At 36.3% G+C, this 72089-nt stretch overlaps 1 protein-coding gene across 3 annotated transcripts; it reads left to right on the top strand.

Moving 5' to 3' along the window:
* The first annotated feature begins 38049 nt into the window (after positions 1-38049).
* On the top strand, positions 38050-67327 carry PEX1 (peroxisome 1). Of its 3 annotated transcripts, none has more exons than XR_016531351.1 (17): positions 38050-38614; positions 39563-39736; positions 40563-40662; positions 41589-42032; positions 42752-43492; positions 44049-44140; positions 54771-54844; positions 56483-56705; positions 59228-59321; positions 59426-59580; positions 61485-61715; positions 62147-62347; positions 63041-63166; positions 63241-63302; positions 65374-65491; positions 66180-66481; positions 67100-67327. XR_016531351.1 is itself a non-coding variant. In XM_039038144.2 (17 exons), the coding sequence occupies exons 1-17, from the start codon at positions 38402-38404 to the stop codon at positions 67136-67138; spliced, it is 3372 nt and encodes a 1123-aa protein (XP_038894072.1). In that variant the 5' UTR covers positions 38050-38401; the 3' UTR covers positions 67139-67327. The 3 variants fall into 3 exon arrangements, 2 of the variants coding, with proteins under 2 accessions (XP_038894072.1, XP_038894073.1); XM_039038144.2 differs by having other exon boundaries at positions 66197-66481; XM_039038145.2 differs by lacking the exons at positions 38050-38614; positions 39563-39736 and having other exon boundaries at positions 40563-40658; positions 66197-66481.
* The last annotated feature ends 4762 nt before the right edge of the window (positions 67328-72089 follow it).

The following is a 72089-nucleotide window of genomic DNA, read 5'->3' as shown; positions in this document are numbered from 1 at the left end:
ATATTTTAGTAACTTCATTTTTATGATGAACTAGTATGATGATTTGAGCACTAAGCCTTAGTTTTCAGTTAAATGCTTATAACTAGTTATATGACGGATATTGAAGGACAATGAGAAGGTATTCTAAGGATACTAAAGGACAATGAGAAAGTATCCTAGATAAGTACCTAAGGTATGACGGTACTCAGTTATGAGCATGTGCACATAAATAATACGACATCGAGGGATTGAGCAAGGTTATTCTCACGCTAAATTTTATATGATTCCAAGCAACTTATTTCTACTATTGAAATCATGATCAACACATGATGTTACTAATGTATGAGTTTTCCAAGTATGTTTTCCATGTCTAATGCATGCTACTGGTTTTTACAAGCTAGTTCAACATGATTTAAGCCAACTTATTTTACAAAGTATGAAGCATGCGTTAGGATTAAAACTAAGGTTGAGTGAAGCTTGATGTACTATGTCTAAATACCTAAGATTGCCAAAGAACATGCATTGGTATTCCTAAACATAATGAAAATGAATACTGAAGGTAAGAAAGGTATCTGAATAAATGTACCTAAGGTGTTGACGATACATAGAAACCTCCACGTGCACGTAGGTAGTTCTGAAGGAGAGGTCGAAGTATGGGTCTTCTAGGCCATAAACCAGCAAAGAGAGGCTGAAGCATGGGTCTCGTGGCCGATAGCAGACGTTCGGAGCTAGAGCGATGTATGCTCATTCTCAACTAAGGAATAATGATGTTTAATGGTGTTTAAGAGTAGTTATCAATGTTAATGTTTAGAGGAAGTTGCTTGAGATGCCCATCGGTATATTTAAAAAAAATTGACGTGGGATCTCTCCTAGCCATAATTCAGTATGAAGAGATCGAAGTAGAGGTCTCATTTGGCCATGGCTTGGCACTGGGAATTAGAACGAGGAATGTTCATTCTCACATAAGATTCATGTTGTAGATTCAATGGTTTTAAAGGTTTTATGTACATGTTTGCTTGGTATCTTTTAGTTCCAATATTATATTTTCGAGCTTTCAGTTTAAGCATGAGATTTATGTTTAATTAAGTCACTCACTGGGCTTCTAGCACATATTTTCAAATGTTTTTCTTTCAAGTAACGGTCAGTTCTCAAAATACTTTTCTGCTACTACTCTGCCACTCAAAGGTACAGATTGAAGGAAGCGTATTTGAAGACCTGTATTAGTTAGTACATATGTGTCTGTCTAGTGACTAATATTCTTGATGGGGCTCACTAAGTTGTAATATCCATGTATAAACAATGCTGCGAAACCCTGTAATATAAATGTGTTAAGTTCTGAGTTAATATGTATGTAGTCAGGGTTTGAGCAAAATTTAACAGGTAAGATAGGCAGTAAGTGCAAACAAAAGGGTTGATAATTGCTGCAGTCACCATTCCATCCAGGTTAGGAGGGTAATCTGGTATGGGGTGTGACATCGACCTTAATTCTAAGTGGGTTATAAACTCCTATTTATGAGGGTGATCCTTTGATCTGTATGAGTGAGAATGACTAGAATTGTCGATTCAATAAGCCTACCATTTTGAGAATTTGTCCGAGTAGAGAGTTGGGAACATAGCTACACAAGATGAAATTCACTCATTCCCGTCTTTAGGGTAAGTAGATTAATTACTCCCTCAATGACTAATTTCGAGTCTTGAACATTGGGGCTTCACCCTCTCACTAGCTCGAGAGGGATTAGTTTATAATTGGACCATAAACTGTTTGATCACTAAAGGGATCAGTGGTACTTAAGGAGTTAGAAGTAACTACAAGGGTAAAATGGTAATTTGACACAGCTATAGTTACAAACAATTTGTGAAGGATCGCCTTACAAAAATATATCTACAATGCGAAAAATGCAGTTGTAGGTCCTTAGTGGAGTGACTTATAGATAATGAATGTTGATTGATTTAATTAAAGAGTTTAATTAATTAATTTTGTATTATTTAAGCTTCTAATCTGTAGGTCCATAAGGTTCCTTTATTAGCTCATTAAAGATAACATAAGAATTAATTAATTTTGGATTAATTTTAATTGTTCAAATTAAATAAGGGAACTAATGGTATAAGATACAATTAGTATAATGTATATAGATACAATAAATCGTAAAGTTAATTTTGAATAAGATTCAAAATTATACTTTATAATATGTGAGAGATAAATCTTTCAATAAGATTCAAATATTAAATATATGAATAAGATTTATATAATAGTATAGGTCAAAATTAGTATGAATGAGATTTATATTAAAACTATAGGTTATAATTAATATGACTGAGATTCATATTAAAACTATAGTTTATGCGAAAGATTGTTATCTAAAATGATTCAAATTTAATTAAATATATGATACTTGATTTATAATTAACTAATTGTTAATTATTAATGTTTATTTAATTATATATTAAATTTGATTTAATATATAATATATTTAAATTCAAAATAATAACTCCCACTAGGAGTTATTTTGAGTTAGTGGATGGGAGTTTTAACTCCTTCTCCAACCAATTTACTCTCACGTAAAATGGGAGGGAGGAGATTCAGTTTGTAAACATTCAATCCAACGCATAGATCACTTAGATGAGAAAAAAGTTTTCTCTGCATTCTTCATCTTCTTCCTCAAGAAACCCCCTCACATAAAATCACTTCTCCTTACTAAATTAAGGAGCCCACAAATCTTTGATTCTTTGTCTGGAGAATAGCGAGAAAACCAAGTGGTGGTGTCCCTTGTTCGTGACTTGTTTGTTTGTGAAAGGCGTTTTCCAGTTCGAGGGAGATTTGCGTACGTGTTGTTTAGTTTCGAGGAGAGGGATTATGAGAAGAAAAGTCTTCAAGGGTTAGTTCTTCTCACCATTTTCTCCCTAGAAGCATGTTGTAATTTACAAAGGTTCACCCTCTTCTTTTATAATTTCTTTGTTTTTTTCGAGGTTTTCAAATTGAATTACATTGGCATGTGCATTCACACGCTTCCACTATAGAATTCTATTTCTTTAACGTGAAAGTCAGGTGTGTTCACCCCTATCCAAAATTTGGCATCAACAATTGGCATCGTCTGTGGGGAAGAAAATGTTCTACACACAATCTGCATACCTTACAAAGCATAAGTAAGAGGGATGAAAACAAAACTCTGAGACGAAGGTCGAGGTGCCCAAGGTCGAGGTCAAGGAGACCAAGTAAATGTGAAGAGCAAAGACCAAGGCTATACCGAGGTTGAGGCTGAGGAGACCAAGTGAAAGCGAAGAGCCAAGGCCTAATGACCAATGCCAAGGCTGAGGAGACCAAGTAGATGTGAGGAGCTAAAGGCGAGGTGAGCAATGCTGAGGCCAAGGAGAACAAGTTGAAGCGAAGAGCTGAGGTCGAGGCTACCAAGGTCGAGGCCAAGGAGACCAAGTTGAAGCAAAGAGCCAAGGTCAAGGCTTCGTCTCAAAATTGTTAATGGAACGCGAATTTGCAATCAAAATTTCATAGAGGCTAACTTAATAGGATCGAATCCCGCAGCGTAAGCATATGAACGTTTTTGTTTTTTGCAAGATGAAATTGCATAAAATTAAAAATTAAAACATAATGATTTAAGGTTAAGCTTACAATTGAGTTGAATAACATATTACCTTTGAAGAACCATTCTTCAATTTGCTCCAAAAAAAATCTTCTTCTTTCCCAACAAATAGATCTCACGAATAGTGAAGCTTCCATATGGTCTTCTCCGTTATGTCTCTGGCAAGGAGCCAGTTTGTGGCAACCCTTCTGAAAGAGAAGGGAATTTTTAGTTTTGGAGGACTTTTTCATAGAGAATACCTTCTCTTTGAAGATCTTGAGAGAGATATAAATTCAGAGTTGGGTGGAAGCATAAAAAGCACATCTCTACAATAACCAACTCTTAAAAATAAAACCTCCCACTTTTTTTGTCACACCCCGCCCCAGACCGCCCTCTTAGCCTAGGAAAGGGCATGACTGAAGCAGTTATCAACCCTTTGGCTGACACTTACTGCCTAAAAACTCTTGTGGAAATAACTCGGATACCATTGTACAAATTCAACAAACAACTGATTAAGTAGGCCCATTTTATTTTACAATAATGTAACGTTTATACAACTTCAAGACTTAATTATAAAGTTTACAACAACAATTGTAAAACCCTCCGGAAGTGTAACTGTGGCACGTGGCAGACCTTGACCTTAGTAGCACCCTGGAACTCCTCACCTTTCCGCTACTTGGGAAGAAAAAGAAAAACATTTTGAAAGCATGAGCTATAAAGCCCAATGAGTGACCAGAAAACTGATTTTTATCAAAAGAACTACCCCACACTTGGGTACATTTGCTCAGATACCTTCTCAACTGTGTCCTTCAGTATCGAGCTACTCAAATACCTTCTCAAATGTCCTTCGATATCGAGTTTCAAGTGAAACTAGTCATACAATGACTTTCTTTAATAAAACTTAGAAAACCTGTCTTTATCTTAAAGGTCTTTCTTTAGCACATGGTTTCTTAAAACATTGAAAACATTTTAGTCACCCACCTTGATCATTTAGGAACCTTTCTCTCTAGAAGTTCCTTTGTCACCTCAGGCTCCCTTTTGAACCCTAAAATCCAGATTCAAATTAAAGCTTAGATTACTTATAGTTATAAGCTTTATCTAAAGATACTTCCTTCTACAAATATGCTCTAAAATGTCTCAGAAATCTTATCCTAAAATCTTAACTTAGAACTTCTCGTGGTTTAGCCGAAATCATCAAAACATCAACATTGGCCTAGCTTACCCGACAGCCTGACCCTTCTGTATTTTTCCCAAATTCCAGCCGGATTCCTTGGAGCTTTTTCTCCGGCAGCCCCACCATGAAAACTAGACTCTTTTAGCTTTCAGATGGCTTTAGAATCACTCCAAATGCACGAGTATTCTGGGAGAACATCTTGTTCCAATTTGGTGCTACTTTTCAGGCTTCATTGTCCAATGTGTCCTCTTTGAAATTCTATGATCAAAACATGGATTTTGGCCTCAACATAAGATTTGCCCAACTCTCCTACTCTTTTTACTGTATTTTTGAATTGTGATCTGAAAATTGAAGTCTTTCGGCCCTATTTATAGGCGTCCAAACCTTCTCCAAAGTCGACACCACCTACTTGGTTGCATGTCTAAGTGCTTCCTCCTCACACCAACAACACAATTCTTTGATCAACGCAATCTAAGTGTCCTTCTCCTATGTAGCCAATGCATGAGCTTCCAATCTGATGCAACCACCTCAAATTCTTAAGGCTTAAGACTTTCTACCAAGAAGACACATGGTTTGATGACGTTTTCTAGGTGATCTCATCCTTTATATGCGTCCAACTCTTGGATGTTCAACGCATAGTCCATAATCAATGCATAGCCTATAATCAACGCATAGCAAGCCAGTTCACTACCATCGCAATCCAACTTAGCCATCGCAAGAGCTAGCCATCACCAACGCATTAGGGTGACCGCCTATCCTCGACGCATGGCTCACTAGGTAGCATCGCACGGCTTGCTTGTCATGGGCACATGGTGCTGGCCACCGACGCATGGGCGTGCTGCATAGGCTAGCCGCTCGACACATGGGCATGCGGCATAGGCTGGCCATCGCTCGCTTGCTTGGCTGCATGGGCGTGCTTGGTCACATGGCAGGGGTGTTCAATGCACGGCCACTCGGCAGGGCTCTTCGACGCATAGACATGGCCGCTCGGTCAGGGTGCTCGCTGCACAGGCATGGCCGCTCGACGCATGGCAGGGGCGTCTAGCCAAGGCTGCTCGATGCATTGGGCAGGGACAACTGGCTGAAGCTACTCGACGCATGGCTGGGCATTTGACGGCGCTTGGCCTGTTCGACGCATGGGCTGCCTTCCAACGCATCACCTCCATCTTTCTTCCTTCAGCCGCATGCCATCACCAACAACCCTTCCAACACATCAACACACCCTTCTAGCGCATTGGTCCCTTCCAACGCATCACTTCACTTCCTTCAGCCGCATGGATGCATGCCATCCTTCCAACGCATCCAACGCATCCATCATATAGATTTATACTTAGCCAATTTTCCAAGTTTTTCCCCAAAAGTCAAGCTTCCAAATTCATACTTTTTCTTCTCCCTTTGCCCAAGTAATCTCTCTAAGATCTTATGGCCAACACATGGCAATGCCTAGTCCAACACTTAGTCAATTTTTCGTCAATTTAGGCTTAACTCAAAACTACTCCAGGAAAATCTATTCAACACCTAAAAATTTTCTTCACTTTAACATAGGATTTAACTTTTACTTAGTTAATTTTCTGATTTGCTCCTCAACTTCCCATGTTGCTTCTTCTATAGTATGATTCTGCCATAGCACCTTTACTAATGGGATTGTCTTATTCCTCAAGACTTGTTCCTTTCTGTCTAGAATCTCCACTGGTTCTTCCTTATACGAAAAATTCTCTTTCAACTGTACTGGTTGCTCAGATAATATATGAGTAGGGTCTGGCACATACTTTCTAAGCATTGCCACATTAAACACATCATGAACACGAGATAATTCTGGAGGTAAATCCAATTGATATGCCATTGGACCAATCCTTTCTATTATCTCATAGGGTCCAATATCTCTCGGGCTTAACTTCCCTTTTCTACCGAACCTGAGTATTCCTTTCCACGGAGATAATTTCAGAAATACTTTATCACCCATTTCAAACTCCTATTCTCTTCTCTCCTTATTAGCATAACTTTTCTGCCTATCTCGAGCCGTCTTAAGATTATCTCTTATAATCTTAATGTTATCCGACGTCTGTTGTAAAAGTTCTGGACCTAGTAGTTTCCTTTCACCGACTTCATTCCAGCATATCGGAGTCCTACATGGTCTTCCGTATAGGGATTCATATGGTGCCATTCTGATACTCGAATGGTAGCTGTTATTATATGCAAATTCAATTAACGATAGATGTGTATCCCAACTGCCTTTGAATTGCAACACACATGCCCTCAGCATGTCTTCCAATGTCTGGATTGTCCGCTCAAACTGACCATCCGTCTGTGGATGAAAAGCGGTACTGAAATATAACTTGGTCCCCATAGCTTTCTGCAAACTAGGCCAAAACTTTGATGTAAATTTGGAGTCTCTATCTGATACAGTTGAAACTAGAGCTCTAAACTGACTTACGACTCGATCAACATATAGCTTAGCTAGTTGGTCCCAAGTATAAGTGGCTTTAATAGGTAAAACTTAGCAGTTTTTGTCAATCTATCCACAATTACCCATATACCATCATAGCTTGTTGGTGTCTTAGGTAATCCATACAAGAAATCCATCGTAATATGTTCCCACTTCCATTCTGGTACTGGGAGTGGATTAAGTAATCCTGCTGGTTTCTGTCTCTCTAGTTTAACTTGTTGACATATTAGACATTTGTCAACATATTCTGCTATTTCTTTTTTCATATCCGGCCACCAGTACGATTTCTTTAATGTTCTGTACATCTTCATACTGCCTGGGTGCATAACATATGTCGAACTATGCGCTTCTTCTAGGATAGCTTGTCTAAGAGCTAAGTCCTTAGGTACGCAAATCCTACCCTCCTTTAGTAGCACTTTGTCTGTTCTTAGTTGATAGTCCGTCCTCAATCCTTTATCCACTTCTTCAGCTAACTTCTTTATATCAGAATCCTTTAATTGCTCACGTAGAATATTTTCTACAAGAGTAGGACACACGTGAAATAAGGCTAGTAATCCTTAATCAATTCAAGCCATCTTCTCTGTCTTAAGTTTAGTTCCTTTTGATCAAAGATATTCTTTAGACTCTTATGGTCTGTAAATATATGACATCGCTCACCAAACAGGTAATGTCTTCACAATTTTAGAGCTAACACAACTTCTGCTAATTATAAGTCGTGTGTAGGGTAATTACATTCATGCTTCTTTAACTGTCGCAAAGCATAGGCTACTACTTTTCCCTCCTGCATCAGCACACATCCTAACCCTTGTCGGGTTGCATCACAATAAACTTTAAACCCCTTACCTGGTGTAGGTAGAGTTAATACTGGTGCTGATACTAACCTTTGTTTCAGAACTTGGAAACTATGCTCGCATTCTGGCGACCATTCAAACTTCACATCTTTTCTGGTCAGGTTTGTCGATGGAAGGGCTATCTTAGAGAAACCCTCCATGAATCTCCTATAATAACTTGCTAAACCCAGAAAACTGCGTACTTCGGTTACATTCAGGGGTCGTTCCCAATTAACTACTGCTTCTATCTTTTGGGAATCAACACTAACTCCGTCAGCTGAAACTATATGCCCAAGAAATATGACTTGATTTAACCAAAAATCACACTTACTAAATTTGGCATATAACTTCTTTTCTCTTAAAGTTTGTAATGCCATCCTTAGATGTTCTTTGTGTTTTTTCGCACTACTTGAATACATAGTATGTAATCTATGAATACTATCACAAACTGATCCAAATAAGAATGGAATATCCTATTCATCAAGTCCATAAATACCACCGGAGCATTTGTCAGTCCAAACGGCATTACTAGGAACACAAAATGTCCATATCTAGTTCTGAATGCAGTTTTAGGAACATCTGTGTCTTTCACCTTCAACTGGTGATAGCCTGACCTCAAATCTATCTTAGAGAACACCGTTGCTCCCTTTAACTGATCGAAGAGATCATCTATATGAGGCAATGGGTACTTATTCTTAATGGTCACTTTATTCAACTGTCTATAGTCTATGCATAATCTAAGAGTACCATCTTTCTTTCTAACAAACAAGACTGGCGCTCCCCAAGGTGATACACTGGGTCTAATGTACCCCTTATCCACAAGTTCCTGTAATTGAACTTTTAACTTTTTTAACTCCGTTAGGGCCATCCTATATGGTGTTTGGGATATAGGTGCAGTATCAGGAATTAACTCAATAGTAAATTCCACTTCCCTATCAGGTGGTAAGCCTAGTAATTCTTCAGGGAACACATCTAAGAATTCTTGTACTACAGGTACATCCTCAGGTTTAAGTTTTTTATCTTGGGAAACTACTACAGATGCTAAATAGGCTTCACATCCTTTACTCAACAGTTTTCTAGCTTTTACCGCTGATATTAAACTTTCTGGGAGTATTCTTTTACTTCCTACCAGAGTTATTTCTTTTTCACCGGGTTTCCTAAACACTATTTCTTTTCTAAAGCAATCCATAGTGGAATAGTGTTTACTTAGGAAATCCATACCTAAGATAACATCAAACTCCAGTAATTCTAATAGAATCAAGTCGACTCAAAAACTTTGGTCTCCAAGAATTACTTCACAATTCCTATAATACTCATGTACCACTAGAGTATCTCCTACAGGCGTAGAGATAAATAATTCCTCATCCATACGTTCAGGTATTTTATCTATATTTAATGAACACATACTAGATATGAATGAGTGTGTAGCACCAGGATCAAATAATGCATAAGCGGATTGATTACATAAAGTTATCGTACCAGTTACGAGATCTGGAGCCTCTTCCGCTTCCTGGTGTATCATAGCATATACTCTACCTTGTTGCTGCTGCTGTTGCTGTTGTGGTCAGTATCCTTTTCTGCTAAATCACATCGGATCCTTCTCCCCTAGTCCCGGCCGTTCTAGGTTGGTTCCCCGTCTGTGTTACTTGTCTTTGTTAATTTTGTGTTCCACGACTTAGCTGAGGACAATCTCTTCTGAAATGCCCAGCTTGTCTGCACTGGAAAATCACATTCCTATTACCGTAGCATACCCCTGTATGAGGTTTACCACAGTTTACATACAGCGGTTTCCTCCCCGTACTAGCCATCTACTCACTAGCACGATCTGATACTGATCTACCACTTTGTTTAGCTACAGGTCTGGACTTCTTTCGACTCAAACTTTGTTGGCTCATGCCTTCAAAACTCCTTATCCCCGACTGTCTAGAGAATGAGGATCTAATTTTTTTACTTCTTGTTTCTCAAGGCACTCTAAACTATCCTTCTCCTGGTTGAAGTTCATCCTCCTTCGCTACACTCCGCTCTACTTGAATAGTGGTCTCAACTAACTGAGTGAAATTCACCCAATTGGATGTAGAGGTAACGGGTGTACGTATTTTTCTTCTTAGGCCACTCTCAAATCTCCTACACCATTCCTTCTCTTCCGCGATGATCGAAAGGGCATACTGAGATAACTCAGTATATTTTTGTTCATACTCAGCAACCGTCATCACTCCTTCAGTTAGCCTAAGGAATTCCTCCCTCTTCACATCTCTAAAAGAACTAGGGTAGTATTTATCCTCAAATACTTGTCTAAACTCAAACCAAGTCATAGTTTCTAAACTACTCTTTCTAGCCTCTATCACTTTCCACCACTTCTCAGTCCCTTTTTGCAGTAAGCATGCTGCTAACTCGACCTTACGGTCCTAAGGGCATCTAATAACTTTAAAACACTTCTCAATCAAATCCAACCAGATTTCAGCATCTAATGGATCTGTGGTTCCATCGAACGTCATGGCTCTTAAAGCTTTCAGCCTCTCGATGCCGAACTTCTTTTCTGGATCGTTTTGAATCGATCCTACACTCGCCGCTAATTTTTGAGTGATTCTATCAAACACTCGATCCTCCATCTGAGGATCTACACCTACCTTTGGTGTACTAGACTCGTTTTCAAAAGTTGTCTCCTGTTCTACTGAGTTTCTAACTCTTTTCCCCTTCGGATCTAGGTCTGACGAGACCTCAGGACCTCCACTGGTAGGGTCAATATTCCTCTTCTCAGTTTGCTTGCTCGTTCTGCCTCTTTTCCTCAGCATCTTTACCTAGCTATTAGGTACACATGTTAGGGACTTATCTATGGGACTTTAATCTAATGCATGAACTCTCTCTTTCACCCAAAGTCTTATGTTTTAGTACTAAGCTAGCTTAAATCTTTCCTAAACTTACGTATAACCCATCCTTTAATACCAAGTTAGTAGGAAAAATTTCTCGATTGTCCCAAAAACTTATGCTCTGATACCAAACTGTCACACCCCGCCCCAGATCACCCTCTTAGCCTAGAGAAGGGCGTGACTGTAGCAGTTATCAACCCTTAGATTGACACTTACTACCTAAAAACTCTTGCGGAATAACTCTGATACCAAATACAAATTATATGCAACGGGTCGGCTGTAGGCCCACAATTTATTAACTTAGAAACATAATATGTTTAGAGTCATTACAACACTAGATTTACAAGTCCCAAAACCCACAAACCCTAGTCCTTATATGAACAATAGTAACATGTGTACAATATTAACTATAACCACCTAGCAAACGGTTACAAGTCTTTTCATCCTTTAATGGCGGAGCAGATACTGAGCTATCTTCAGAGGATTTGACAGCTACCTGTGGGGAGGGGAGGGGGGGACAAAACATTTGAAAATGGGGTGAGCTTACGCCCAGTGAGTGACCGAGAAAACATAGTAAATTCTCATGCATAATTTCAGAAAATAGTTTTATCTGAAATATAAACTTTTGCAGCATAAATATTTTCCAAGCGTAAATTACATAAAGTTGTTTTAAACATAAAACAGTAAAATCATTTCTCAAATCAAAGTACTATATAACTGGTAAAATAATCCCAACACCAACTACTAGTCCAGAGAGAACCCTTTTGCTCAATCTCTGACTTTATTCACCTATGGCCACATTAGGTACTACTGCTCAGATACCTTCTCCTTGTACTTCAGTATCGAGCTACTAGGATACCTTCTCCAACGTACTTTAGTATCCCGTTGGCTTGGTACCTTCTCAAACATCCTTCAGTACCAATAGATACCTTCTCCTTGTACTTCAGTGTCTAGTTGGGTGGATGCCTTCTCCTTGTACTTCGGCATCGCATTTTACCAAAACTATTTATAAACAACTATTCTCTTTAAAGCATGTACATTATAACACATATACAACATGGCTTTAAAGATGATAACGCATGCTAGATAAAATCAACATATGTAAATAGTTTTTCAACAATATGCATACGTTCAAATCACAATTCAAACTTGCTTGGAAACCACTTTATAAAACTAGTAGGCATGAGAATTATTTTCGTAAATATGCTTTCTGTAGCTCCTCAGGTCCCTTTTTCACCCCTAGAATCCAGATTCAAATTACAACTTAGATTACTCATAGTTTCGAACCTTATTTGGAAATACTTCCTTCTACAAACCTATGCTAAAATGTCTTAGGAATCTTACCCTAAACGTTCAGCTAATAATTTCTTGTGGTTTGGCTGGAATCTCAAAATCTTCAAGACTGACTCAGACTAATTCGACAGTCTGACCCTCTTGCATTCTTCTCAACTTCCAGCCCAGTTCCTTTGAGCCTTTTCCTCCGGAAGCCCTAATCTGAAAACTAGACTTTCAGAGCTTTCAAATGGCTTTGAAATCACTCCAAACGCATGAGTAGATTGGAAGATCTCCTCGTCCAAAGTTGACACATTCCTCTGAACCCCCACTGCCCTCTACTTTCTCTACGAAATTTATGATTTTTGTGTGATTTGAAAATGAAATCCCAACTCCCTATTTATAGGCATTCAAATTGCTCGTGGGATTGACAGCACCTTCTTGGCTACATGGCCAAATGTTTAATCCTCCCTTTATCAACTTAAGCTAACTTCACCTTGGTTCAATGTGTTTTTCCCAAACGCATCCAACACAATTTCTTAGTATTTAAGAATTTTTCTTAATCGGACACCTAGATTTTAATTGACGTTTGCCCTTACATCTTCAAGCTTTGTTTATATTCAAATGAGGGTTTTTAAATGCATAATCCACCCCAACGCATCCAAATACATCGCTTAGAAGCTTGCTCGGCCGTTCAATGCATAGGCGAGGCAAGGGCGTGACGTTCGAATGCAGCACCAGACCAGGCAGGGCTGATGTACAGGTTGCTCTCACTCTCTCCCACTTTCTCGTTGGTCTCGCTCTCTCCACTCTCGCTCTCTCCCATTTTCTCACTCAAAATCTCGCTCTCTCCATTCTCGCTCTCTCTAACTTTCTAGCTCAAGCTCTCTCTACTCTTGCTCTCTCTCTCTTTCTCGCTGGTCTTGCTCTCTCCAATCTCGCTCTCTTCCACTTTCTCGCTCTCTCCAATATTTCTTGCTCAAAATCTTGCTCTCAATGATCTCGCTGGTCTCGATCTCAATGATCTCACTCTCAACGATCTCGCTTATCTCACTCTCAATGATCTCGCTCTTAGCTACTGCGAACATTGTTTGTCTCCGTGCAATTTCTACACGATTGTGCCACTAGTCACTTGCCTTCCAGTGCTTTGTGCACAACATGCATTTCGCATAAATTTTTCATACTTAGCCAAATTTTCCCAAATTTCCCAAACTCAATGTCCATATTTTTCTTTTCAAATCCCCATTCCTTCTTCACCATTTCACACTAACTTTCTCATCAATCTACTCAACTTATTTATACAAATTTAAATAGGAACACACAATTAAGTGGAAAATGAAGACAATTTAAATAAGAAAACACACTTAAGTGTAAAATTGGGATTCGGGGTTCACAAAAACACGGCTAATTATTTTTACTAAGTGACTATTTAGGTTTTCCCAAAAGTAACGCTTACTTTGGAACGTTAAACTACTTTTGATCAATATTCATTAAATGCTTTAACGAACATATAAACAATTGTTGCATGCTTGTAACAAATGTATTTAATTCACCTTTCCAAGTAGGTTCCCAAGTAAGGGTGTTCTGTTTCTGTCGGCTTAAATATCTCAGCCTAGCTAGAACCCGCCTTAGATAAAAGATCCCTTATAGATAGATTTCTTACAAATTTAATATTTTATTCAAATCAATTTAATCCTATTAAACCGATTTAAAAGATTAAACTTAGGTTTCTAATCTCATTAGAACCATGAACTTAGGTCTATCTCAATCAAATTTTAAAACTCTTTTAAAACATGATTTTACTTAAGTTTGCATGCAACTCTTGGTTATTAATTAATTCTAATTTCATTAATTATAACTCTTATAAAAAAATGAAACAATTAAAAACATCATCCATGCGAAGTAACACCCACAAGGCATTTATAACTCTGATAAACAAACCTAAGTGTCATGCTTCATGTAATGTTCATTCATTACTACTTTATATAACACTGATATAACAAAGTAATGAACTAAGTATACATGTTCTCATACACCCTTATACTATAACACTTATAATATAAAGATGATGCATGAATATGCTTAATATATACATAAATATAACTCTTATATTATATGATGCTTAAGCATGCTTTAAGGTAATTTAATCATGTAATCTATTATATTATAGAAATTATAATATAAAGATGATACATGGATAAATGCATAACCTAAGGTGGGTTTTAAAATCTATATGTCATACATTATGGCATATAAACAAACATACATCTCATGTATATTAAAATAATGATGGACCGGGATAATATGCCTCAAAATCTGAAATAAAACTAACTATTACATAAAACCATCAAGTCGACCGGTTCAAACAAGTGAACTGGGTCTTGAACCGCCTGGGTGAATCCTCGTTCCACTGGTCGTGTAGCTTTTCCTTGTGATCATCTAGTAACGTTGGTCGAGTAACCACGATCGTGTAGCAACAATCGAGTACCTTTGACTATGCGATGAAGCATGAAGGCTACTCGATCGTGCAGCGCACCGAGTTTAAATGCATGCCTAAACGATCGAATAGACGACAACTATGCGATGAAGCATGATCATCAAAATGATCGAGGAGCAAGTGACGGGTATCACATACGGAGTCATCGAGTAGCTAGTGACTATGTGATGAAGCATGCTGGCATACACGATCGTTTAGTGCGCGCGCCTACCATGCAACGAGTATCACATACTCAGCGATCGTTTACCTCCATCGTTTACATGATCGAGTAGCCAACGCAGACTGATCAAGTAAACTCTTTACTCATTCAGCTAACATCAGCAATCGTTTAGTAAATGCTACACGATCGAGTTAGAACTTTTCTACTTAATTGTTTAGCCAAATCTAAACGATCGTTTAGCCTGGACTACACGATATGACCAACGCTTGGTCTTCTTCTTCCTTGAACTGAACTGCATCCCCATGCTTTGAAACTTCATCACGAACAACTCAAAACTCTTCAAACACTTTGAATACAAACTCGATAGCAAGTTAATTATTCCTAAAAACACATAAGCCCTTACAAATTAACTTTGAAATGTAAATAAATCTTTAAAACAGAGGCTATTATCTTGAAACATCCATCAAACCATCCACAAAACATACTTAACACTTAAATGCATTGTAAAACACAATTAAAACCCACCAAAATTGTATAATAAAGTTCAATTGGAATATCAGAACAACTTGGCTCTGATACCAAGTGAAGGAAATCTAAACATAGAGACCCAGTGAGTGGAAGCGGATCGTTCCAAAATTCATTGTTAAAGAACTCAAACAATTATAGTCTAAATGGAAACGATTATGCATATACTATAAATTACAACATGCTTCTTATAAATGAACAAATAAGGGATAGAGTATGCAAACCTTTGAAGAACCTTTCTTCAAGTATCCCTCGATCGTTCAGAAATTGGTTCAACAACACGAACTCGAACGCAACGATCAGCACACGATCTCAACGAACGATTGGATGAACCTCGATCACAATCAAGTTCAACGAGGTAGAACACCACCATAAGAGTTATCTTGGTATTCTCGATGTGAGAATCCAGGAGTTGTGGGCTCTGTGTGACTTTGGATAGAGGAATGAAGGAGGTAGACGATCGAGTAAGTGGGAGATGTATGAAGTCTATCATATATACTAGATACTCGATCATTTAGTAAGAAGAAGTCTATCATATAGACTTACTACTCGATCGTGTAATACCGAGTAACTATCGTATAGTAGACTTGATACTTGATCGTTTAGGCTGTGAGACACTATCGTTTAGTAAACTGCTTTTACTCAATAGTTATTTCTTTTGTCAAACGACATAAATCATCCTCTGATTTTGGAAAACCATTTTTCTTTTACCTCACAGTTACCATAAAACTTCCAATTACCTTTCACTCAAGTTGATTATTAGAGAAAAAGATTAATTTAATTATCATATAATTAATATATTATAAATAAATATGATAACCAACTTATCATATTATATTTATAACCTATAGTTTTAATATTTCATCATATGAAACATATAAACCATAGTTCTTTTTATATTTTATGATATTTAATATAAATCATATTTATATTAACTCCCCCAATTAATATATCTAATACATCATATCAATTATATCACATATAATTGAATTAATTTAATTATATCACATATAATTAAATTTCCTCTTGTTAATTTGAATACTTCAAACTAACCCAAAATCTGATACTCAACTTGAACCCATTGAGCTACAAGGGGACCTTATGGACCTGTAGCTTGAAGCTCTAATGGTACGTGAATAACTGACGATACTCTTTAATCATGAGATCCACCATCCATTAACTTTTGGTTCTTCCACTAAAGACTGACAGTTACACTCTATGTACTACAGATATATTTCTGTGTTCATTGGATATAACCAATCAACAGTGTGATGACCCTTCATAAATTGCTCATAAGTACAGCTAAGCGAATTTATCGTTTTGCCCCTGTAGTTACATCTAACTCCTTAAGTAACATTCATTCCTCTACTGAACAATAAGTCATAGTCTTACTATGACTAAGTCCTCTCTTCCCAAGAGAGGGTGTGGCCACTATGTTGGAATCAACCTTTAAATGAGCAATTTATCTACTTACCCCTACTTCGAGGAAGGAGTGAATTCTATCTTGTGTAGTTGAGTTTCCAGCTCCCCAATCAGACGAATCCCCAAAATGGTAGGTTTGTTGAGTTGACAATCTGGCCACTCTCACCCATACAAATCAAAGGACCGCTCTCATGAGCAGGAGTTCCCAACTCACTCAGGATTAAGGTCATGTCACCTATGGTCATCCTAGTGAAATGTAAGTCTCAATTATCAACGACGTTATATAAAGAGACTAATCATCTCGTGGTCCATTCTTATACAAACTATTTGTATAGGATATCCCCGCTCGCATGTTTCCACATGAATGGTCAGGATCAGACCATTTGTAGCACTTTACAACACTTGTAATATCTACAAAGTGGGTCGTCCGTAATGTCACGAGGATAAGGCATCCCTCTTTTATTCTTATATTACAGACCATTTAGGTTATTACTTAAGGCATGATCCACTTATATGTCTCCACATACATGCTTAAGTTATATACAATAACCTTGGATCTTAGTTTATTGGATTGAGTAAATGCTTATAAAATAACACTTATTTTATTAATGACAATATGTTCACAAAGTGTTTACAAACTACGAGACTACCAAGAGAATTAAGACATCAATCCCAACAAAGCCAACTGCTAAAGAATAGAAGGATGCGTTGAAAGTAGCTGCCCAACCAAGGACCAAATGGTCCATATCTGCTAAGGAAGTGAACACTCTATCGCCATACAGCCTGACGCTTGAGGCAAATGTGTGGCTCTACTTCATAAAGAGGAAGTTGCTTCCTATGATGCATGACCACTCGATTTCAAGGGATCCATGATCACAATCTACTACATAATGCAACTGATTCCAATCAACATCGATCGTATTATCACAGAGCAGATATAGACTTTGTTCTCGAAGCCAAAGGTCCTGCTATTCTTCCCATCGCTGATTACAAGGTTGTGAGTAGCGCAAGGTTGTTTGGAAGAAGAAGAGGATGTGGAAGTGAAAGGAACTCTCATGAATTAGTCTCTCTATCGCCTCATAAGATTACCAGCGCAGCAAGCCGAGAACCAGCCAACGAAGCGACGACCCCAACAGGCCCAATCTTCTCTAGAGCCTACTCAACACAAAAAGCAAAAAGTGATCATTTCACCAAGCGTTGATGAAAGAGTGATCACATCACCTCAAGTTAAGAAGCATTTTCCACACTGAAGCCAAGTCTCCTCGCTTAAGCCTAAGGCAGACTCTTCCCCACATCCAGATGAACTTGATGAACCTTTTTCATCATATAGAAAGTTCTCAAGATTAGGTGTTGACCTAAATAAACGCTCTCCATCGCTTGAAAGAAAACCTCCATAGCAAACAAACACCTCCACCCTTTAAGAGCTCCCTCTCCCCATTTTTCCCATCGCAACACAATTACCAACATCTCCACCCTCTCCCAAATCTAAACAAAGCCTACCAAGTGTCTAGCCAATCATTAGCATGTTGGATTCAGAAAGCAAACAATGGAAGTAAAACGGGATCATTAAGCATTCTAATTCATTAATTATGGCTTTCAATTAAGCATGCTCATAAGATTAAAAGAGGGTTTCGTTACATACCTTTGAAGAACACCTTGAATATGATTCTCAGCTACAATCTCCTTAAATTCAGCTTATGAACTACCATAAGGTCTTCCCTATTATCCTCTAGGTGCCTTAGATTGAGTTGTGAGATTCAAAATAATCTTGAATTAAAGGGAATTTGGAGGAAATGCTACTAGTTTTCAGCAGCTTAAAAAACTCTTCTTCAACACACAGAATTTAAGAGTTCTAACAACAATTGCATGAAGAATTCCACTCAAAATCTTCACTATTTATTGCATGATCATCATGCAAGAAGGAATGTTGCATGAATTCCAGCACATGCTTGGAATTCTGACTGAGAAAAGAAGTGTATTATAAGTGAACAAGTTGGGCTTTTAGTGGAAAAAACCAAACTTTTGGATTTTTCCCATTTTCATCATATTTTAAAAAATGGAACTAATTTCAAAGATAAAAAATCAATTTTCAGTTTTTATTTTATAATTAAAACTAAAATTATATTAATTTTACAAAAATTAATTTTCTAATAAAATTAATAATAATTAATTAATTAAATAATTTAATTAATTCTAATTAATATAATATCAAATATTAAATTAATTAATCATCAACTTCACTACCATGAATCTCTATTCCCGATTTTAATATTTACATCATTTTAAAATATAATCAATTACCAATTCCCTTTAATTCTAATTAACGTTTCAAATCAACTTATCACGCTTTTCTAAGACTAATCCATTTGTGAGCTAGTAGGGGGACATGGTGAACCTATAGATCATGAGCTCCAACGATCCGAGATTAATTGGCTAAACTCTTTACACCAAATTAACCTCTATTCGTTAACTACTACGTCACTCCACTAAAGTCCATAGTTGCACTCCCCTCATTGTAGATATATTGTGTCTACTCGATATAACCATGATTAGTAAGTTAACCCTTCAAAGGTTGTTCGTAATAATGGTTGGGTCAAAAAATTGTTTTACCCCCGAGATTTCCTCTTGTTTTTTAAGTCACATTGATCCTCTAATGAACAATTGGTTTGTGATCCAATCATCAAACCGAGTCCCTCTCAACCAATGAGAGGGTGGGGCCCCTTGTTCAAGACCCAGAGTCAATACTTAAGGGAACAACATCTCTACTATCTCTGAAAATGGGTAGAAGTGAATTCCATCTTGCAACCTATGTTTCCAGCTATCTACCCGATCTTACCCCTGAAATAGGAGGCTTATTGAACTGACGTTGTTGAGCCAGCCATCACCTATGCAAATATAAGGATAATTTCGAATAAACAAGAGTTCATAGTTAGCTCAGGATTGAGGTTAAGTTACTTAGGTCATCGTTGTGAAATAGTCAGTCTTAAACAGTAAACAACGTTATAAAGTAAGAGTGACTTATTTCGTGGTCCGATCTTGGGCAAACTCATTGCACAAGATGCCCCCAGTCCTCATGTCATCACATGTACGAATTAGGATCACTTCGTTTGTAGCAATTTACAACTCTTTGTAACAACTACAAAGTGGGTCGCATCAAATAGTGTTACCAAACTAAGGCACCCAACCTTATTCATATACTATAGACCATTATGACTATTTACTCGAACCTGATCCACTTTTATGTCTCCACATAAAGTTCAAGTACTCATGTAATGGTCATGGATCTTTTAGTTTATAGGATTTCTTTCTAAAACGAAATAAGTAATTCATATATTCAATAACAACTTATTGAATTTTCAAAATGTAACGACCCGACCCCCTAGGACTTAAGTTAGGTCGTTACTAAATACATACATTCATGGAACTCAAAACGACACTCTGTTATGACGAAATAAATACTAATTAAATAAGGTAAGTTCAAAAGACTTTCATGAAATTAAAATATTAAAACAATAGTAGGGTACCCATAAATCATAAAGAATAATAAATAAGTCTGAAAAACGATTCTTAAAAGTAAGTTTTAAACATAAAAACTAAAAGTTAAGAAAAACATGAAAAGAACTCTAAATCTCATGAGCGGAAGCGTAAAAACTAGACCCAGTGGCTCAATCACGAATTTTGCTTGTCCATCATCGGTGCATCTCTACACTTACCTAAAACAATAACATGAGAAAGAATGAGTATAAAATACTCAGTAAGTAACCCCACTACTGGGGTCAGGCTAGGCATCTATGTCCTCTAGATACCTACCTCTGGTGAAACATATAAATTGCTCTAGTCCTCATAGGACACATATACACATGAAACAAAAAGGAGACTGAGTTCTATCCTACTGTAGTTAAGTATGCCCACTACCTCTGGTGAATCCTGAAGGAAACACAATCTGGTGAATCCCAAAGGAAACACAAACTGGTGAATCCCGAGCGAAACACAAAATCTAATGGGCATCTAACTAATTAGTAAGGACACTTGCACAGTCTCAACATCATAATTATCACTATATGAATCTATGACATACATATATACCTCAACATCATGGCTCTACAACATACACATATACCTTAACATCATCAGATCAAATACAACCATATGCAATCACATACCATCTCATACTAGCATTCGAGTGTCTATGTGCACAACTAAATATTTCAGATCTCATACCAGAACATACTTTGATCATATTATACTATCAGTCTATCATGTTGTCATTCTGCCATAACATTCATTTATCATGCTAGCATACATCTAATGCTTGGCCCGTGGGCAGACTCAGTAGTAAGATTACTTACCTCAAAGTTAAATCCAAAGAAATTCAAGCAAGCTTATCCTTTTCAAGACAAGCAACACCTAAGATAAATCCAATATTTAAATCAATACTTTGGGTCTAACTCCAATTAACCAAATTATTCAAAGACCTCCAATTTTACTTTACCTAAACTATAGCTCGATCTAAACTTAATTCCAAAACCCAATTTTGTTGGCTACCTGAACATACACAAAGTTCAAAATTAATAACTTAATTATCCACAATTAATCTTAATTCAAAATAACCACCCAACAACTTACTCCGAACTTACCAAACTTCAAAAGATAATTGGCCTTTACTTTGATGAGCAACACCCCTAAACGTCTCTAGTCTTGAATCTAAAGTCCAAACCCAAGAGATATTAACAATTTTAACCCAAAACCAAAACATATAAAATTTAATCTAATAATCCCCAAACCAAACCACAATAGGGGTTACCAAGACTTGGAACTTACCAAATCGTCACGAAGAAGGAACTTCAACACCCACTGGACAACGCACAAATTCTCCTCCAAAACCCCCAATTAACCTTTAAATGCAAGGAGGAACACTATTATAAACCCAAAACATAACAAGTGATCCAGAAAACAATCAAGAACAACAACAACACCCAAAAACTTACGCCAAAATCGTACTCCAACCAAGATTCGATCATAACCAAGTGGCGAAGGAGATTTGTGGTGGAAGCTAGTTCGACGACAAGGTCGAGCTAACGGCGAGGGGAGGGCACGGCTGGCTGGGAGTTCGTATGTCTAGGCAGCGTGGACCTGGGCGGCTAGGCGTCGATGGCACGGCTTCAGTTGGTGGGAGTAGATCTGGGCAGCGGCTTCGGTAGTCGGTCGACAAGCGACGCCGCGGAGCACGAACGGATGTCCCAGTCGGTGGCTGGATCTCGCAAGGACGGATGATCCACTCGGCGGCTAGATGACGTAACGTCAAGCAGCGAAAAAAGGCTGGGCAGCACTCGACAGCTCGACTGAAGCCGATTCCAACGACGATGAATGGCGAGTGGCGAAGCTATAGCTAGGGATGAGTCTCGGCGGCGTGAGGAAGAAGAAGAGAGGAAGGGGAAAGAAAAAGAGAAAAAACAAAAGGAATAAAATAACATAAAATATATTTTATTTTATTTTATTTCTTTCCTATTCCCCTTTATTATTATTATTCTTTTTTTTTCCATTCTCTTACTTTCCATTTTTAAAACAACAATTATTGCCCTTGATTTCCAACACTAAACTCCGAAATTAATTTCCCATATTAATTTCCACTTAAATGATTTAAATTCCAACAATTGCACTTAAATGTCCAAAAATCCCAAAAATACCCTCAATTAATAAAAATTATTGAATTACATAAATAAATAAATTCGAGGTGTTACATTTTTCCCTCCTTAAAGAACTTTCGTCCTTGAAAGTTCATTCCTGAAAAAGTTCCGGGTACTGGGCCTTCATCTCGTCCTCCCACTCCCAGGTAGCCTCTTTGAACTAGTGATTCTGCCACAGGACCTTCACAAATGCAATTTCCCAGTGGCGCAAAGTCTTTACCTCTCTGGTGAGGATCTCTATAGGCTTCTCCTCGTAGCTTAAGTTGTCATTCAACTGTAACGGCTCGTAGACAACTACATGAGATAGGTCTGTCACATACTTCCTCAACATCGAAACATGGAAGACATTATGAACTGAAGACAGTGTTGGGGGCAATGCCAATCGGTAAGCTACGGGGCCAACTCGCTCCACCTTGAAAGGTCCAATGAATCTCGGACTCAACTTCCCCTTCCTGCCAAACCTCAAAATACCTTTCATGGGTGCCACTTTTAAGAACACTTTCACACCAGTCTCAAATTCCAGGTCCTTACGTCTTACATCGGCATAGCTCTTCTGTCTACTCTGAGCTATTTGCATACGAGCCCTGATCTTTTGTATTGCCTCATTCGTGGTCTGCACCAATTCAGGTCCTAACAATTTCCTCTCTTCTACCTCATCTCAACACACAGGGAACCTGCAACTCTTCCCATATAGGGCCTCAAAGGGTGACATCCCAATAGTGCACTGGTAGCTGTTATTATAAGCAAACTCCATTAAGTGCAAGTGAGCATCTCAGCTTCCTGAAAACTCTATGGCACAGGCACGCAACATGTCTTCCAATATCTGATTCAATCGCTCTATCTGCCCATTAGTCTGTGGGTGGAAAGCTGTACTGAAATCTAACTGGGTCCCCAAAGTTGCCTGAAGACTTTTCCAGAAATTAGACGTGAAACGAGGGTCTCTGTTCGACACGATGGACACAGGCACTCCGTGCAACCTCACCACCTTCTTCAAGTATATAACTGTGCCCACTTATTCACTGGAAAGGTAGACTTCTGAGGTATGAAATGTGCTAACTTTGTAAGTCTGTCTATCACAACCTTTATCACAGTGAAACCTTTGACTGTCCGTGGCAATCCCACGATGAAGCCCATAGACACATGCTCCCACTTCAATTTTGGTACACTCAATGGCTGTAATAAGCCTGTTGGTTTCTACCTCAGAGCTTTCAGCTGCTGGCACACCAAGCATTTACTGATGAACTCTGCAATCTCTCTTTTCATATCATTCCACCAGTAGTAACGTTTCAAGTCTTGATACATCTTGGTGTTGCCGGGGTGAATCAAAAATAAGGAATTATAGGCCTCTGACAGTAACTCATCTTTAATATCACTAACTGCTGGCACGCACAAACGTCCCTGATAAATGAAGCCACCTTCTGCTGATACTGAGAATTCGCCATCCTGGCCTGACTCCACCCTACGAACTCTCTCTTCCAGATAAAGGTCGCCTCGCTACGCATCAATAATTCCTGCCTTAGACTCGGTCGCACTGACAATTGTGCTAACTATGTCGTGACCTTTCCCACTGCCACTGCAATCTCTGCCCTCTCCAGTTCCCTGCACAAGTGAGTATGTCTGGTAATGAGGGCTACTGAATGAGTCACTTTTCTGCTTAGAGCATCTGCCACTACATTTGCTTTTCCCAGGTGGTACAAAATTTCACAGTCATAATCCTTCACCAGCTCCAACCACCTTTTTTGCCTCATGTTTAACTCTTTCTGAGTGAAAAAGTACTTTAAACTCTTATGGTCGGTGAATATCTGTATCCTCTCTATATAAGTAATGTATCCAGATCTTGAGAGCAAAAACCACTGCTACTAACTCCAAGTCGTGCTGGGATAATTCTGTTCATGCTTCTTTAGCTGACGTGAAGCGTAAGCAACTACTCTACCCTGCTATATCAATACGCATCCCAACCCCTTCTCGGACGCATCACTGTAAATGACAAAACCACTTGATCCATCTGATACTATAAGAACTGGGGATGAAACCAACCTCTGCTTGAGGTCTTAGAAACTATTTTCACAAGCCTCATTCCAAACAAATGTTGATCCCTTCTAGGTCAACTAAGTCAATGGGGCGGCTATGCGAGAGAAGTCCTTTACCAATCGTCTATAGTAGCCCGCTAACCCCAAGAAACTACGCACCTCACTGACTGTGGTTGGATGAGCCTAACTCGTAACTGCCTCAATCTTTGCAGAATCCATAGAAACACCTTCCTTCGATACTACATGCCCTAGAAAGAACACCTGCCATTCATTTAGGAAACTTAGCATCCAGCTTATTGGCTCTCAACATCTCCAAAACTTTCCGCAAATGATCCTCATGCTCGGTCTCTGTCTTGGAATAAACCAAGATGTCATCAATAAAAACAATCACAAAGGTGTCGAGAAATTCCTTGAACACCCTATTCATCAAATCCATGAACACTGTTGATGCATTCGTTTGATCGAACGACATTATGAACTCATAATGTTCATACCTCGAACGAAAAGCTGTCTTGGGTATGTCATTGTCCTTTATTCTCAGCTGGTGGTATCCTGACTGGAGATCAATCTTAGAGAATATCGTAACTCCCTACAACTGGTCAAACAAATCATCAATCCTAGGAAGGGGATACTTTTTCTTGACGGTCACCTTGTTCAGCTCTCTGTAATTAATGCACATACGTAACGATCCATCCTTCTTTTTCACAAAAAAAACAGGTGCACCCCATGGTGACACGTTAAGGCGTATGAAACCCTTGTCCAACAACTCCTGCAATTGGACCTTCAGTTCTTTCAACTCTGCCGGGGCCATCCTGTATGGAGCCTTCGAAATAAGGGTTGTGCTTGGCTCCAACTCAATAGCAAAATCTATCTCCCACTGTGGGGGCAGTCTGGGAAGATCCTCTAAAAAAACGTTTAGAAAATCCCTCACTACTGTCTCCGAAGTCAAGGTGACTTCAGTCTCTCTAGTGTCCACCACACTGGCCATAAAGCCCCAAGCTCCTTGGTCAAATAGTCTACTTGCCTTCAATGCTGAAATCACTTTGGGTAGGACTACGATCCCAACCCCTTTAAACTTAAAACTAGCTCCTGTAGGAGGGTTAAAGATGACCTCCTTACGGGAGCAATCTATGCTGGCATGATTTACAGCTAACCAATCCATGCCCAATATCACATCAAAATTGCGCATATCTAAAATTATCAAGGTCACATCTAATGCGTGATTCGCTATCTCTACCTGAGATGCTTTTATCTTTTCTGTAGCTAACACGATCTCTCCTGATGGAGTGGAAATGGACAATGCAAATGGCAAAGGTTCTGAGTCTAACATGGCATTCCTCACAAATACAGTAGATATAAATGAAAGCGAAGAGCCAGAGTCAAACAAAACAAAAGCATGGTGCCCCAAAATGGGAAGCGTACTTATCACCACGGTGCCTGACCTCTCAACCTCACGTTGAGTGGTAGAAAACACCCTACCCTGCTACTGCTGACGACTCAGGCCCCTATGAAACGAGCTTACGGGCTATCCCCTGTGTTTAGGCACGTTCCTTCTTGGGCATCTCTATGACATATGCCCTTTCTGGCCACATCAAAAATAGATCCCATAGCCGGCAAGACAATGTCCCTAGTGTTGCTTACCACAAATGGTACACATTGGCCTATCCTTCCTGCCAGTCACAACCTGGGAACCCTACTGTCCCTACTGACGTAGATCTTTCACTGTGTTCTGGTTCCTCTACTAATGCTTAGGAGCCGTAGACTCAACCTTCCTTTTCTGACATGCGGAGGTTTAATCCCGAGCTACCTCCTGTATTCCTCTCCCACCTAGGAGTCAGCATCAATCCTCACAGCGGCCCGTAGTGCCGCAGGATACATCTTAAAGTCCAAGGCATGCACTATCCCTTACAGTCCGCTCCTCAGGCCTTAGATGAATCTTTTGTCCTCGCTACCTCAGTGGCTACTAGTTTAGGAGCAAAGCGAAACAGCTTATCAAATTCCTGCTTATACTCCTCCATCGACATAACTCCCTACCTCAAGTTCAAGAATTCTGCCTGTTTGTTGTATCGGGTGTTGGCCGAAAAGTACTTCTCATAAAACGCTCCTTGAAATGCTCCCAGGTTGCAAGTTCACCACCAAGATCAATCATCTTTTTTGCTGAACACCACCAGATTTCCACGTTACCAGTCAACATGAAGACTGCTCATTGAAGCTTGTGCTCTTCCGGGCACCTCATAAAACGGAATATTGTCTCAATAGATGACAACCACATCTCTTCTTTTGTGGGGTCCCCCAATGATCCATCAAAGGGGTGAGGGTCATACTTTCAGAAATCCCTCAGATGTTTAGCCTCAAGAGACAGGCCTTGTATGTCTCTATCCTGCAGTCGGGTCTGTTGTAACTGCTCGGGTGGCACCAGTTCCTCTTGAGCCTGAGTCTGGGAAGTCTATCTTGCCATCGTGCTACGAATCAGCTCCTACAGCTTTCCCATTAGAGAGGATGCAACAGTTCACTAATTTTAGCTTCCATTGCCTTTTCATCAATTTGGGTCATAGGCGGATTTGGAGCTACTGGAACAGTCTGACTACTCTCAGCTCTCTCTGCTAGTACTTCTTCTCTAATTGTCTTTCTTGTTCTAGGTTTAGGTGTTATGACCTGTCATAAATTCATACGTTTTAGCTATTTCTGGGTCTTTCTCAGAAATCATGCATTTAAAACACTACATCACTGTTCTCATATATGCGTTGAAATTTTCATTAGTAGGACGTACCTGGCGATGACGAGGGATCCATTACTGGGCCACAGGGACTATCTAGACTTACGTAGTAAGTCAGTCTACAAAACCCAAAACATGGGCTCTGATACCAACTGTAACGACTCGACCCCCTAGGACTTAAGTTAGGCTGTTACTAAATACATGCATGCATGGAACTCAAAACGACACTCGATTATGGCAGAATAAATGCTAATTAAATAAGGTAAGTTCAAAAGACTTTCATTAAATTCAAATATTAAAACAATAGTAGGGTACCCATAAATCATAAAGGATAATAAATAAGTCCGAAAGACGATTCTTAAAAGTAAGTTTTAAACATCAAAACTAAAAGATCTCATGAGCGGAAGCGTAAAAACTAGTCCCAGTGGCTCGATCACAAATTTCGCTTGTCCATCGTCGATGCATCTCTACCCATACCTGAAACAATAATATGAGAAAGAATGAGTATAAAATACTCAGTAAGTAACCCCACTACTGGGGCCAGGCTAGGAATCTATGTCCTCTGGATACCTACCTCTAGTGAAACATATAAATTGCTCTAGTCCTCATGGGACACATATACACATGAAACAAAAAAGAGACTGAGTTCTATCCTACTGTAGTTAAGTATGCCCACTCTCTATGGTGAATCCCGAAGGAAACACAATCTGGTGAATCCCGAAGGAAACACAATCTGGTGAATCCCGAAGGAAACACAATCTGGTGAATCCCCAAGGAAACACAAACTAGTGAATCCCAAAGGAAACACAAACTGATGAATCCCGAAGGAAACACAAAATCTAGTGGGCATCTAACTAATCAGTAAGGACACTTGCACAGTCTCAACATCATAATTATCACTATATGAATCTATGACATACATATATACCTCAACATCATGGCTCTACAACATACATATATACCTCAACATCATCACATCAAATGCAACCATATAGAATCACATACCATTTCATACTAGCATTCAAGTGTCTTGCACAACTAAATATTTCAGATCTCGTACCAGAACATACTTTGGTCATATTATACTATCAGTCTATCATGTTGTCATTCTGCCATAACATTCATTTATCATGCTAGTATACATCTAATGCCTGATCTGTGGGTAGTTCCAGTAGTAAGATTACTTACATCAAAGTTAAATCTAAAGAAACCCAAGCAAGTTTATCCTTTTCAAGACAAGCAACACCTAAGATAAATCCAATATTTAAATCAATATTTTGGGTCTAATTCCAATTAACCAAATTATTCAAAGACATCTAATTTTACTTTACCTAAACTATAGCTCGGTCTAAACTTAATTCCAAAACCCAATTCTGTTGGATACCTGAACATACACAAAGTTCAAAATATAACTTAATTATCCACAATTAATCTTAATTCAAAATAACCACCCAACAACTTACTCCGAACTTACCAAACTTCAAAAGATAATTGGCCTTTACTTTGATAAGCAACACCCCTAAATGTCTCAAGTCTTGAATCTAAAGTTCAAACCCAAGATATATTAACAATTTTAACCCAAAACCAAAACATATGAAATTTAATCTAACAATCCCCAAACCAAACCACAATAGGGGTTACCAAGCCTTGGAACTTACCAAATCGCCACGAAGAAGGAACTTCAACACCCACTGGACAACGCACAAATTCTCCTTCAAAACCCCCAATTAACCTTTAAATTAAAGGAGGAACACTATTATAAACCCAAGACATAACAAGTGATCTAGGAAACAACCAAGAACAACAACAACACCTAAAAACTTACGCAAAAATCTTACTCCAACCAAGATTCGATCAGAACCAAGTGGCGAAGGAGATTTACGGTGGAAGCTGGTTTGACGACAAGGTCGAGCTAACGAAGAGGGGAGGGCACGGCTAGCTGGGAGAGCGTATGTCTAGGCGGCGTGGACCTGGGCGGCTGGGCATCGACGGCGTGGCTTCAGTTGGCGGGAGCAGATCTAGGCAGCGGCTTCGGTGGTCGGTCGACAAGCGGCATCGTGGAGCACGAACGAACGTCCCAGCCGGCGGCTGGATCTCGCAAGGATGGATGATCCACTCGACGGCTGGACGATGTAACGTCAAGCGGGGGGAAAAGGGCTGGGCGGCACTCGACAGCTCGACTGAAGCCGATTCCAACGACGATGAACATCGAACGGCGAAGCAATAGTTGGGGAGGAGTCTCGGCGGCATGAGGAAGAACAAGAGAGGAAGGGGAAAGAAAAAGAGGAAAAAGAAAAAGGAAGGAAAAAAGAAAAGGAATGAAATAAAATAAAATATATTATTTCATTTCCTTCCTATTCCCCTTTATTATTATTTTTTTTTTCCATTCTCTTCCTTTCCATTTTTAAAACAACAATTCTTGCCCTTGATTTCCAACACTAAACTCTGGAATTAATTTCAATTAAATGATTTAAATTCCAACAATTGCACTTAAATGTCCAAAAATTCTAAAAATACCCTCAATTAATAAAAATGACTGAATTACATAAATAAATAAATAAATAATTTGGGGTGTTACAATAAATTTAATGTTTACAAACCACGATTTTTAGGACATAAAACTCAACATAGCGTTGTTGATGACCTAAGCTTACCAATTCCTACACTTGAAGTAAGCGGTGGATCAAGCATTAGTGAGGCTAGCAGACACTAAGCTGACGAAAGAAGGCAACGACATAACGCCAACGCATCTGAAGAAGAAGACCCATAAGTTAATGAATGGTACGACTTCCTTCATGATGACCTCCATGAGCCTATCTTATGAGGTCTTGATGAATTGTCACGACAATAAAACATGATTGCATCTCAGATGAATGACCTGATGCGGTAACAATAAGAACTTGTTACATAATACAACGAGTTAAGGGAATTTGTCCAACGCCAAGTTCAAGAAGTCCAAAACCAACAAACCGTCACCAGAAGCTTCATTTGACAACAAACACAAAAGGCAGCACGAACAGTTTCACTTCATGATTCAGTTTTCTTCAAGACGTCATGGCTTGCCTCGTGGTTGGACCACCCATTCCCTCACATCTCCAAGCTCCTTTACAGTTCCCAAAAAAACATACCACTAGAGCAAGATAACAATGATACAGGCGAAAATGAAATTTGGGGGTGTTTGCTTTTCAATTTTTGTTATATTCTATTTGTCATCACGTGATATAATTATCTTGTCATACAAAAAAAAAATAATAATTAATCTATGAATTCCGTATTAAGCACTAACTTTTCTTTGCCTTTTCTTTTAGTTTGTCTCTTGCATATCTTCATTGATCCCTAATAATCTTTTGTGATTTGTTGTGTCTCAATACGCAATGATTAGTATGACTAGTATTAGTACTAAGCTTTAAAACTTTTCCTTGGAAAACATTTCTTGAAATTAGTATGCATGCAAGTTTTATCTCAAACCTCTTTTGCAATATCTTTTCGAAGCCATTGCATAATTCGATTTTCAGTAATGAGGACCTTATTGCCCCCTAAATTTAGAGGTGAGAGGTTTGAACTAAATGTGTGCAAAATCAAGTTATTTTTAAAATCTCTTGAAATCTCATTATTATCTATAAAAAAAAAAAAAAAGGAAGGAACGATGTTGAGATCAGAACTTGCTCATAATTGGATGTCCGCATGACACCCATGGGGCCAAAATGAAGGTGGGAATCGTGATCAACACAAGAAATAATTGATCACAAGTCTGAAAAGAGCACCTTGCTTGTAGTTAGACGTTTTTATAACACCCGTGGGGGTAAGTCAAAACGAAGGTGAGATGCTCGGATCAGCACATGATCAAACCTAAATAAGTGAACAAGGAGAATTTATTTTTACTAAATTTTAAAGTCCAAAAGTCCATTCCTGAAAACGAAGTATAAGATAGCTTTGGAAATGAGCAAGGATTTTCTAAGAATTATCTTGTTGCATCTAAAGACTGTAAATATTTCTATAGGTAGAAGAATAGAACTAAAGAAAGCATTGGTCTAGCAAATCTAGAGTTGGAGGCACTTTGAGAGGTCTAGGAAATTCCAAAGCATTTAAGATACATTAGGATTATAAATATATGCTTGAGGACAAATATTGCTTTAAATTTGAGGGTGTGATAACTTGTAGAAATACAAGTTATTTTACCTCTGAAAATGCAACAACTTGATTAGGAATTCATAAAATAATTATATCTATTGGGATTGGTATCTTAATTCTCCTGGTAGTCTCTAGTTTGTAAACATTCTTGTGAACATATTGTTATTAATAAAATAAGTGTTATTTTATAAGCATTTACTTAATCCAATAAACTAAGATCTGTGGTTATTTTATGTAACTTAAGCATGTATGTGGAGACATACAAGTGGATCATGTCTTAAGTAATAACCTAAATGGTCTGTAGTATAAGGATAAAAGAGGGATACCTTATCCTGGCGATACTACGGATAAACCCACTTTGTAGATGTTACAAGTGTTGTAAAATGTTACAAATGGTATGATCCTGACCATTTATGTGGAGACATGCGAGCGAGGTATTCTATACAAAGAATTTGTATAAGACCGGACCACGAAATGAATAGTCTCTCTATATAACACCGTTGATAATTGAGACTTACATTTTACTAGGATAACCATAGGTGACATGATCTTAATCCTGAGTGAGTTGAGAACTCCTACTCATGAGGGCGGTCTTTTGATTTGTATGGGTGAGAATGGCCAGATTGCTAACTCAACAAGCCTACCATTTTGGGGATTTGTCTGATTGGGGAGCTGGAAACTCAACTACACAAAACGGAATTCACTCCTTCCCCGAAGTAGGGTTAAGTAGATAAATTGCTCTCTCAAGGGCTGATTCCAGGTCTAAAACATAGTGGTCACACCCTCTCTTTGGAAGAGAGGACTTAGTCACAGTAGGACTATAACTTATTGTTCATTAGAGGAATCAGTGGTACTTAAGGAGTTAGATGTAACTATAGGGGAAAAACGGTAAATTGGTCCAACTATACTTACCAGCGATTTGTGAAGGGTCATCGCACCGTTGACTAGTTATATCCAATGGACACAGAAATATATCTGTAGTGCGAAGAATGCAACTGTCAATCTTTAGTGACCAACAGTTAACGGATGGTGGATCTCGTCATTAAAGATTTTATTCAGTTATTCTCGTACCGTTAGAGCTTCAAGCTACAGGTCCATAAGGTCCCATTGATAGCTCAATGGGTTTAAGTTGAGAATCCAATTTTGGGTTAGTTTGAAGTGTTCAAATTAACAAGAGGATATAATTAAATTTATTCAATTATATGTGATATAATTGATATGATGTATTAGATACATTAATTGGAGGAATTAATATAAATATGATTTATATTAAATACCATAACATAGAAAAAGGACTATGGTTTATATGTTTCATATGATGAAATATTAAAACTATAGGTTATAAATATAATATGATAAGTTGGTTATCATATTTATTTATAATATATTAATTATATGATAATTAATCTTTTTCTCTAATAATCAACTTGAGTAGGAGGTTATTGAAAGTTTTATGGTAACTATGAGATAAAAGGAAAATGGTTTTCCAAAATCAGAGGATGATTCTTTTTGTGTCGTTTCACAAAAGAATTAACTATCGAGTAAAAGTGTTTTACTAAACGATAGTGTCTTACAACCTACATGATCGAGTACCGAGTTTACTATACGATAGTTACTCGTTTACTCGTTGCTACACGATCGAGCAGCAAAGTCTATACGATAGGCTTCCTCTTACTAAACGATTGAGGTGCTAGTCTATATGATAGACTTCATTAATCTCCCACTTACTTGATCATCTACTCGATCGTCTACCTCCTCCTTTCCTCTATCCAAAGTCACATAGAGCCTACAACTTATGGATTCTCACATCGAGAATACCAAGATAACACTTGTGGTGGTGTTCCTATTCAGTTTGAGGTTTGAGGATCGAGTTGGACTCGATTATGATTGAGGATTCATCAGTTCGTGTTGTTGGTTGTTCTGTTTGTTGTGTTCGAGTATTTCTTTGAACCAATTGTTGAACGATCGAGGGATACTTGAAGAAAGGTTCTTCAAAGGTTTGCATACTCTATCCCTTGTATGTTCTTTTAAGAAGCATGTTTGTAATTTACTTATTATGCATAATCTGTTCTCGTAGACTGTAATGTGTTTATGTTCTTTCTCAATAGGATTTGGAATGATCTGCTTCCGCTCACTGAATCTCTATGTTTAGATTTCCTTCAATATCATGTGATCACACACGCACAAAGTCTCTATCTGTGAAAGTTATAAAATTCATGTTTTTTTTTTGTTTGTGCAGGAAATCTACTTATGTGATCGCAATGAATTCTTAATGCCAACATTGGAATCGCATAGTTGAATAAGTTGGTAGTTGTATGCGACAAAGGATGGCATGATGCATGGGCGGTGGAAGTCAAATCAAAGACTAAGTTGGTAGTTGACAAGAAAACTTCACGGTGGAGCCAATGAACTTCTGACGCAGAGCAGGCAATATATTAGGGTATGGAATTTAATGCACTTATCAGCATAATCATTAGAAAGATAAGAAAAAGTTGTTATTTAATACCTATAAATACTCAACGAGATTTCTATGCAACAATAACGAAGGCATTGGAGAAAACTTCTTTGAGCCCTCGTGGAATCTTAAGTGAAAGCTTAGGGTTCCTCTCTGGAAGTAACAAGGGAACCTCATTGTCAACACACTCTTTGTGAAGCAGTCATCCACAGAGTCGAAGGGAGCAAGGAATTGCATTCCACGACTTGACTTTCTATCTCGATCTTTTTTTTACAATTGTTATTTGTATTGTGTAAACATTGAAAGACTTCTTTATCTCAATATGAATGCATTTATAGTTAATCTCTTATCCATCTCCTCAACTTTTACCATGAGCAACAAATTTCTTTATGGGTTGAGAAACATTGCAGCTACCTGAACTAAGTAAGGCTTATTCATGCGTTCAACTTATTTTATGCATGCTTTATAAACTATTTGAATAAGTTGTAAGATTATTCTAAGTAGATTAAATCCAGGTTTAAAAAGACCAAGGATTTAGACCTCATAAAACAAGAAAAGAGTATCTTTAGAAATAAAGAAACATCTTTTGCATCAAATACTCATCGCATGCATCATAGAGATAGGATATTGTGGTTGAATACACTGAGAAGTGTAGGTTGTAATTTTTGAGTAGTTTGCTTGAACACATGATTTATGCTTTTACTTAGGAATGTTAGTGAATATTTTTCTCAACCCTACCTTCATTCATTTGAATCTTGTACTTTTCACATAGACAGTTTTACTCTAAAGTGTGATTTCTATCGCATTCATCACTTTTCGTTCTAACAATAGAATATGATCAAAATCATCGCATATTTAGTCAACAACTCGTATCAATATCGAGACAATATTTACCATCGCATATACAAAACACAATCTTTGAGTTCGACCTTGGACTCAACAGGACTCTAGTTAGACTTATACTTGAGTTTAACTAGGCAAAATAATACGTTAATAAGACATCACATAGCACTGACTCCATCACATTTTTAATTATCAGCCTACAAATAGGCATAATTTTGAATGAGGTTCCAATTTCTTAGGATTGGCCTCAAGCATGTGCGCTAGGCAACCACAAATCATGAAATAGAGTAAACTACCTTTACAACCATTCCATAATTCCAAAGATGTTTCAGAAACACTCTTGGATGGAATGCAGTTCAAAATATAATTGGTAGTTTGTGTTGCATATCCCAAAACGAATCAGCTAAATGAGAATAACTCATCATAGAAACAAATAACATAAACATAAATACCTAAATGCATGTGCATCCTACCCTTTTCGACATTTAAGGCTACTAACTATAAAATATGTGCAATGCATGTGACTACAGATCTTTAGAACATGAATTTTGTCGATGAAATTTGAATAAAAAGTTATAATCTTTTATTAAGTTTTAAATAATAAATATTTGACATAAAAATTAAAAATAATAAAATAGTTAATAGCCAAAACTATATATATATATATATTTCTCGAGAATTCTACAAGTTCCATTCGTTCTTTTTTGTTTGACAGATGGTCAGAACTTCATATGGGTTCGAATCCTATTGAGAGGTCCACAAGAGATCAAAAATTATCGAAGAAAGAACAAGATGATTAATATTTTAAGGATAGATATTACCTCTCCTTTTCCTCATTCAACTAAATTGAAATGATTGAAGTTTTTCTATTTAGAATCGTATTAGGTCTAATAATCCACATCACTTCATCTATTGTAATAAAAGATTCCTTTTCATGTAGATTATGTGGAAAAGACCCGTATCAATAGTTATATATATATATATATATATATATATATATATATATATATATATATCGTATTTTATTTTAATTCACAATAAATATAAAAATGAGTTGCACGTGTTTAAGGACCTTTGGAACACTTGGAACATTAGTTTTGATGGTGACATAAATTTTGAATCAATACATTTTTTATGGGAGTAGTATAAACTGCAGATTCTCATAAAATTGAAACTATAGAAATCTAATCAAATATCTAATTGAAAATAATAATATAAAATTTCAAGTACTAACAAAAACTACATGTTTAACATTTAAATTTTAAAATAACACTAATATATAAATCTTTGTTATGGTTGAAAAGGAATACACTTTATATAAATTCCTACAAATTGAAAATTAAAAAGTGTTGCTGCTTTTTGATTGAATTCAATTGCTACATTTTTTAATCCAAAATAATCATCATTGTTAATAACACTCCCTCCTGAACTTTAACCTTTACTTTCACATCCGTTCTTCCCCCTTTTCCTCATTCAAACCCACTTCCATTTCTTATCTACTGACCAAATTCTTGTTTTATTTTTGCTTATTGTAATTTATCCCTCGTCTCCTTCAAAAATAAATTTAAAAATATAAAAAAATGAAACTAAATTTTCTATGTTATAAGAATGTAAATTTGAGAATAACCTAAATATTTGTTAGTATCAGAAATAGTTCTAATAATCAATATTGTATAAACTTCAAGATACTATGCATATATGATTTTCTTCCCTCAAATATAACGGTTAATGGATAATAATAAATCAAAATTTAAATACAAAGATAACACACATACCTTTTCGTCTAAGAAAATAAGTCTATGGATTATTTAGTCTTCACTTTGGCATAATCCAATATTTTCTATAAGAATAATAAAAACTTCAATTATCATTCTACAATCCTTTCTATCATGACATTATTAAAATGGAGATGGGCCAAAGAAAATAGGAAAGCTTGTATTTATTCCTTTAAAAATATTTAGCTACTATGTGAAGGGTTGTGTACTATTTGTAAGGGATGTGTTTATTTGAATTTTAGTTTTTATGTGAATGGATGCATCAAGAGGATCTCATGGCAAATGAAAATGTGTGATTATTAGTTATTATATGAAGTTAAAATTAAATTACTTATTTACATTACAAAGTGATACATTTTTTTTTCAGTTATTGTATTTGTTTGAAAATTATAAAATTGGGAAAGAAAAATTAAAAATATCAACAAAAACTCTAAAGGGTTGAAAATGTCAAATTACCCAGTTTTTGAAAAACATATCGAATGACCTTTTGCTGACGTCAAATTCGGGTGAAATTACCAAAATATACTCTGCGTAGCGGAAAAGCATTCGCTCTCGCTTTCCTTCTCACTAATGATCCATTTGCGAACATCTAGTGATAATGGGTCGTCTTCTTTCCCCTCTCGCTCATCTCGCTCTCATCCACCTCACTGATGATCCATCTGTGAACATCTATGGAATAATAGGTCCTCTTTTTCCCCTCTCGCTAGTCTCGCTCTCGTTAGTCTCCCACTCGTCAGCATCGCTTTTCCTTTCCTCACTCACAAAATCAATCTACTCTCTCGCTCTTACTGTTGTTCATCAGAGTTGGTCGCGTCGGAGCTACCCGTGTGAACTCGTTGTGCTGGAGAAAAAGAAGAAAATGCGCAGAGGAAAGAGATCGAAGAAGAAGAAAAAATGCGCAGTGAAAAGAGATCAGAGAAGAAGAAACGACGCGTAGAGAAGGAGAAAGGAAGAGGAAAAAGAAAAAAAGAAAGGAGCCTAAGAAGAAAGAAAAAATCAAGAAAGGAAGAACAATATTGTAAATTCACAAAAATTTCACATTTTTTCAAAATCTGGTAATTTACCATTTTGGGCCTTGAGAATGGTTTTTTTTTTTTTTTGGTACAATTTTCCCTTAGATATTACAGGGTATTCTATGGGTTGGGTTGGATTGAAAAAGTTTGTAGACCCAACCCAATTGTTCAGATTGTAAATGTAAATTTCTTCAACCCAAATAACCATTATTAAAAAATGAACCAAACCATGAAATATTTGAGTTGGATTGATTCGGGTTAATCAAGTCATTTATTTAAAGTTTTATTTTAAAAAGAAACAAAATGTAAATATATAAAAGTTTAATTTAATTATTTTAATATATTGAATTAAGATTAACAATACAATTTTAATTTATATAGTGAATTTTTTTTCTAGAGTGCAAAGAAACTAGTTTTAAGAGTATTGAAGAATAAATTATTAAAAGAATATTGGAATTAAATAAAATTAAAATAATAAATAATTGTATTATAAGTAAAAAATTTAAAATTAATGATAAATTCGAATTGATTCAAGTTATATTAGGTGAATCCATCAATCAACTAATTCATAAATTTTTTATTTATTTGAACTCAATTTGGGTAGATAATTGGGCGGTTGGTTTTTTCATTTTTTTTACACCCAATAGATAATATGATGGGCGTCATTGAAGTTCGCACCTATTTGAACGAAACGTTGCAGAAAACACCCAGAACTTTCTCCGGCGACTATACGACGACGAGCATCAACTGAACTGGGCGCAACTCCAACTCTAACTCTTATAACTGTCAGCACCGGAGAAAGTCGGAATTGGAGAGCGACTGAAAATCTCTCTCTTTCCGTGGTTGTGAAGGCGGGCGTCATAGCCAACCATCATTGGAGTCGCTCAATTTTCATTTTTAATTCATGCAGCCGACTTAATTTGATCTTGGAATTACATTGCACCATCTAATTCACTAGTTTCTGCTGCGGGTTTCCGCTAGTGGAAATTTAATTCTAGAATACTATGGAGTTGGAGGTGAGGACTGTGGGAGGGATCGAGAACTGTTTTGTGTCCCTTCCTCTTGTTCTCATCCAAGCTCTTGAGAGGCGGTCTAGTTCTGCCTCGGCCATGGCCGGTCTCCCTGAGCTCCTCGTTCTTGAACTTCGTAATTCCTCTTCCGATGAGGTCTGGACGGTTTCTTGGTCTGGCGCTACCTCGACTTCTTCTGCAATTGAGGTACCTTTGCTCTTACGCGTTCTTCGCCTTCAGTTTTTATTTCCTTTGAAGTCTTTTCTTAGTGGTATATACTTCTATTTTTGTATATTGGTGTTTATTAGTACTTGCATAGCTTACTTGAACATGGCTAAGGTGACAATTGAGAACATTTTTTTTTTTTTAGTTTGTGAATATTTTTTCTTTGTTGACTAGTACGTCTGAAGCAGCATTCTTCAATTATGGGCGTTTCGGATGACTGTTCTAGAAAAAAATCATTGTCATGTTTAAGGTTGTATTTAGAAACTGATAAATTGAGAGGACTTGATGTTTGCCATCTTGCTTATATTGAACTTCTTTTCTGGCTTGGGTTCCCTCGGTAATCAGTACTTTTCGAGGAGCAGAGCTGCAAGAGTTCAAAACTTGTGCATAGAATGTAAATGCATAAGATTCTGATTATTAAAACTTTATTTTCCATTAATGTGTAGTTTGTTTATAAGATATAGTTGGGGTGAGAATAGGGAGTCTTGTTGAAGTGTGGAATTTCAGTGTTTTAAGTGTAGCAAAATCGACTCAGCATCATTTAGGAGGATTATCCTGTGACTGCAACGTATAATCAATGAGTTCTTCATTGGAATGTCTATTTGCATCTTTGTAGTTGTAGTTTTGCTTCTTTGTTAACTGTTATTAACCAGCTATATTGTAAGTTTTAATGAATCATATGATGTCTGTCTTGTTAATTTCATATGGTTAATTCCATCATATTTTGCTGTGAAAATTGAATCTAGCTATATCCTATCTGCATTTAAGTAAAGTAATATCATAAACTTTAATATAGCCTCCTTTTCTCTTCACATTCCTTAATTTTTGTGTTGTTTAGCATAAGCAGCATCTGGTTCTTTGGACATATTGAAAACTTTTCTTGAATTTTGTCATATTATATTTGTATTTAATAGTTTAAATTTAATGTAGGTCTCCAAGCAGTATGCAGATTGCATTTCCTTATTAGACTGTACCACTGTTAAAGTTCGAGCTGTTTCTAATGTGCCAAAGGCTACTGAAGTCTTGATAGAGCCATATAGTGAGGATGACTGGGAAGTTCTAGAGTTGAATGCAGAGCTTGCTGAGGCAGCCATGTTGAACCAGGTCCCTCATTTGCATCTTTATCTTCTATAATTCCCCTTCTTATTGCACGTCTAAGATGGATGTAAAACTTCTTTGATTAGTGAGGATTTTAGTCCATTTTGCTTATGTTATTGTTTGTCAACTCTAGAAAAAAAAATGTGATGTATAACAGATAGTGGGTGCTATTTTTGTCTACAGTCTGTACTCTTCTTAACTTTTCAATCATTAATGAAAAGTTTTGTTTTGTTTTAAAAAAACGGATAATAGGTGCTGTCAAAGGTTCGATTGTGATATTATTTTTGTGATCAGCCTAGGGTTGAAATCTAATCTACATGACTTCTATCAAATAACAATGACTTCTTTGCCATGTTTTCCTTTTCTTACTTGCTGCTTCTGTCTTTTGCTTATCTTTGTTAGTGTCTCCAGTTAATTTTAGTCTTTCCACTCCTCAACGTTAGGATATTTGTTTTCATTGAGATGGCTAGTTAGGGCATGACATGCAGTATTGCAATAGTCATTGAGAACTCAATTATTAAGGTTTAAGTTGAGAGCAAGTACAGAGGAGCCATGGTGAGGCTGTAATTTGAAGTACCAGTCAGTCATGGAAAACTACCATTCAAAATATTAAACCATGTTGCTTTTCATCTTTCTTCGACTGTTATCTCTAGTAATAACGATTATTGAAGGTAACAAGTTACTTCAACAAAGTATCTTATGAGCAAATCATTTGAAATTGATGATGATTAATATATAATTTAAGGAAGCTGACAGAAGATAATAATAACTAGATATCATGTAAGACCTGTCTATTAATGACAATAATTTCTTAAAATGATGTATGATGCAGGTCAGAATCATTCATGAAGCAATGAGATTTCCTTTGTGGTTGCATGGTCAGAAGGTTGTTACATTCCATGTGGTTTCTACTTCTCCTAAGTGTGCGGTGGGTAAGATGATACCTCATACTTTGTTTTCAGTTTTATGGTACATCAACTTGAGTTCTCTTAAAGACTTAGAAACTTCCTAGTAATTTATTGGCAAGCATATTGGTTTTTTTTTTTTTTGGGGGGGGGTGGTGGGTTAAAGCAGAGTCTGAGGTATCTGATCAGTGACATTTTTTTTTTCTATGTAATGAATGGATATGATATTTTATTTGCTTTCCTAGTAAATTGATTGTGGTGCACTAAGTTTGCGGAAGTTCACTGAATTTCTCATGAGCCTCAAATTGAAGTATTCAGCCATATTTATTAAGCTGAAGTTTACTAGTTACAACCTATTTTACCGAATAACAGAAGGGTAAAGTTTAAAAATAAAGCTGTTAAAGAAATACAATGATAACCTTTACCATGAGGTAAAAGGTTCAAACTTAATCTGCCTAAGACAAATAAAGCAATGTAAAGGATCTCCCAAGAATGGCCAAGAACTACAGGATTATCACCAAGAATTACAATATTACCCAAAAGATGCTACATCAGATTGACTGGTATGCATACGAGATACTTTTATTTTTATTATTAAGAACGAATATAGAATATTCAAGACTGTAGATTCTAAAAACTCATTGCTATAGGGCTGGGAAATGGTTCTGTGAAACTTGATGTTTGCATCTGTTGGCTGAACACTCACATTCTTTTATAATAATAAAAAAATTTAATACTTTCCTGGAGGTTGCAGCAGTAACTTTCTTCATTTTATCGTACTGATACTCCAAGTGTGTGCACTCTTCTGTATGTATTTGCAATAAATACCCTTCAACTACTGCATTCCTGCTGTCAAGACTTTCGAAGACAATTTGGAGAATGTTGAGCCATTTATTTTCTTTTTAGTGGTCTTGTTAAAGTAATTTTATTTATTTTTCGTTTCTGTTTCTCAGTGCAACTTGGGCCCGGAACTGAGGTAGAAGTGTCTCCAAAGACACGCAAGAAAGTTCTGGACTCTAGAAAAGCGATGCTGCGAGTTCAAGATCTAGACAAGAGATTGATTTACAATAGTAATTGTGCAGGCATTGAGGTTCGAGTAGTGCCAACTTCTGTTGCCTTTATTCATCCACAAACAGCTAAAAATTTCTCATTGAATTCTCTTGAGTTGGTTTCTATATTGCCTAGATCATCACGGAAAGAGAGTGAGAAGCGTAGTGAGATCAATGATGTGGGGAAGTTGAAAGGTTCAACTGCAGAATCAAACAGTGGAGAAAGAACTAATGTAGAGGCAAACAGACCGGCTATTGTTTATCTTTTAAATTCAAATTTGGTGAACGAAGGACATATAATGATTGCTCGCTCCCTTCGACTTTATCTGAGAATCAACTTACATTCATGTATGTTAGTTTATTTCCATTTCCTAACAAAATATTTGATGGCCCTCTTGTTATCTGTGTATTAATTGGAGGAAGGAAATATTTAAACTACAAGCACATTCATGTTTTGGTAGCTTCTTTATTTTGAAACTTTCTTTGTAATTTGCACCATTGTGTACCAATGTATTTCCGTTTCTTAACAAAGAATTTGATGCCTGCCACCTAATTTTTTTAATTGGTTGAAGGAAATAAACTTGAACTGTAAAAATGATTTTGTTTTAGTACCTTCTGTGTTCCAAACGTATTTGTATTAAGTTTCTGACTTTCTTACAAGGAATTATATATCCTTTCATCCATAAGTTTAGAAATTTGGCTATCATTGTTGAATCACATTTGGTGTCTTAAAGTTCAAGTTCTTTCGTAATTATTTCCTTTTATCTCTATAATTATCAATACAAATTCATTTGTTCCATCGCAAGGCTTGATAAATCCAGGTTTATTAAAAACGTGAGTCGGTCTTCTTCAAAAAGTTGATCCAGATTCAATTAGCAGGAAACAGCACCAGATTTGGGCTTCCAAAAATCCATTCTCTTACGTAATAAACAGTAAACAATCTATAAATAGATGCCTATGTTAATTAGCCAAACATTTTTCAAGGTTATCTTGGTGCCTTTATTCCTCTGATGCTTTAATGTATATAATATTTTCTGTTTCTTATGGGAATGTCTGAATATTTGTAGGGGTTCTTGTAAAGCCACAGAAAGTTAATTTGAAGGTGGATTTCTCCTCTGCTTCGCTCTCACTTTGCTACTTTAAAATACATGATGATGACATGCCTCTTGCTAAAAATGATCTGAAGGCAAATGACAGCCATAAAAGTGTGAAGAGGAAAAATATGTTATTGAAGACTAGCTCTTGGTCTTATATGGACGTTGCTAATGTGTCAGCTCACGAACAAGTTGTTGATGTTCTCGCTCATGAATCTCCTTGTAGAGAGGATGAGGATTCTTGCTGTTTGGCAAGTGTAAAAAAAGGATTACAAACTCTTTTCCGAGAATGGTTTTTGGCACATCTAAATGCCATTGCTTCTAGTGTAGGAACTGAAGTTAATTCAGTGCTTTTGGGAAACCAGAGCTTGCTTCACTTTGAAGTCGATGGTTTGAAGTTTGGAACTAAAGGAAATATAAAATTGACATCTCTTAATGCTTCAGAAGACACAACTAAGACAGTTGAGATCCTGTATGTTATGACTATTTCTGACGAGCCATTGCAAGGGGTATGCAGTAATGCGTTCAAACTTTCTTTTGATGATCAAAACAAGTCCATCATTAATTTGGGAGGTGTGGAGTTGTCTAAAAGATTGCACTTTGGTGACCCTGTATCCTTCTCAACCATCAAAGAGAAGACATACGTTGAGGTTGATAGCTTGGATGTATCTTCTCTGAGTTGGTTGGACGCAGCGCTTCCTAATGTTATTAATAGTAAGTATTCTCTGTACTGATTTGATCACTCAGCAGCTTTAATAGTTTGATAGCGTTGTACTAAACTAGGGTTACATGTTTTGCAGTATGCACATTTTTTGTTCAGTTGAAAATTACTTTGAGTCTATTGACGTACGGAAATCCTAATGACAAATTATTTCTACGTTATGAGGTTTCAATTATAACTGCATAATCAAAAGGCAAAACGTCAAAACTTTATGAATTGTTCATAATTAAATTGTGTTATTATGAGTTGTAATATTGCTGATGTTGTTATACTATATGTTGTAAATTTGATTCAAGAAACATTTTCTTTTTTGGATTAAGAAACATTTTATTGATAAATGAAATTGGGGAAAACCCCACACGTGTGCTTCCTAGCCTGTAGGTGATTACAACATAGCTTTCCAGTTGGAAACAAGGTAAGATAAACTCTGGTGCATCTGATAGCATTTTTCTGTTGACCGAGGCCTCAATCTCTCTTCTTTCTTCTGTCTTTTGTTCAACCTTGCAAATGCCTAAAGTATCTTTGACACTGAATTATATTTGCTTGCAGGGATTAAAGTATTATTATCTCCGAGGGCGGGTATGTGGTTTGGGACCCACAATATTCCACTTCCTGGACATATTCTCGTATGTGGACCTCCGGTGCGTTCCTTACTTTTGTAGATTTAAGCCCACAAGTTGATGTTTTTGGATTAAGTAAATGAGCTTATTTCCCCCTAAAGCTCAAAGAAAATAAAGAAAATGGCTTGATGGGAAAAAGAAAAAAACCAACACAAAGATAGATTCAATATGGAAGGGAAGAAAGACTCTTAGTTTCTACTGGATAAAAGAGAAAATATTGGCCTTCTTTCCTCTCTTTGGTCGAAGACTTTCCTTTTTTTTTTTTTTTTTTTTGAAAAGGACACTATAAATTTCATTAAGATAATGAAAAATCAGAACAGTGCAAAACAGAGATACAGTCAATCCTAAGGATCAGCAGGTACACCCAGACATCTCAACTAGGTTGACATCCCCTTAGCACCTTCATCACTTCCGATATCTAAAAGTAAAAAATCAGAACAAAATCTGTCCAAAAGTTACAGCAGCAAACTTTTACACTGTAAAACTCTTAGGTTTGAGAAAGAATCAGAATACTCTATTCATTCACCAAAGATATGAATATATACAAGTGTACAAAGCATAGAAAAGGAAAATATCACAGAATATCTACAAGAATGGAAAACCCTAACTATAGAATTATAACACTCCCCCTCAAGTTGGAGAATATATGTTAATCATGCCCAACTTGTTACATAGATAATCTATACGTCTTCCATCCAATGCTTTCGTGAAGATATCTCCTAATTGTTCTCTAGTCTTCACATATCCTGTAGATACCAACCCTTGTTGAATTTTCTCACGTACAAAATGGCAATCAACTTCAATATGTTTAGTCCTTTCATGAAATACTGGATTAGACGCAATATGAAGTGCTGCTTGATTATCACACCACAACTTTGTCGGTGTGATGATTTCAAATCCCAACTCAACAAGAAGTTCATATATCCAAATCAATTCACACCCAGATTGTGCCATTGCTCTATATTCTGATTCTGCACTTGAACGTGACACCACATTTTGCTTCTTACTCTTCCAAGAAATCAAATTACCACCAACAAAAACACAATACCCTGAGGTTGATCTTCTGTCTTCTTTAGATCCTGCCCAATCGGCGTTTGAGAAACATTCAATATTAGTATGACCATAATCCCTATATAATAAACCCACGTCCGGGAGCAGCCTTCAAATAACAAAGAATCTGTTCCAATGCAGCCCAATAATCAACTGTAGGGCATGACATGTACTGACTCACAATACTTACTGAATAGGCTATGTCGGGTCGAGTCACTGTAAGGTAATTAAGTTTTCCCACTAACCTTCTATATCTTTCAGGATCTTTTAGCAATTCTCCATCTTTTGTGAGTTGTAAGTTGGGCATCATTGAGGTACTACATGGCTTAGCCCCTAGCTTTCCTGTTTCAGTCAACAAGTCAAGTACATATTTTATGTGATAATAGAATTCCTTTATTGTTTCTTATTACCTCAATTCCTAAGAAGTATTTCAACATGCCCAAATCTGTTGTATGGAATTGACTATGAAGAAAGATCTTTAGAGACTAGATACTTAAAGCATCATCATCAGTAATCACAATATCATCTACATATACGACTAACAAGATGACACCACCCTCAGATCTCTTAAAAAAGACTGAATGATCTGACCTGCTCTTCCGCATTCCAAAGCTTTCAATCACCTGACTAAATTTTCCAAACCAAGCTCGTGGGCTCTGCTTTAATCCATACAAGGATTTACGAAGGCGACATACCGTTCCATTCTCCCCCCGAGCAACAAACCTTGGTGGTTGCTCCATATATACCTCTTCTTGAAGATCACCATGAAGAAATGCATTTTTAATATCAAGCTAATATAAAGGCCAATGATTGATTGAAGCTAATGAAATAAACAACCTCACAGATGCCATTTTTGCTACAGGAGAAAAAGTATCAGCATAGTCAACGCCATAAGTTTGTGCGTAGCCTTTCGCTACAAGGCGCGCTTTTAACCGAGCAACAGAACCATCAGGATTGACTTTAACTGCAAACACCCATTTGCAACCGATAGCCTTCTTTCCTGCAGGGAGAGAAACTAAATCCCAAGTACAATTATCATCTAAGCAGTCATCTCCTCCACCATTGCGGCACACCAACCAGGATGAGACAAAGCCTCATGAACGGTTTTTGGGATGGATACAGACTCTAAGGATGCAATGAATGAACATGTGGAAGGTGACAAATGGTTATATGAAACAAAAGAGGAAATAGGATGAGCACATGTACGTTTACCTTTACGAAGAGCAATAGGAAGATCATCACCTGATTCTGGATCCAATGACGAAGAAGACTTTGGTACAGGGCATGGAACTGAAGGAGGTTGTCGTCGAATATAGACCTTAACGATGGGAGGAAGAGTAGAGGTTGTCAGAGGTAGAGATGAATCAAGAAGAGGATCGGAAGGAGAAATAACTGTGTAGACAAGGAAATCATCCTCTAATTCCTTATTCTCCCCCTGACTCTTATTCGAAGAGAAAGACGGTGATGAAAAAAACGTGATATCAGGAGAGACTAAATATTTATTTAGACTAGGACAATAATACCGATACTCCTTTTGGATACGTGAATAACCAAGGAAAATACATTTTAAGGACTTTGGATCCAACTTGGTATGCTGAGGCCAAACATCCCGAACAAAGCAGGGACAACCAAATATTTTGGGTGGAATGGAAAACAAATGTTGCTTGGGGCATAAAGTACAAAAAGGTATCTCACCCTTAAGAATGGAAGAGGGCATGCAATTTATTAAGAAACAAGCTGTGGAAACAGCATCAGCCCAAAAGGATTTTGGAACATACATCTGAAACATCAAAGCTCTGGCTGTCTCAAGGAGATGATGATTCTTTCATTTTGCAACCCCATTTTGAGATGGAGTATCGACACAAGAAGATTGATGAAGAATGCCATAGGCATCTAAATAAGAATTGAGTGTATGAGAGAAATATTCCTTAGCATTATCACTCCGTAGGATTTTAAGAGCACCACTAAACTGAGTTTGAATTTCAGCATGGAAGTTACGAAAATGAGAAAGTAACTCATAATGACTTTTAATTAAATATAACCACGTAACACGAGAATAGTCATCGACAAATGTAACAAAATACCTAAACCCTCCTTTGGACTCAACAAGACATGGACCCAAACATCATAATGGGCTAATTCAAAAGGAGCACTAACTCGTTTATTGACTCGAGGATACGAACTCAAACGATGAAATTTAGCAAACTGACATGACTCACAATCTAAAGAAGACAAATGTTGAAGTTGTGGACGAAGACACTTCAACATAGAGATAGACGGATGACCCAAACGACAATGCTCTTCAAAGGGAGATGACACGCTAGAGCATGTGATGACCGTAGGTGTTTGTGGTTCAAAGATGTAAAGACCTCCAAATTCTCGCCCTTTACCAATGGTCTGTTTCATCGTAAGATCCTGAAATAAGCAATAACCAGGGAAAAAAGAGACACAACAATGAAGATCACGAGTGAGTTTACTGACCGAAATTAAATTAAACGGGAATTTTGGTAAATTTAAAACTGACGACAAAGAAATTGATTCGGTGGATGGACGGTTCCTGATCCTAAAACAGGAGTGGAGGTTCCATCAGCTATAGTGACATTAGGTGAAGAGGTAGATGTACAAAGGTTAGAGAATAAACTGGGGTTACCTGTCATATGGTCTGTAGCGCCAGAGTCAATGACCCATTTTGACGGGGAGGAAAGAAGGCATTTAGAAATGTTACTTGTCTCTGCGATGGTCGTAATGGGAGTAGAAGATGATGCCCTCAATGACTCTTGATACTGCTGAAATTTAGCAAACTCCTCTGCAGAAATCGTAATTGACTTGTCAAGATTATCAGGAGTAGAGGCGACATGTGCAGAGGGTGATGGCATCCTCTGACCCTTATTCAGTAATCTTCTGCATTCACGTTTCGTATGGCCAGGTTTATGACAATAATAGCAAACAACGCCTCTTGAATTTGATCTTCATGAATAGTAGTTGGATCCATTCAACTTGTGTTTAGTTACTTTTGGCACCATAGGAACAATCTCAAACAATACTGGTTTCTTATCAGCCATTACCTCAAAAAAATAGACACTGGACAGCAGAGAATCAAACCCTAATTTACCGAAGAGATGTCTTTACAAGCAGTGAGTATATCTATATATCCCAAACAAACACACCACCAAGAAAAGCCAACAATACAGAGGAAACCCACAAAGACAGAAGAAAAACGTCGGTGCATGGACGAACGGCAAGTTGGAACAATCGGCGCGTGAGCCTCACGTGTAACGACCCGACCCCCTAGTACTTAAGTTAGGCCATTACTAAATACATGCATGCATGGAACTGAAAACGACACTCTGTTATGGCGAAATAAATGCTAATTAAATAAGGTAAGTTCAAAGACTTTCATTAATTTCAAATATTAAAATAATAGTAGGGTACCCATAAATCATAAAGGATAATAAATAAGTCTGAAAAACGATTCTTAAAAATAAGTTTTAAACATCAAAACTAAAAGTTGAGAGAAACATGAAAAGAACTCTAAATCTCATGAGCGGAAGCGTAAAAACTAGTCCCAGTGGCTCGATCACGAATTCTGCTTGTCCATCGCCGGTGCATCTCTATCCTTACTTGAAACAACAACATGAGAAAGAATGAGTATAAAATACTCAGTAAGTAACCCCATTACTGGGGTCAGGCTGGGCATCTATGTCCTCTAGATACCCAACTCTAGTGAAACATATAAACTGCTCTAGTGCTCATGGGACACATATGCACATGAAACAAGGAGACTGAGTCCTATTCTACTGTAGTTAAGTATGCCAACTACCTCTGGTGAACCCCGAAGGAGACACAAACTGGTGAACCCCGAAAGAGACACAAACTGGTGAACCCCGAAGGAGACACAAACTGGTGAATCCCGAAGGAAACACAAAATCTAATGGGCATCTAACTAATCAGTAAGGACATTTGCACAGTCTCAACATCATAATCATCACTGTATGAATCTATGACATACATATAAACCTCAACATCATGGCTCTACAACATACACATATACCTCAACATCATGGTTCTACAACATACATGTATACCTTAACATCATCAGATCAAATACAACCATGGAAGCATATACCATCTCATACTAGCATTCAAGTGTCTATGTGTATAAATAGATAATTTGGATCTCGTAACAGAACATACTTTAATCATGTTATACTATCAATCTTTCATGCTGTCATTCTGCCATAACCTTCATTTAACATGCTAGCATACATCTAATGCCTGGCCCGTGGGCAGTTCCAGTAGTAAGATTACTTACCTTGATATTAGGTCGAACCAAAAACAATTGAATCTTTGTGAAATTCTTGAATCCTTAATCAAACCTAAACATAAACCAAGTTTTAAAATTAATAGTTAAGGCCAAATCCCAAACACCCAAATATTACAAAATATTTTCCAGATAACCTTACCTAAGGTGTGGTCCAATTCGAATTCACCTTCTAAACCTCCAATTTTAAGCCCAAATAATTAGCAAACCAAACTCTTCTTCATCTTGAATGAAATTCTTGAATCAACCCCCTAATCATAATTTGAAATTAGGCTTACATGATTAAAGCTTGAATCAAATACATACTTCACTACCAATGTCTCAAATAAATTATCCATATGTAGTTTCGTAAAAAAAAATCACTTCCAAATGACTTTGCCAAAATTTCTCAACAACCAAAATTAATCCACAAGAGGGTAATCAAAGCATAAAACTTACCAAAACTCACTAAAACAAATTCCAACTTCACTGAACAACACCTCAATACCTTCACAAACTTGAATCCAAAGTTGAAACACAGTGGGTATCGATACCAATTGATGCCAAAAGTAAATGAGTAGTATTCAAGAATCAACCGAAAACAAACTCAAACGGCAGAAATCTTACCCAAATCGATAGATCTAGTGACGGCAAAAGCGAACGACGCTTAAGCAGTGGTGGACGGAGGTCATAAAGAAGAAACTGACGCGGTGGCTTTGGGCGGCGTCGGACGGGCTCACGAACGTGAGGAAGAAATGGGGGTGGTTTGACTTTTTATAAAAAAAAAAAACAACAACAATAATAATAAAAAAACAAAAAAGGAAATAAATATAATTACATTTAATTCCTTTCCGTTTCAAAAGAAAATTAATTCCTGCCATTAATTTCCAATTTGAATTTCAAATTAAATAATTTCACGCCAACAATTAAATTCCCGCACTTACACTTGAATTCCAAAAATGCCCTCCAACTAATAACAATTACTAAAATTCCAAATAATAAAGTTACTGAAATTACATTATTACTAAAAAAATGTACGGGGTGTTACATCACGTGCTGGTCAGATGGCAACCGGACTTTGGGGTTTTGTAGATCGGTGGCTGGGCTCTTCGTTGGACTGGACGGTGTCAAAAAAACAACCTTTTTTTTTCCCTACGGCGAACAAACCGAAGACGGCGACTGTGAGCAAAAGTATAAACTCACCTCTCCACAAAACCCTAAACGTATCATAAACGGGTTCTAAATTCTCAAACCCTAAGGTTCACAAAACCCTAAGTTTGTTTAGAGATCTCTGATACCATGTAAAACTCTTAGGTTTGAGAAAGAATCAGAATACTCTATTCATTCACCAAAGATATGAATATATACAAGCGTACAAAGCATAGAAAAGGAAAATATCACAAAATATTTACAAGAATTACACAAACAATAATACAGAAAAAAGATCACAAGAGCAATAAAAGAACATAAAAGCATGCCAAGTTAAACATAGGTCTTGAATAGAGAAGTCGTCAAATGGCTTGGAAGAAGTGCACCAAGAAGAAGCGTTTAAACGAGTTACTTCAAATCGATTCATCCATCCAATCTTTTTGTCGTGAAACACCCTTTGATTCCTTTCAAGACCATTATTCCGCAAGTAATGCTTTGACAACAGTAGCCCATTGTAACCGAGGGCCTTCTTTTAAGGCTGGACGAATGAGAACCTGCCTTACATTTTCTCGGAAATCATTGCTAAAACACCAAGCAACATTAAATATAGAAAACATCTTCCACCAGCATCTAGCAGCATAAATGCAATCAAAAAACAAATGTTGCAGGTCTTCATCACTCCCTTCACAAAGGGGACAAATGGATGGGGATAGGTGGTGCGAGGGTAACTTTCTTTGCATTACTGATGAACAATTCAATGGACCGAAAACCATGATCCACATAAGAATGTTTACTCTTCGAGGGCTTTTTGTCTTCCATAGGGCTTTGAAAAACGGCTTGTCTAGTGGTGATGATGGGGAAAGATAAACTGAAAGAGATTTGACTGAAAATTTGCCAGAAACTTCTGATGACCACGTTCTACAATCAAAGTTATCTGACACCCTTTTGACTCAAATTTGGCCAAGCAAATTCTGAAGATCTATGATTTTGTCATCCTTTAACAACCGCCGAAAAATGATAGACCATGAGTACGTGGTCACGTGAAGGTAACTCGGTTTCTCGGTCACTAATCGATCGATTCTTTGTCAATAAGGAATAGGATGAAAAGTTTGAAAATACAAGAGTAGTCGGCAAGTTTGCACATTTTCTGATCACTTTCCCTTAATGCTTGAGGCTGGTTTGGTAAGTTGGGGACCTTCACCATTTTGTTTTTGTGAGAACTGGTTGCAAAACAGGGAGTGTATCAGAATTATAGAAAGCACTTTGAGCGGAAATGGAGTGAATGGCTGGGCTGGCTTTGTTCTCAGTTGCAAGCTGAGAAAGGTGAAATCTGCTTTAAGAGATGGCATGATGAATTCAAAGAAAAGAAGAAAAGAAAGGAGGCTATTAGAAGAAATTGAAAAGTGGGAGGTCTTGGCTGAAAACTCCAATCTATCAACACTTGATATAACCAGCAGAACCTTGTTAAAGGCTGATCTGATGAACTTATGCAGAATGAAGGAAAGGGACCTTATCCAAAAAAAGTAAGTAAGATTGGATTAGATTGGGGGACGAAAATACCAGCTTCTTTCATTGGTTTCTATCGGCTAAAAAAACGAAGGAATGTGATCTCAGGGCTAATAAACAATCAAGGTGTGCCAACTAGATCTTTTCGTGAGATTGAAGCCTTGGTCTTGGGCGTCTATGGGTCATATACACAAGATCCCCTGGAATGCGTTATATCCCTTTATGCTTTGATTGTCCTTGTGTCACTTTGAAGTCAGAATTCTATGCTTACAGCTCGTTTCTCAGACATTGAAACCAGGATGGCTGTGAAGGCGCTTGACAAGAGTAAATCTCTGGGACCCGATCGTTTTACAGTTGAATTCTTGATTAAATTCTGGGATTTGTTAAAAGACAAATTTCAATCCATTCTAGAAGACATCTATGTGAATGGAAGACTAAATGCTTGCGTTCAGGAGAACTTTATTTGCTAATTCAAAAGAAAGAAGATGTTATTTCTGTCAAAGACTTTAGACCAATCAGCCTCACTACTTCAACTTATAAGGTATTATCAATGATTCTAGCTGAAAGATTAAAGAAAGTTATGCCCAGTGTAATAACGTTGACTCGAAGTGCTTTTATATGGGGAAGGCAAATTCTAGATCTGATGTTATTGCTAATGAAGCGGTGGAAGACTATCGAGCCAAGAAGAAATAAGGATGGATTCTCAAGCTAGACCTTCAAAAAGCATTTGATCGAGTAGATTGGCACTTTCTTGAAAAGATAATGTGTTGCAAAATATTTGATTCTTGTTGGATCTCATGGATTTTGGGATGTGTTAAAAATACTAGATTCTCGGTTTTCATTAATGGTAGACCAACATGAAGGATTTTGGCATCGAGGGGAATTAGACAAGAGGACCCATTATCACCTTTTCTCTTTCTTCTAGTAAGTGAGGTGTTGGGGCTCTATTGACCAAACTTCATGAGAATGGGCTTTTCGAAGGATTTGTGGTGGGGAAAGAAAAGATGCATATCCCCATTGTACAATATGCTGATGACACTCTTTTTTTCGCAAATATGACAGATTGGATGTTGGATAAACTAAGACAAACTCTTGATTTGTTCGAATGGTGCTCAGGTCAAAAAATAAATTGGGAGAAATCAGTGCTGTACAGTATCAATGTGGAAGAGAACAAGCTGCTGGCCACAGCCTCAAGGCTCAATTGTAAAGCTGCCTTTCTACCTTTTATGTACCTTGGACTGCCATTAGGGGGATATCCCAAACAAGTGTTGTTCTGGCAACCAATGATAGATAAAATTCACACAAAGCTAGATAAATGGAGGAGATATAACCTTTCCAGGGGCGGTCGTGCTACCTTATGTAAGTCTGTTCTGTCAAATCTTCCCACATATTGTATGCCTTTATTCTTGATGCCGGAAAAAGTAATAAATATAGTGGAGAGAACCATGAGAAACTTCTTTTGGGAAGGACATAAAGGGAACAAAATTAATCATCTGGTAAAGTGGAGCTCGGTCATAAAAGATCAAACTGATGGGGGTCTCGGTTTTGGTGGGATAAAAGGAAAAAGACTTGGCAGTTCTAGCAAAATGGGGTTGGCATTACCTTAATGAAGAAAACTTCTTATGGGGGCTGGTAGTATGGAAAGAACACCTATAATTGGCACACTGCTGAAAAAGCAACCAATAGTCTGAGAAGCCCTTGGATTAGTATATCTAGAACTTGGCTGAAGGTGGACGCATTGGCTACTTTTAAATAGGGAAACGGAACCAGAATTGTGTTTTGGCAGGACACTTGGGCCGATGTAGTCCCTTTTGAGTGTTTGCTTCCTGAGACTTTTTAGGGTAGCACTCTTCCCAAAGGGCTTGGTATCAGATCATTGGTCGAAGACTTTCCTTTCAAGAGAACTTCTTTCCTCCTTTTTCTCGCCTCATCAGATCTCGACTTACAGGTTTATTTTCTAATTTGTGGGGACATGATGGTAAGAAACTTCTTGTGGAAAGGTTTTTGGTCTAATGGAGGATTGTTCAATAGTACTTGGTATTGCTAGACTAAGAAAAAGAATTTAGGCTCTTTGGTCTAATGGAGGATTGTTTGATAGTACTTGGTATTGCTAGACTAAGAAAAAGAATTTAGGCTCTTCTTTCAAAATTGTTGGGGGAGATTTACAAGGTTCCAAAAATTTTATTTAGCAAATCTAGTAATTACGAAGCCTAAGGAGCCCTGCTTTTTTTTTTTTTCTTTTCTTTGGAAAATCGAGCTTTCATTGAAGAAAAATATGAAAGAGTACTAGAGCTACTGGGGGTGGGGGGAGCTTATGAACTGGCCAAAAGAGAGGAAAGCTTTCCGATGCTGAATTGGCCAAAAGAGAGGGAAAGCTTCCTATGCTGAATAGGTGAAAAGAGAAGATAAACTGGAATCTTCATTATACAAATAGTAAGGAGAAAGTTCCTTTGGGAAGTTTGAATTGTCAATTAATGAAAATATCTCTCGACTAGTTTAAATCTTATAAATGACGTTGAGCTACTATAGACAAATCCTTAAGAAAAGTGTGAAGTGTCAGTTATTGAAGACATCTTTCTGTCAGTTTATGTTATATATCTGTAGAATTTTATTAATCTCTAATGATCTGCATGTTTCTGCCATCAGGGTTCTGGAAAGACATTATTAGCAAGAGCTGCTGCCAAGTTCCTCCAGGAATACGGAGATCTTTTGGCGCACGTGTATGTATTACTATTATCTCTTTCTTTTTCTTTTGGAACAGGTATTTTATTTTGATCTATTGATTTGATTTTATAATCATTCTTCCTTTACTCTGTTTAGATTGTTTCTCCGCGTGGAAAAATAATTGTGATGCTATGTTATTTAATATTCACAATTCTATGAGACATAATATTAAATTTTAGTCTAATAGGACATTGAACTTTCAATATTGTGTCCATTAGGTTTGTGAATTTTAAAGAATATCAATTAAATGGACATGTTGAACACAAAATTGATATCTAAAGAATTATTGGGCACAAATAGAAAGTTTAAGGTTTTGTTGGACACTTTTTAAAATTCAAGAGACCTATTAGACACGAATTTGAAATTTCAGAGATCTATGAGGCACCACTAAAAGTTTAGGACCTATCTAACACAAATTTGAAAGTTTAGGAAGTGACCTTGTTATTTGACCTAAAAAGAACTTGTGTGATGCTGGAAGACCGAATTAGGTATGGGATGGATTGTGGGCTTCCTTCAATGCCCTCCCCAAAGCTTGTTGACATATGTTTATTAGAATAACTTTAGATTTGAGGTCTTCAAACTTGACTCAGTAGCTCTTTCATGAGAATGTCTGCAACTTGGAGCGTCTTGAAAGGAGCATATAAGTTATGGTTTTATATAAACAATGCTCTAATGTATCAAGGTGTTCTTTTCTTTGAGTAGTTTGCAAAGGGTAGGTTGAGCTTTCTTTATTTGCAAAGCCAACTTTTTAACTTGTGGTTAATTGGCAGAGGGTGAAATTATATCTTTTTGTTATTCAAAGGTTTTGTGGCAGTGTTTTGATTTCTCGTTTACCCATGTTATACATGTTCAGTTATTGCCTTTACTTTATCAGCTAACTGAAATTTTTAGTGAGTTGATCTCCTTGCACTGTTGGGAAGGATGCCATTAACCACTATTATATTTTGTTTTCCGAGATTAGAGAAAGTCTCACGTGCTACATTTCTAGTTTTGTGGGTTGTTTGGCTAGGAAGAAATGATTTATTTTATTGTAGGTATTTTTTTGGTTTGTTTATTGTAGCTTAATTTAATTAGCTAAGATAAATGGAGTTGGAGGGCTAGATTCATTCTGGTTTGTGGAAAATTAAGGGAAGGATAAAACTAATAATATTTTAGGTAGTGTAGTCCAAGAATTGTCTTCTTAATTAACCTTTGAATAATATCCAAAATACAGCCGCCCAATGATGTGTATATATCCTAATCAGCCAAAGCATAACCCTTAACAAACTAACCAATTACCAACCTACCAACCAAACTAATTAACTAAGTCGAAACAGAAGCAAATTTAACAAACTTTAAACACCCATGTGGTTACAAGAATAAAAACCTAAGGAATAAAAGTGGGAGAAAGACTTTATAGTCCCTGCAGCATTTGAAGTTTACATTATCTAAGTAGAGAAAGTGGGCAATGGTTAAGAAAGGCTGACACAATGCTGGAAGACTGAAGGGTGCTTGCATGAGACTATGCCTATGACAGATTTGTATTTTGAGGCAAAATAATACTGTGTACATTGTGGCACGCTACATGAGTTTTTATTTAGTTAGGGCTTGCAACTGGAATTTTGTATCCTCATTGATCCATGTTTTTCTTGCAGAGTTTTTGTATGTTGTTCTCAACTTGCTTCTGAAAAAGTCCAGACTATTCGTCAGTCACTATTGAACTATGTATCAGAAGCTTTAGAACATGCACCTTCTCTCATTGTTTTTGATGACTTAGACAGCATTATCTTGTCAACATCTGACTCAGAAGGATCTCAGCCATCCACGTCCATGTCTGCAATGACAGAGTTTCTCACTGACATGATAGATGAATATGAGGTAATAATTCTTTTTGTGGTTTCAATGTTCATTTGTGTGCAAGGTAAATGTGTCATATTATAATTTACAGCTGTTTTTTTTTTGTATATTTTATTTCCTTATTTGTAATTAGCTTAGCTTTTAATTGGTAATTGTTTCCTTGTTTGATTTTTTTCCTTCCAAGCTTGTTCTCCTTTAATCTCTATTTAAGATTGGTCTTGTATCCATCCTTATTCATTAAGAAAGAATTTTCTTCTTCAGTATTGAGAATTTTCTTCTCTTGAGAAAATGCTTTATAAGTTATTGTTTTATGTAGCGTTAAATTTTATGCTTTGTATTGACGTTTCAACATTTTCGCTAATGTGTGAGTACATACTCTTCTTTAATCAATCCTTTCTTTTCCTTTACCTTTTTTGTTGGTTGTGTGTGTGTTGGGCGAGTTTTTGGCTGGCTTCTGTTTAAAGTCCGGGACTGAAGAGTTATTTCTGGTACTTTGTGTTGTATGATGATCCATTAGCAATTTGAACAATAAGGTAACCAATACAACACTTTCAATTCATTAAAAACGATACATCTCCCATGTGGTTTGGTGCTCCTTAATTTACAATCTTTTTTGAAACATGAAACAAAACTTTTATTCTTTACAATCAATGAGACATTAGTCTCAAGTCTCTGCTTTGTTCTCGTAGTTATTTTGTTGTTGATTGGATAACAGACGGACGAAGTGACTTTTAATATGTGCAATATTAGTTCCCATGGTGGCTTGAGCATATACTAGTGTTGTATAAGTTGTGTTGGAATTTCTATTATTTAGGAATATTTATGGTTAAATATTCTTTTTTTTAAAAAAAAAAGAGGGAGAAAGAAGCCCCGAGCCAAAGGAGTTACAAAAGACATCTCCAGTTGGTCAAAAGAGAATCAAAACTATAAGAATGAAATAGTTTAGATAATTGTACACCAAGAGATCGCAATGTTTAGCCCATGATCAAAGAAATGGTCATAGTGTTGAGCTTTGTCATTGAAGAGACGCCTATTTTGTTCGAGCCACACTGACCCACAAAAAGGCGCTGATAAGCTTTTTCCAAAGGAGACCCTTTCTACCCTTGCATGGATGATCCTCAATCACGAGGGAGAGGAAATGAGTAATACCTGGAGAAAAGACCACATACCAATTGAAGTCGTGAAAGATGTGGTTCCAAAATCTCTTGGTAAATGGGCAGAATATGAAGAGGTGACTTTGGGTCTCATTATCCTTGTTGCAAAGAGTGCACCAGTTGGGGGAGATCACCAATGAGGAGAGACAGCGCTGAAACTTATCATGTGTGAGGACAGCCTCGTGTGCAAGCTCCCACAAAAAGAATTTAATCCTTTTAGGGTAATGGTTAAACCAAATAGACTTATTCCATTCTTTGAGGAACCCTTTTAGGCCTTTAATTTTTAGGGTAATGGTCAGACCAAACAGAATTCAATCTTTAATCTTTCTTGTAGATATTTCTTTCATTATTTATTGGATCCCTCCTCCTTGGAGTTAGTTATTTTGGTTCTTTGGAATGTGAAAATCTTAAGGAAGATGAAGTTCTTTGTCTGACAGGCTTTTCACAGAAAAATTAATACCTTAGATTGCGCTCGAGGAAGTTGTCGTCCTAGGTTGGGCCCTTATGTTGTATTTTGTATCAGAAGGTAGAGAAAAACATAGATCAAATTGTAATTATGCTCATCCGGTAAGGAACTACTTTCTTTTAGAGTGTTTGGTATTCAGTTAGCCCATCACGGAGTTTTTAATGGCATGATCGAGGAGTTCTTCCTCCATCCACGTTTAGGGGGGAACAAGAGGTTTTTATTTTTAAAAATTTTTAATGGAAAGTTGGGCTGTGTTCATTTTACTGTTTCTCTTTGGGCATAGTGACAAGTTCCTAAATGATCGCTTGATCATATTTTGTTAGATGAGACCCTTCGATATGATGCTTGCTAGTTGCTTCCTTTTGTGGACTTTGGTTTTTTTCTATGCTCCTGTATACTTTCATTTTTTCTTCAATGAAATTTAGTTTTTTTTATCAAATATATATATATATATGTATATATAGAAAACTGAATTTTGTTTCTTATAAAAAAGAAAAGATAATTGCTCTTCAAATATCACTGTAATAGGAATTTTTTGCACCACTTTTATTTGAAGTTCTAATCCATGTTTGGATGTTGATGTACTAGATTTTATTTTTGAAACAGAAACAAGATATTCATTGAATTCATGGAATGAGACTAATTCTCAAAGTATAGAAGAGGAAGCAAAACATAAAACTCATACTTACCAATAAGAACAAGAAATATAAGACAAAACCCACTAAAATCTGGATAATAATGGATTTGAAAACAGCACTTGAAGCCCAATGAAGATTAGAAGAGGAGAAAAGCTTAGTAATTTCCTCTTATTCATCAGAGCAAATTTAATTCCTTCGCTGAAGACATGTCAAATTGTTATAAAATTATAATGCTAAGATTATGATGTCAGTATTTTTGTGATAAAATTTCATCAAAACTAACAGGAAAAGAGGAAAAGTTCGTGTCAAGTTGGCCCTATTGCATTTGTGGCTTCTGTGCAGACCGTAGATAAAATACCGCAATCATTGAGATCTTCAGGTTTTTCTTTTTCCCAACTAAGCTATGAACTTGTTCTTGAACAGTTTTCTATCATTTTTTCTCAACCTTTAAATTTTGTTTTTCCCCCCAATTGGATTAATCAGGAAGATTCGACTTTCATGTGGAGTTACCTGCTCCTGCTGCATTAGAACGAACTGCTATTCTGAAGCATGAGATACGGAAACGTGCATTAGATTGTTCAGATGTAACCTTACAAGACATTGCCTCAAAGTGTGATGGCTATGATGCTTATGATTTAGTACGTAGCCATTTCTTACTTTGTTGTTATTTTTACTTTTCTTTTAATAAATATATTAAGAATTGATATCAATATGATCAGAGCTATCAATGGTACAATTTCATAAACATATTTTCCAAATGTTGATATCAATATGAACTTAGGGGTTGTTTGGGCACGGAGTTGAGTTTTGAAGTCCTGAGATAATATATCTATGGAGTAAGGAAATCTTTGTTGGGGTGCAGAGTTTGAATTAGGGGTATTTGGTGCACATTTTGTAACCTAAAGAAGAAAAATTATAATTTTCACAGTAGTGGAATGTATGAGTGAAATATGCACAAAGAAATAAAAAAGTAGGCCATGGAGGGATTTAAGGCCTTTTATGACACCTTATGTCAAATTGTAGTTTATGATTTATTAAGCATCTTATGTCACATATGCATGTAACCATTATACTTAAAGTAGACAAATTACTCTTGTTTCATTCGAGCAATAAAATTATTTTTTTTTTTTTAATAAGAAACAACCTTGTATATTCCAACAAAAACCAAAAGAACAGCCTAAGGGTGAGGGGTTGAGAAGACCCCTCCCCACAACACTAATGAAGGAAAGCCTTCCAATTGTTAAAAATCATCAAAAGGCTATAGCGTCAAAAGAATTTGGTGTAATTAGTGCACTACCAAGAGCCTGTATGTTGAGCAAAAATCTAAAAAGAACATACTTATCTTCAAAAATTCTACTATTCCTTTCTTTCCATAGACACCACTAGAGAGACTGCATAGCACATTGTCAAAGAACTTTTCCTTTATCACCAAAGGCAAAACTGTCAAGCCCATCAGCATCCAATCATTAACTTTTTTGGGAGACAACTCTCCAAGCCAAAGGTACTAGACAAAAGAGTCCACCCCTTAGTGGCAAAGTCACAGTGCAGAAATAAATGGTCCGGGGACTCCTTGTCTCTCAAGCAAGGCAACGAATAGAAGGGGACAGAGAGTTGTTCTTAAGTTTCCTTTGAAGCTTATCATGAGTGTTTAAGCTTCTATAAGCAAGGGAGCATAAGAAGGAAAGGGGAAGGTAGGGGTCCTCTTAACAATGATCAAGAAGGTAGCTTTAGTTGTAAACTTCCCAGAGGCATCAATCTTCCACTTAAGGCAGTCACCGCTACCCTGAAGCACCCAAGAATTTAGGATTTGCAAAATTACGACCATATCACCCATCTCTCTATCAAAAATACGTCTTCTAAGGCCCAAATCCCAAGTTTGGCTGGAATCACACCAGCAATCCGCTATCAAAACATCCTTTTTAAAAGATATTATAAAGAGGTGGGGAAATTTTTGTGCAAGGGGTTGAGGATCACACCAACTATCCACCCAGAATCTAATCACTTTCCCATCACCCACAATAAACTCGGTGAATTTAAAAAAAATGCTCTTTATGCTTTCTTCCCTTCTTAGGCAAATTTGCAGTCCATCCATGGACATCAACACCATAGATAGCACCAATTATGTGTCTCCAAAGAGCATGTATTGGGAAATGATGAGGGTGCTATGAGTGTGCCAACCTAATTGAGAAACTCTAGTACACCTACTAACCCTTCTATCTTTTATGTTTGTGTGCTTATATTGAGATTTGGTTTTTTTGTATTTTGAGCAATAACCTCTTTTCATTATATCAATGAAAAGTTTAGTTTCCATTTCAAAAAGAAAGAAAGAAAGAAAGAAAGAAAGAGCATTTTCTTCATGACAAAACCTCCAAAGCCATTCCCGATGTCGATAATTCTTCCTTTTTTCTTTCTTTCTTTCTTTCTTTTTTTTTTTTTTTATGCCTTTGTATATCTTTTCATTTCAATGAAAGCTTAATTTCTTATAACCCAAAATAATAATAATAATAATAATAATAATAAAACATATTAATTCCACACGCAGGAAATTTTGGTAGATAGAGCTGTCCATGCTGCCATTAGTCGCTTTCTGCCGTTGAATTTTGCTCCTAACCAGAATCAGAATCCCACTTTAATCGAAAATGATTTTTCTCTGGCGATGAATGAATTCGTTCCGGCTTCAATGCGTGATATTACTAAACCAGCGGCAGAAGGTGGTCGTTCTGGTTGGGATGATGTTGGTGGTTTAGTTGAAGTCAAGAGTTCTATCAAAGAGGTATATGCTTTATTTTGGTTTCTTGAACTCTAGCAATAATGAATCTGGATATTTGTTGTTATTTTTTTAGTTCAACAATATATAGGGATGGGAGACTCGGACCGTTGACCTTTTGGCTCGAGGGTATATACCTTAATGAATTTAGATTATTTTGAATCCTTTTTATGATTGCTTTGGTGATGCATGGATTTTGGGCTGGGAAGTTTAATATTTCTGTAATTATCTGTTTTCTTTTTTGTTGACCAATTGGAAAGCCTCTCCATAAATAGTTCAAATGCTATTTCCTGCAGTTCTAACTTTAAAAGATTGAATTATGCTCCAGTGCATCTTAATAAATTCAAATATATGTTTTCTTGTGTTCCTGACCGTATCCTGCTTTACGTTAAAGCTTTCTGTTCTTGATATTTTTAGTTCCTTATATCTTTGCGCAGATGATTGTATTTCCTTCAAAGTTTCCCAATATCTTTGCTCAAGCCCCTTTAAGGTTGCGGTCAAATGTTCTCCTATACGGACCTCCTGGTTGTGGCAAGACACACATAGTTGGTGCTGCTGCTGCTGCTTGTTCATTGCGATTTATATCAGTCAAAGGGCCTGAACTTTTAAACAAATACATTGGTGCTTCTGAGCAAGCTGTGAGAGATTGAATAACCTTTGCTTGCCACTTCTTGACATTTTAATTGCATTTAATATGTTGAATCAAAAGCTTAAGCTAATCCTAATTGGTTATGATAAATTTGATTATATCAATACTTTAATGCCCTCCTCACTTGTGGGCTTGGAAATTTATAAAATGTCCCATAAGTGGAAATCAAAATTAAATGGAGAGGAAGTGACATTACAATGTGTTGATCATTGGATCTCCTGCTCTGATACCATGTTAAATTACTGATTGATCCAAAAGCTTAAGTTGATGGATTATGGTAAATTTAATTATATCAATACTTCAACAGATGATTTATGATTGACTAGCATCAGTTTTATTTGGTTTGTTAACTCATTCTAATAGATGTCAAGGATCTGAGCATAACATATTTCCTGTAGTTCTTACAACATTGTTTAACGTTGTAATGACCAGTATATGGCCTTTTTAGCTCTAATTCTTTGTGTGCTGAACATTCTACTCTCAATTTAAGAAATTCATTGACAAGCATAAGTTTTGATGCCATTGCCCCTTGGTTAAGAGGTTAGATTGTTTACGATGGGGGTCTAGAATTAATAATTAATAATAGCTGAGATACTTTTCCCTCTAATTCCTTTTGATGGGTACCTTGGAAAATCAGATATGATGGACCATAGTTCCTCAGAAACTCAATTATTGGTTTCAGGTTCGGGATATTTTCTCTAAAGCAACTGCAGCAGCACCTTGCATTCTTTTCTTTGATGAGTTTGATTCAATTGCCCCAAAGAGAGGGCATGATAATACTGGGGTGACTGATCGTGTAGTCAATCAAGTGGGTATCCTATTTACTTGACCTTGATTGCATGTAGATTCAATTATGTTGACTATTATATTTCCTGCTTGCAGTTTCTAACTGAATTGGATGGTGTTGAAGTTCTAACCGGTGTATTTGTTTTTGCTGCAACGAGGTTAGCATTTCTGCATTTAAACCAATAGTGGCCAACGACAACAATAGCTAAAATAATCCTACTTATCTCTTGATTGCTTAGTTTCACTTTCAATCATACATTATTGATTGTTATTGTTGTTATTCCATTATGCTTAATAATTAACTAGTTTTCAACTTCCTTGATGTAACATGATAGGGATATTTTGGTAAAATCAAGTTAATCTTGGTTAATCCTTGATTAATTACATTTTAATTACCAATTTAGTTTTTATTTCTTTTAGTTATCCTTTTGGGACTCTTGTAATTCTCTATAAATAGAGAGAGCCTCTTTGCATTAGGTCACATTCTTATTAATAAAAAGACCCTTGATTTGATTTTGGGAGGTTTCTTCCCTTTTAGCATTTAAGCTACATCAAATTGGCATCAGAGCATTCGATCTGGGCCAAGCTGACTGCCGCCGGTGGAAGTGCAGGAAACTCTTGGCGACACCGATCGCAACAGGGAGCTTTGTGAGTTGTGCTCGTTGCCAAACAACTCACACCTAACTAGGGGAACCCTTTGAATTCAAGAAAATTGAGAAGAAACTTGAAGAATTATCCAAGAATTGAATTTTACAGAAGATCTAATGCAGTTTGGGATAGAAATTACTATTCGTGCTATGAAGAACGACAAGAAGGTTCAAAACATGTTCAAGAAAATTCAAGAATCAGTCTTACAACAATTCTGATGAAGAATCTTATTCAAGAATACCCAATTTGTACATCAATCCCGAAGTATTGGAAGAAATGAAGAAGGGAGCCAAGAAAATCCAACATTTGTTGGGAGAGTTGACTCAAAACATGGAGCAACTTTATGAACATTTTCAAGAACTTAAAAAATGAATTAAGGTAAGAAAATCAAGAATCCATTCAATGGGGTTGTGAAATCGGGCAAGAAACAAATGGAAAAGAAATCCATTGCAAAGATGAAGACCAACGCACAAAAAGAAAATTGAAGAAATTGTCGACAGCAAGATTAAAAAAATCAATGAGATTAACTCTGAGATTGCACAACATGAATTGGACGAGGAGGAATAATTGATTAATGAAAATGATGGTGGGGACGTTGAAAGCAAAGGCACGACAGAAACAGAAGAAAACAATACCCATGGGTGTCCTACTTTGAAAATGTTTGAAACCGTAATTACAGTCGACCATGAAACAATGTGGAAGATGATATGTTCGAAATTGAAAAAAATTGGGTTTCCGAGTGGAATAGACAACATACAACAGGTGAAGGTGACTCATGTGAGGAAGAAGATGAGATTGACCTATCCGTTGCATGACACAATTCAAAAAATTTAACCCATTACCCAGTTGACCCGACCCGCATATTTCGCCAAAGCATACCAAAAGAATTACATAAAGAATTTGCATCTTCCATTTTCTGCCCACACCTAAAGATAAACAATTTTCAAATTTTCAATGAGGGTTTCACATTGTCAAAGGATTTATTTTCACCAATTGAGGATCGTATCACTAGAAGATTATTGTTGGAAATCTTACAAAGGATTTATGGGGAAAAGATAAATATATCATTTATTAATTGGATTTGCAGGGAAAAGATAACTATATAATCTATTAATTGGATAACTATATAATCTATTAATTGGATTTGTGGGAAAAAGATAAATATTCCACTTATTAATTGGGCTCAAGAAATTTGGATGTTATTAATATCGGTTGTCCAAAGGTGTTTCCTTTTGAGTGGCTTTCTTTTCTATTTTTACATTCATTTCCGTTTTAAAACTCGAGGATGAGTTTCTTTTGGGAGGGATAGAATATGATGTAACAGGATAGGGGTATTTAGTAAAATCAAGTTAATCTTGGTTAATCCTTGATTAATTACATTTTAATTACCAATTTAGTTTTAATCTCTTTTAGTTATCCTTTTGGAACTCTTGTAATTTAGGTCACATTCTCATTAATAAAAAAATTCTTGATTCAATTCTTGGAGATTTCTCGCCTTTTAGCATTTAGGTTACATCATCCCCCATTCCCAGGCTTCTAATTTTCTTCTAAAGTTGCTGTTTTATTTTCCATCTTAAGCAGTAGACCAGATTTGCTTGATGCCGCCCTTCTAAGACCAGGCAGATTGGATCGCCTTCTGTTTTGTGATTTCCCCTCTCCAGTGGAACGGTTAAATATTCTTCAAGTTCTTTCGACAAAGGTTGGTGTCTCTAAACTTCAATTATTTATTTGTGTTTGGTAATTGTTCTGCTGTTAGGGCTTACGGATCAATGTTGAAATGTCAATTACTGACTGAAAGGTCTCAGTTATGCTTTTTCATTATATCAATGAAAAGTTCTGTTTTTTTTTTATTAAAAAGGTGTCAGTTATACTGATGTGTGGCATGACTGATATCGGTATATCTTACCGTTTTCCTGTTTCATTCATTCATTCTGTTTAAGGACGATTTTTGCAGTTTAAAGGAATAGAAAATTTGATGTACGTAGATATAAATAGGTGACCACTGTGCCAATGAAGTATTTACTTAGAAATACACATACATTCGTGCAGTGCTAAGGTTGTTCAATTTTTTGTGCAAGTATTTATTCACGATAGCAGAACTTGTGGGAGAGTTTTAGATGAAACATAAGTTCTTAAACTAACTAGTTTAATGGCTATAAGTTATTGCTGTAGAATAGATTTATGTTCATTATGACTACATTTTTCATTGAGCATTGTAATTTTTCCAAGAGCCCAATGTTAGAATAATAAACCTGAGAAATTCCTTGTTTTTTGTTTTTGTTTTTTTTCATGAACTGTGAATTACCTTGGCAAATGCGTCAATTTGCAGTTTAATTGCATTGGTTTAGGTAATAAATGAATTTAAGAGTTGAATGGTTTCTAATAAGGATGGATGGATTCACAGCTACCGTTGGCCAGTGATGTTGATTTGGAGCCAATCGCTTTTATGACAGAAGGATTCAGTGGAGCTGACCTTCAAGCTCTACTCTCAGATGCTCAACTTGCAGCAGTTCATGAGCATCTCGATAGGGCAAACACTAATGAACCGGCTCAAAAGCCTATCATTTCTAATGCTCTTTTGAAGGCAACTGCAGCCAAGGCAAGACCGTCGGTATCAGAAACGGAGAAGCAAAGACTGTACGGCATATACAGACAGTTCCTCGATTCCAAAAAATCTGTCTCTGCACAGGTACCTTCCATTTTTCCATTTCTTGCTTTCCACTTATAAATTCAAACTGTCATAGTAAATTGCTGGGTCCAAATACTATTTTAGTTCCTATACTTTTGACTTTGGTTCATTTTGGTCTCTATAGTTTCAACATGTTCATTTAATCCCTATACTTTTAACTTTGGTTCATTTTGATCCATGTACTTTTAAAATGTTCATTTTGATTCTTGTACCTGACCATTTTGGTCCCTCCATTCTCATTTTTATCCCAAAATTGAAAATACAGGGTCTAAAGTGTACATTTTGAAAATATAGGGACCAAAATGAACCAAAATTGAAAGTGTAAGGATTAAAATGAACATTTTGAAAGTATAAAGACCAAAATGAATATTTTGAAAGTATAAGGACCAAAATAAACCAAATCCAAAGGTATAGGGGCCAAAGTAGTATTTAAACTAAATTGTTATTATTATTTATAAATAGTAGATAACAAAGTTCAATTTGATTTCCCCTTTGATTACTGGCTTTATTCTAATTTCATCTTCATCTTTTCCGGAATATATCCAATCTTTTTCTTTAGCAGAGTAAATTATCCAATCCAATTCATCATTTTAATTTACAATATGGTTTGTCTTTTAGACTAGAGATGCAAAGGGCAAGAGGGCAACCCTAGCTTAAGGACCACCGCCAGCGTTATCAACAAATTTTGCCTGTATGCGCCTCACTTGCTTACCTTCTTGTCTTCTACGAGTTTATCCATTGTTGGTGTACAACACAATTGTTTTAAAATAAGATTGTATTACATAGAGGACTGAATTTTAACTTATTTGCCAATAAAGAGAAGATGTCTAATCTATTTTTTCAAAATGTGTTGAAAATAAGGGAGATTTGATTTTATTACAGAATATGTGAATCTCGTGATTTCAACATGCTTATCGATTAGGTTAGGTTAGATAATTGCAAAATGCCTCTAAATGTCAACTTAGATTGTGATTGTCAAGCTCATGGGCATTCTTGTCTACTAATTTCCTCAAAACTCTCTTCTCAGATTGCAGGTGCTTCCCTATGGGCGCCCTTTATTTAATCAATGTTATAACGTAGCTCTCACTTGTTTTGTATGACTTTTGTCAATAAACACATGAATTATCATAATAAATTTAGGTTTTAGAACCAAATAACACAAGTAAATGGAAAGTGTCGATCGTTAAAGTTGACTTTCGTTCCTACTCAATGGGTGGGTCTTGCAGTTAAATTTTCTTATGCATTTGCACCTGAGAGTCAATCTGTAACTCTAGGAAATCGTTGCACACGTTCATTACCTGTTGAGACACCTACAGGTCCATAGAAATTGTCTACACGAGATTATCCCTGACTTGTAGGTCCAGATACTAGATTAGAATTCCAACTCTTTCAAAGTAGTATCTCATTGATGGCTTGGGCCTCCAAGAAAAGGGTCTTCCTCACCTTCTAACCAAGTTATGTTAGAAATGACTAGAAGCTAATCCCACCCTCTTACATCAATCCTACGAGCCTCTTATCCATCTCATTTGATCACAAAGGGAAACAAGTTTTTTTTTCCCACTTTGAGGACAGGAAATGAGTAAAAGTTAGAAAAACTCACATTGGGTTTAGCAATAATCATGAACTGATTACTTTAGCCTCATCAAGGCAATAAGTCATCAAGGTAACGATTTATTGTTGAGTTATATTTCTACCCCTCCTATTGAGAAATAGATTAATATCAAGCAAAAGGTCTAGAAATTCAATGCCATTATTTTGGGACAACTTGGAGGTCTTCCTTCTTTGTGCACTATCACGGATAAAAAAATGAAACTGATGAGAACAAATTGGATTAAATTGTCAACTACTCCAATTGTAAGTATGATCAACCACGGATTAAGGCCACAGTTTTAGAAAATCATATAGTTCTTTCATCTAAATAAAGAAAGGCCTTATATGGAGGCTTTTGACTCCTAATACATTCTATTTATCCGGTATGAAAAGAACCCAAACTCGCTTTTATTATGAGAATAGAGAAAAATGTAGTTAAGATGATATAGATTAATCCCTCTTTCTTGGTCAAAGAAAGGCCGAAATATCAAGTCAAGTATTTCTGTAGGACAAATGAGTTATATCATTGTATGGTAAATCCATGAATTATTAAATTGAGATGCACTTGAACTGCATATACATATTGTTAAGAAAAATTAATAACTAGCTTTTCCTAAAAACAAATGAGCCAAAGTTTTTCTTTAATAAATTTGAGAAACATACCAACATCATGCTCAATTGATATAGTGCTTGTACTATCGATCTCGAAGTCAGAGGTTTGATTCTCTCACCCCATACTTAATTACAATATTTTTGCCAAAAAAAAAAAATTGAGAAACATGTTCATATTGTACTTGTTCATAAATATAAGTTATTATCATCATTATTCATAATGGGTCAAATATTAACTTTAAATTCTTTCTACTAAAAAAAGTGAAGTTATCTTTTTAGTGCTTAAATTTTAAGGAATAAGTATACATGGTCCTTAAATTTTGAAAATGTAACTTATGAGTTTCCGAATTTTGAAGAATAGGTATGAAAGGTATTTAAACTAAAACTTTTATTAATTTAAATAATGATAGGGAAAAGTACATTTTTGGCCCCTAGGTTTTGGGTTTAGTTTCTATTTAGTCCCTAAGTTTACATATTTAGTCTTTAGATTTTGAGTTTAGTTTTAATTTAGTCTCTAAGTTTCAAAATGCTACAATTTCTTGACGTTTCAGTTTTGTTTCAATTTGGTCTCTATGTCTCAAGGTTTACATTTTTAATCTCAATTTTTCGCTATTTCCATCTTTTGGAGTTAATTTAGGTTACTAAATTAAAATTCGTTAAAAAAAATTATAATTAATTAAGTTTCACTGTTTTTATTAATTTTTAAATTAAATTAAAAATTTTGCTTCTAATAATTTTTAATTAATTAATAGAAATTGACGCCAATGATTGAAAGTGGATATTTAATGAAGAATTGAGGTTAAAAATGTAAAATCTTGAAATCCATAAATCAAATTAAAATAAAACTCAAATCTCAAAATTAAAATTGTAACATTTTAAAATTTAGGGACTAAATTGAAACAAAACTTCAAACTTAAGGACTAAATGTGTAATATTTTAAAGTTTAAAATTCAAATAGAAACTAGAATCAAAACCTAGGACAAAAAAATATTATTCCCATAATAATATAACATTTTAAATTAAAAAAATAAAAGTTATCATTTTCTCCATCTTTTCATTCTCTCATCCCTCCCCCTCCCTCTCCCTCTACCTTCCTTTCTCTTCTTCCTCCTCTCTTTTCTCTCTTCTTCTTAAAAAAAATGATAAAATACCAAAAAAAAAAAAACCATAGCTATTATATTTGAAAATAAATAAAATCAATTCATTAAAAACTTGTTTTTGTAAAGAAAACTTTGGTAGGTCCTAATTTAATGGGAATCGAAGATGAGTGTGACTTAGAAATTGGAAAGTCATTCGTTTGCATTAATAAAATCAAGTGGGTTCTCATGTTCATGATGAAGAGATCGAATGATTCGATCCCACATTGAAAGCAATCAAATCTCTTACTTTGATTTATTTAGAATTAAAAACAAATAGTAAAATCAAGAGGGTTAAACATAGAACATGAATCAGCCTTGTGGGAGCCTCTTCCCACCTCTATGATTTCCCTTGGGCGTAGGGAAGTGCGGCAAAGAAAATTGGTACTCCTTTTTCTACTTCTATAAGGTCTTATATATAGGCGCATAATTAGATAAATCCTAAGTATTCATTTTAACATCTTATATTAAAATGACTAATTATTTAAATCATATTCAAATTCTTCATACTGTATAGTTTTAATTTGAACCTTATTCAAATTAACTTTATAATAATATATCTCAATGCATTAATACTCATATTATTTCTATCTAATATAATAAATATATTTCTCCTTAAATTAACACAATAATTTGTACATTTCAAATTTTCTTTCAATACCGTTGATCCATGTTGGTCAATTGTGGATTAGCAAAGAGATCTTAGGTCACTCTATCGATACAAGATTAATTAATTAAATTCTTTAATTAACCAACCTTCATTCATTAATGATAGGCCATTCCATGAAAGATCTATAGGTGCACTCTTTTTTCTTTTTTTTTTTCCCTTCTTCTCCCCCCTCTTTTTATTTACGCAACTTCAGACCCATTTGGATTGACTTTCTAAGTGTTTATAAACACTTTTTTTTGCATTTATAAATGCTTATTGAAATACTTAAAAGTCAATCCAAACATGTCCTTCACCTTCACTTTGCTTTCTTCTTTCGCAAGACCACACAACCAATTTTCGTGCAAGGTCATACGACTAGATAGAGAGTAAGATAGTGAAAGAATGGGAGAGAGAAGAGTGATTCACATGTGAGAGAGAAGAATAAGTGAAGCCTAATCTACGTATATAAGATTTCATTTTGTAATTTCACCTAAATTTAATATCAACAACAAATAGTAAAAAAAAATAATAATAATAAAACCTCATTTTCAAAAGTTAGATGACTTTCATTTTTCTCCAAAATGTTGGATTATTAATCCAAACCCCATATGTAGGGGAAATTTGTACCGATGGCCCATTTTTTGGCTCCAAAATGTCAAATGACCCATTTTTAAAAAATAATGTCAATTAACCCTCTGTTTACATCATCGCCATACCAAATTACGTAAATTGCCATCACAAGTGCCTCACGAGGTAATCTCCTCTGATTATACACTTTCGCTCTCGCTTGAAATTCCCTGGTTTGATGTGATTGCTCGACAGTGTACGAATAATTTGATAATTTTCACAACGGAAGCCTCAAATCAATAATACCTAAACACAATACAATGGTGATTTCTTTAAACTCTAAAATTCATTTCAACGGTGATTACTTCTCTAGTTTTCGACGGTGTTCTATTTAACGAAAATTTTCAAACGAGGATTTCCAAGACAAGGCTTTTTCAGAACGGAAAGGTTTTTCAGAAAGGTATTTCATTGTTTTGAGTCTGTTTAATTATTTTTGCTGTGTTATTTTTGGAAAGGTAGCATTACGAAATTTTGTATTGGGAGAGAGAGCGAGAGATAGAACGAGAGTGAGAAAGAGCAAGAGTAAAAGAGAGAGCGAGATTAAGAGAGAGCAAGATTAAGAGAGAGAGCGAGATTAAGAGATAGTGAGATTAAGAGAGAGCGAGAGTACAGATTAAGAGAGAGCGAGAGTACACTTTAATTGCTTGTACAACTTAATGAAAAATGTTCTCTTGCTTTATAGAATAACAGAAAAGTGTCTACTTATTCGATATGGAGGTAATTGGGATGAGAATGAAAGTTCATATATTGGGGGAGAGTTGACAGGAATCATTGTGCCTGTTTCTTTGAAGTATGAAGAATTTAAATCTCAAATTTACAGGGTTATAAATGTCAGTTCTTCAGAGTTTGATATTATATTGAGAGTTAAATATAAGCTTGAATATGAAGCCCCTCCACAATACATAAGGAATGATGATGAGGTTTGCTTCCTTCTTTCCCGAGAAGACCTTAGTAGACTTCAGTTATCTGTAACGCTGAAATCGAATCAGGACGA

Source organism: Benincasa hispida, chromosome 8, assembly GCF_027475165.1.
Source record: "Benincasa hispida cultivar pf3 chromosome 8, pf3_genome.v1.1, whole genome shotgun sequence".
Classification (NCBI taxonomy): Eukaryota; Viridiplantae; Streptophyta; class Magnoliopsida; order Cucurbitales; family Cucurbitaceae; genus Benincasa; species Benincasa hispida.
Note: the sequence above shows the minus strand (reverse complement) of the source record. Positions and strands in the feature narration are given on the sequence as shown.

Bases quoted from the DNA above. Each gene is read 5' to 3' on its own strand.
- PEX1 (XM_039038144.2), top strand. From the start codon at position 38,402: ATGGAGTTGGAGGTGAGGACTGTGGGAGGGATCGAGAACTGTTTTGTG. The intron at 43,493-44,048 runs GTAAGTATTCTC...ATTTGCTTGCAG, and splicing joins GCTTCCTAATGTTATTAATA to GGATTAAAGTATTATTATCT. The intron at 54,845-56,482 runs GTATGTATTACT...TTTTTCTTGCAG, and splicing joins GGAGATCTTTTGGCGCACGT to AGTTTTTGTATGTTGTTCTC.